The sequence below is a fragment of the Notothenia rossii genome, assembly GCF_949606895.1.
Source record: "Notothenia rossii genome assembly, chromosome: 10".
In the NCBI taxonomy this organism is placed as follows: domain Eukaryota; kingdom Metazoa; phylum Chordata; class Actinopteri; order Perciformes; family Nototheniidae; genus Notothenia; species Notothenia rossii.
In genome coordinates this window covers 20,176,350-20,248,438 of record NC_136908.1, presented here as the reverse complement: position 1 = coordinate 20,248,438, position 72,089 = coordinate 20,176,350, and the positions used below count along the sequence as shown (strand labels likewise).

Sequence of the window (72,089 nt, the reverse complement as noted above, 5' to 3'; positions counted from 1 at the left end):
ACCTACAGTGAGGAGCCTGTCCCTGCCCTACCTGGAGCAAAGGTTTTCAAGGTAGGATATTAATACCTTTCTTTGACACATTGTAAGAGAAGAATGGATTTAATTACAGATCTGCAAACGTGGGGATCCTATTCAGGGGATAAACAGACTGCATAATTAAGCATGTCTTCTTTTATTTTGGTAAAATGTGCATTATTGTTGCATGGGAAATAAGAATATTTGAAAAAAGTATGCACTTTGTAATGACAGAACTTTGACAAAATAAAAGCATATGGGATGAACAAAAAAAAATCATAACCTTATGTACCAGTATAAATCAAGTTATTGGACCCAAAAGTGGGATTTTGTAGTTACACAAATTGACAAAATTGATAACCCCCCTTTGTCTTTGTTCCACAGGGCTCAGAGAGAAATATCTCCCTGTATCAATCTGACCTGTACAACTTCTCCAGGTTAGCGTGCGTTTATTACATTTGAAGATGTTCAATTATTTGTAAGGCTACATTTAAAAAAAACATTTTCTTTTCCTTTGTACAGCGCCATTGGGGGTCAGTTCGGGGCCATTTGGGACAGGGGATCTCTAGTGGCCATCAACCCAAGAGACAGAGAAAAGTAAGATGAGGAAGAACACATCAGATCGGTTTTATTAAAAAAAAAAATGTTTATTTGATAAATGTGACAGCTTATGACCTTTTACATTTGAAACCCATTAAAAGCACTGTATCATTTACATAATTCTATAACAAATGGTATAAGACCTCAGGTAGCTTATTATAGAAAACATAGTTTGGTCTAATTTGAAATAAAACTTCACATGCTGCTCAATGTTGTCTGACTTTATTCTCTATCACAATAACACAGGTATGCTGCACTCATCATTTCTCTTATGGCCAAAGACTGCAGATACCTTTTGGATACTATGTTGTATAATCCTGAATTGTACGAAGGTAAATGTCCAGATTGTTTCTAAATTAAGTTTTTGTTGAGTTTGGTGAAAAATAAGTTATATTTGTGACTGTTTGTCTTTTAGGTCCTCCCTTTTTGGTGCCTGACGACCAAGTGAACAGCCTGTTCGGTGAGTATTATTAAGAACAATCGAGTGTGTTTCTGTACTATCATTAACTATAAATGAGGCACCAAATAAACTAGGAAATTAAAAAGGGGTGGAGTCAAAAGTGGTACTTAAATGTGATACATGTTAGACTTTGGGGCCAACATTTATTTGCAGCTTTTAACAGTGCTTTTCTTTTCTTCAGGGAAAAGCTGTGACGTGGAACTGCTGGAGTCTTTTGATTCTCTGACAGACAGACAGCGAGGCTGGGGGCTGGACTATCTAGATGAACGTGTACATGTTATCACTCCAAAGAGCATTTAAACACTCACGTGCAAGTTTAGAGAGCTTAGAAAAGCAGATCTTAGGCATTTAAATCCAAAAACTGTTCTTTTTTGTAATGCTTACACATCTTTTTAATAGTAACATGCAATGTTGGTGGGGGGAACAAATCTGCAAAGAAATATCATGTCAAGAGAATATTTTGAATGCCTGATTAAATAAAACGTATGTTATGACTAGATGTTGTGGCTTTATTTTAAACCAGTTGAGTAGCTGTTTGTATTGTGTATGTGTATTATTGACTATATTAACAGTTCAAAATAGGACGTTTTATAAAGGCTATGAATGTAACTACAGTCAAAGTAAGGAGAAAAGGTTGATGGGGTCACAGATTGAACTACACAGGGTTTTACATATTAAGTATAAATGTAGTTGGTTGGAAAATATCCTGGTGTTGATATGATTTAGTTTCTAATTCAAAAGCAGGTTAATAATACATAATGATAAGACAATCTTTGTTTTAATCAAGAGTTATCAGTCTCACATTTTTCATTGCAGGTGCAGACAAAAGATGAATTAAAGTGTTACCTTCTACAAAAAAGCATCACATTTCAGTTTAGACAAACACATTCTTATTATTCTTATTATATGATTAATTATTGTTATAAAAACTCCAGTATGATAAACCCAAGTAAGTGTTAATTGGGATCTTAGAGTGCTGAAAAGTGTAAAAAAAAAAAAAAGGCAATGCTAATCACACATAGGCTATAGGAAATTCTATTGTTTTTCGACCATGCTTTACAGTTGCAATTTACCCAAGACATAACTAATGTGTCATATACCGCAGAGGGAAATGTAAGCAACTTGTAAAATGAAGCAAAGTCATTGAGTATCAAGCTGATGTTGAGCATTTGTTTTAAGGTTATTATTGACGTAATAACATGTATCACTACGTCGGGATGCAGCCTCGCCCTCTTCCAGGTCGTTGCCTGGAAACAGAACTCCTAACATTAGCAAACGCTAAAAGGAAGGAATGCTAGCTAACTTGTAAAAAGTTTTGGAATCAACAATGCCGAAACATTCCGAGGAGCTACAACACGTAAGTAGCGGCATTGAGATGGACACACTTAAACAGTTTTACAAACGCTATGATACAAAAGCAGAACGTAAGACATGACACTTTACAAGTTTTCAGACAACTGTTAACAACTGGCTAACCTAGCCTACTACTTACCGGTGTTTGTGCAACACTTTTATTTCAAGTTAACCGCCTAAAATTTCAAAGTAGCCTATCTTATAGTAATGTTAATAGTCAATATTTACAATTCATATTAAAGTGGCACATTTCAAATTTCTGTCTGACTTTTGGGAAATACCTTTCAGCTGAGTGTACAGCCCTCAGGACGTTGGGTGTGGAGGGATGAAAGTCAAACAGTGGAGTTTGTCAGGTGAGCGCAGCTGGCCCTGATTACCAGCTACAGTAGCATGCACCTTCTAAGTGCTAACAGTCACGAGACGTCGTTAAACTGTCTCGTGCACATCTCTCTCTTTTTGTTCTAGTCCAGCAGAGGAGTGTGTTTTGAGAAAAAGGAGGCAAACTAATGTCAATTTCAAAGAGCTTCAACAGCGAGCAGAGTGGTAAGGTCTACAATAGGGCGTCCACACTTTTTTCACCAAGGGGCCACATACACTCACTACACTCACTACAGGTGAGGTATTGCCTCATAAGTGAAGTTATTAGTTAGCAAAATCAATCAAACATATTATAAATAATAATAATTGAACATGGTGAAAGAAAAAGAAAAACAGCCTACATCACAGATTTATTTAGAATTATTTTCATTCTGTTACAAAAAGTGCCATCCCTTAAAATAGATGCCTCAGATTGCTTTTTATAAGCTTGTTATGCAAATAAGTTATCTGGCTTTTTTATAATTAAGTTTTGTTAGAAAATGTTTCAACTTTAATTGGTTGAATTCATTTGAAAATTGGGCTTGGACACATGAAAACCATGTTATATACATTTTTTTCATATATTTAAGAAGCAAAATATAAGACTAGCATAAGTTTCAGGTGTGGGCCATACCCCATTATACTTAACTGAGGGCCAATTACAAGTTGACGAAGGGCCGAAGTTGGACCCTGGGCCGTAGTTTCGACAACCCTAGTCTACAACAAGCAGCTTTCAAACGTCTTTCTTTATAAATTCAAGTCTTTGTCTACGTTATATAACTGTTTATAGTGGTTCGAAAAGCAAAATAAATGTAGCCTTATAATAACCAATCGTTTTTGTAACTGCATACAATGTTTTGCAATTGACTTTTTTCAGTCAAACCTGCACATGTTCATCGCTGCTAATATTTCCTATTGCGCAGGCTGGCTGAGATCTGCACGTTGAACCATAGAGGGTGCCAGAGCATTAGAAAGAGCCTGCGCCCTGCTCATCTGCATGCCTACAGGTCCTCTGTGATGAGGCGGCGAGGAGACTGCATTACAACTGATGATGTTAAACGCAAGTTTCAATATGTTGTTGAATTCCTAACAATAATACTGTATGACTTGGGTCGGCTACGCTTCTGTCATGTTAAGCATTGGTATTTGCTGAACTGATGCATATTGGCATTAGATTATGTGCTCCATTTCTGTCAGAGCTTGTGCTTTTATCCCAACAGTGACACTCAAAAAACATTGAGGTTTTGGGGTAGACTATACATTATTTTCTAGATTGGCTCATACATTTGGTATTTCCCAAATCAAGTTAATCCATGAATTATTGATCTTAATATCAAATACAAACTATACCTAACTTTGCTCTATGAAGGTTTTATTTTTGCCAAAGTGAGACATATTTGTATACTCATTGCATGCTGGATGACCTTTAACCCTTTGCCGACAAACTCTCTGTGTTGTAGAGGTGGCTGTCAGTTTGCTACAGGAGAATTACTTGCTTCCAATTCCATTCAGCTTCATGGCTGTATTAAAGTAAGGAATACAAAGACATGATGATTTTTATTTTTACATGCGCATAGTTTCCATTGTTTCACATTTCAAGATCAGTTTTTTATTTGCTTGTCTGTGTCCTAGGTGTAAAGCTCTTGATGACGTCCTGCCTGCCCTTCTCCTTTACATGTCCTGTTTCTTTGAACACAAGTCTCTGGAGGATATGCCCAAATCTTCAATGGCATACGTGTGACAATAAATTGTCTATTTCTTACATTGGTTTATTGCCTGTATTGTAATGTTTGTCTTACCAGTCTGTATATGTGTGTTTTTCCTTTCTTTATCCACCAGTGTCTGTGAGCTATTTTTCTTTTTATATATTTCAATTTTATTTTGTATCTGTCCTGTATGTTTACACCCTTACTCCCTTTCTCAACAATCTGCCAGTGTCGACCTCATCACAGAGCACAAGATGATGGCAGAGGCTTTTGCCAAAAAGGAAATAGCACAAAAGAAGCTGGCTGTCTGCTACTTCAGCCTAATGATGGACCTGGAGATGGAACAGCATCAACACACAGCATATCAAAAGTGAGTATTTGTTCAGATTCAGAAAATAACTATTCCCTTTGCAATGTTTTCACTCGGTTGTATTGATACCTTCTGGGTACCAATGCATAGCTGAAGGAAACCTAAGAAACTGAGAAGCTCTGCTAAAGCTACTGGTCCGATGTTGCGTTGCTGATTTTATAAATTGCCAGATGGGGGTATACTTAGTGCAAAAATATCAAATATAGTCACATAATCATGCAAAACAAAAAATATGAAACCAGATATGAGACCCAGTGCCCAAAAACATCATATCAACCACAAAAAAAGTGAAACAGTCACAGCTCACCACAACATACCAAGCTCTGCTGTGTTTTTGCAGGGTCCGGATGTTATCAAACAGCACAGACTGGCTGCTGCATGCGGTAAGTGCATAAGAATCCAACAATGTGCAGAAAATGTACTAAATGAATCAGAATCTGATTAGATGGATACAATACTTTATTTGTATCCCAGGGGGGTTGCTCCATTTTAGAATTGAATAAAAATAAAATATTGATATTAACCTAAGAAGTTAAAGTAAAAATATACACAGGGTATAACATGTAACAATAAATGTTTAAAATATGTGTATACATGCAATGGTGTATCAATATCAATAAAGGTATTAATGCTGAATTGCTCAGTTAAAGAGGGAAATATGAAACTGGAATGAATCCATTTCCAACCCCTCAAATAAAAAATAAAAACGTAATGCCAGGATAAATCTGACTTGTAACTGACCTGAAATCTCTTCCCCAAAACCAGCATGTTGAAACATCTGAAACTGTATTGCCTCATCTGTACAGGGAAATAAATGAAGCCTTCAGCTCGAGAGCGTGAAGGCCGGCTCACCATCTGTGAATACAGACGGCAGTGAGCAGAACAGACAGACATTGAGTGCCGGTTCTGCCTGCTAGCCTTAATGAATTAGTTAGTGGGAGGAGATGTTGACTCAACACAGGTGCTTTGCTTTGACAGGCTCTCTACTGTAGCCAGGTGGGTGGACAGGGAGTGAAATATCAAACAAACACCAGCAGCCAGCAGCTTAATGCCTGCTCTGTATGTGACCCCTTTTTCAGGCAGAAAAGCTGTTGTGACCTTTTTAAATCTTATACGTGGCAAAAAAAGGCAGTTGAAATGGCATGATTGTCTAACTATTGGGTTAAGGACTACATTTATTTGAGTGTAGAACTCCTCATCTTTCCCCCTCTCTTCCCCTCCCCCTTTGTTTTTAGTGCTTGTACAGCTTCTTCTGTTATGCAGCCTGGGTGACGTTTGGCAGGAAGGACCTGAGGGACATCCAAGAGGAGGTGGGGCGTCTTCTGTACTCTGACACCTTTAACATGGCAGTGAGAAACAGGTCTGATGGGGACTCAGGGACAACCTTCACTGCTGTTCATGGTTCAGTGAAGACGGGAGAAGCTGCCCCCGAGGAGACGGAATGGAATAGCTCATTTAAGCACAGGTGTGTTAAAGCCAAGAGAAGGTTGAGTCAAGGATAGGTGGCACACAGTGGGCTTTTATGGTTTTTCTGTTGCTGAAAACTCCTGCCTGCTGCTGCCAATAACATTACTGATGAGAGTGGTGAAGCAACAGAGTTTCAGCCCTGAGAACCAGATCAATAAGCTAAACAAAGATATGAAGCTCTGTAGAGCTGAAGGTGACTGGAGAGTGACAGCATGCCTTTTACTTATAGTATTACATAGTAGTTATTGTAGTATACATGTTGCATATTTTAGTACAATGTGCACACTTCTAATTTAACTGCACATTTTATTAAACATTTTACTTCAACTTCTTATGTTTGTATATATATATATATACATATATTTTATATATAAATAATATTTGTATTGCATTTCATATTGTATTCATTTACTTTATCTTCATACAAATATTTGTATTTATTATTTATTCGTCTAATCTTTTTTATTGCATTTCATATTTTATTCAATTTCTTTATAATAATATTTGTATTTTATATTTATTTATCTTTTATTTAAACTGGAGACACTGTAATGATCCTGATTTCCCGCAGGATAATTCAAGTATTCAGATTATGATTCTGGTTCTGATATTCATATGCTGTACAGTAGAAGTAAACATGTCATCCATTGTTGATATATATATATATATATATATATAGTAGATGTTATAACGAATATAATGTATTGTCTAATCACCAATTTGTGTAACCAGTCCAGCAGACATTCAACATTTAATGGATTAGATAACTTCATGGCTCAGGCAGTGAAGTTGTCTTTGTCTGATGGATGTCATGTCAAAACCTTCAGCTGGAACATGATGATTGATGTAGACAGATTTGTAGCTTTGTCCGATAGGAGGGAAATTTCTGACAGCCTGTTTTATGTTGCTGCTGTTTCTGAAACCAGATTGACAGCAGTGTAAGCTGTCAGCTCTCTCCTGCTGTCAGGTCGAGACCAAACAATCTGAAGTTTGAAGCTCGCTCTCCCCCTAAGGGTGGCTGTACACAAAGGATTTTGGAGCAGAATCAGCTATGCTTCCAGCTATGTTGCAAAAATAAAAAAAATATGGCCTAAAAAAAACATTACACTATATATTTTTTGTGTTTGCACCTGGATTTTGAGAATTTGGCTCCCATTATAGCTTTCCTGATGGTTTAGTCTTGGATATTTGCTTAACCATGAGTACTAAGGGTATGTATGACACAATGGAATACATGGAGAGTTTCTTCTTTTTAAAATGCTTATACAGCTGGCTGGGTGTAAATGAACTACTATACAGATGGAGCTTTAGTTGCTTTTTAATGGTGTTGAAGAAGCTTTCTCTTACTTTTTACTACCAGTCAAGCCAGTATGAATGTGTTGCCCTGTGTGTTTTTCTGAATATATCTTGTTCACATTATGCATGTTTCCATTGAGTATTTATATATTCTTGATCTGACTTTCCCCCCCAGAAAGCCTCAGAGACGTCCCTCCCTCAGCCGTATAGTTAATCAGCGATCCCCACTGATGATGTCTCTGCTGCCCTCGCCCAAAGAGCGCTCCCCCCATCTGTTCCTCGGCAACCAGGCCGGGGGGCAGAGCCCGCTGCAGGCCGGCATCTGTGACACTAAGGTCCTGATGGAGGAGCTCAACCAGCAGCTGGCAACTCTCAGGTGGTGTAAAAGATCACCCAATATGTTACACAGGATGTGATGTGTGTAGGTTGATCAAGGATATTTGTAAAGTAACAGTTATTGTTATATGTACTATGATCAGAGGTGGGAAGTAGTGGAGTACAAATACTTTGTTACTGCACTTAAGTACATTTTTGTGGTATCAGTACTTTACTCCACTACTTATTTTTGTGACGACTTTTTACTTTTACTTCTTACATTTTTAACACAAATACCTGTACTTTCTACTTCTTACATTTTCACAACAGGTTTATTACTTTAATTTGAATCTGCATTTGGTGGAGTGATCATTATTATTTAGAGTCATTGCGTGCCTATTGATTTGAACATGATCCGTGTATCCATCATTTCCTGGTCTTCTCTAAAGAAGAGGGACCAATGAAAACATTGTCATTTTGCCGTTGTTCAGCATGGAAACATTCATTAGCTAACAATGACATCATTGTTCTATTAATATAAAGGGAGGTCAGGTACTCTTTAAAACAGTTGGTAGTTACTTTTTACTTAAGTACATTTTGAAGCCCTGCCTTTTTTACTTTTACTTGAGTAAAGAAATTTAGTCAGTAGGTAAGTACTTTTACCAGAGTATTTTTTAAAACGAGTATCTGTACTTCTACTTGAGTAAACTTGGGTAGTGGTGGTCTAATGCCCTTGAGTAAGGCACTTAGCCCTTAGTTACTCCATGGAGAATGTCCCTGTAATCGTTAAATGTAAGTCGATTTGGATAAAAGCGTCAGCTAAATGTAATGTAATGTAAAGGATGTGTGAACTTTTGCCCTCTCTGACTATGATGTCTGATACATAAATGACCACAAGGGGCCGAGAAATATTCCAAAAACAACTAATGGATACCACTGATAAGCTGTTATCTTCTCAAGTGCTTGTGGCTAACTTGTTAGCCAATACTTATGCACTTAGTCATAAGTATGTGGCAGACTAAGAGCCACATGTGGATGCTATTGGTGTCAAATACTTGGCACTTCTGGTGTGGTCAACAAAACTCATAAAATAAGGATCTATGTTTTACCCTACTATATGCTTCACTGTTTTCCCCAGCCACTTGATTGCTTTAAAGGGTTCCCACAGTTTGAATATTTCATACCTTTAACCATGTATGTGTGGCTAAAAACCTCAAAAACATACACTTACTGTACATGTTCATGAAGCTGCAGTTTGTAAAGAACTATAGTGACCCTTGTTGCATTAAAGGGCCTCATTTAATCCTGTGTAAATGTAAGAATATAGAGAAGCTTTATAGATGTATTTGGATATTAGTAACGATTAGTTTAAAGGACATGTAGCTGTAATGAGCTGTGATTGCATTGAAAGTATTTCCTTTCTCCTGTCTGTTTTGTTTCAACTTCTTAGAAATTGGGAACTAATATGAGAAACTAAACCCTTTTGTGTTTAGGTGCCGGAAAACCCACTCCCCATGACTCTATTCAGAGTTCCCTGGGGTCATATTGTGTTAAAGAACGCTTTGTTTGGTTTTTAACCAAATAATCTAAGATTTCATATGTAAAGGGAATCTTTATTGGCATCTAACCAGATTATCAATCAACCTAAAGAGTGGAATTATTCATAGAATATTACTTTCCAAATATGTGGAGATATTACGTTGAATTCATGTGTTTTTTGCCATTATACCTTTCAGAAAATGACTTTCTTTCTTAAATCAGCTTTGGGATTCTTGGCAAGCCCTTGAGGCAGTTCAGCCGCAGCACCCTGACACCCTATGGAGAGCAAGAGAACAACAAAGATGAGGATTACAGCCATGAACCAGAGAATGATATTAGTAACAACAGTGAGGATCATCCTGTTGTCCATGTTGGAGGTAGCAGGTCATCCTTCATGGAAGCCAAGTCCACAGGCCGTGTCAGATATGGCAGCACCCCCCGCTCACACACAAGACGCTCTGCAGCTACTGTTCAGGCACTGACCTCACACACTGAATGATGTGTATGTGTGAAAGTGGCAGAATGTTTTGAGTGTGAGTGTGCATTTGTATTGTTATAACAAAGACATCCTCCAGCACAGCCTACAGGATCAGAAAAAGAGAACGACTCAAGTTTTCTTTCTGCTGTGTAGGTGTGTGGCTCATTTTCAGAAATACCTCCCTGGACCGTCCACACACACACACACACACACACACACACACACACACACACACACACACACACACACACACACACACACACACACACACACACACACACACACACACACACACACACACACACACACACACACACACACACACACACACACACACACACACACACATATTTGCACCTGCATTTAAATCAGTTTCTTATTTGCCAGCTGGAGGTGCTGTTGAATAAAATATAATGGAATCTATAAAAACTTTGAAGGTTTGCACTTTCTATAGAGTCTGAAATATATTCAATTCACATGTGAAAATGAAGGAAGTCCAGCACATTGCATGCATTATTCACGTTGGATAATGTGTACTTGGGAAATTAAATTATACAGTTTTCACACAGAGTTTGTCATCCAGAACAGTGTTCACTTTTTTTTCATTGAAGGCTTCCGCTGTCTCGTGTGTCCTTGTGCTTCCTCACATTGGTAGTTACATTACTGACACACGCACAACACACACATGCACACTACAATCAGCCCAGGCTTGCTACCATAAGGGGCTTTGCCTTTGCCCTAATTGGCGACGTAATCCTGGACACTAGGAGTAAAGTTGAGCCCTCTGAGGAGGAGGAGGAGGAGGAGGAGGAGGAGGCAGCCTGGGAATCTTGTGCATCACGGTGGGGGATGGGTGACAAGTTATATCCTAAATTAGTTTCAAACATTTTAAGTGCTGTTGGTTTAAGTTTACACTGGTTTTAATCAAAGCGGTCCTCCTTTTTGTCCAAGTCTTTCTGGTAGAAATTAATTTACTCCTTAAAAATACGCTCAATTGATTTGTATTTTTTGGCTGAGAATACTGATATACTGAGAAGTTTGCAAGTTACATTTCTGAATGCGGCCAGTTAGCTTAGTTTAGCAGAAAGGCTGTAAAAAGCTAGCCTGGCTCTTTCCAAAAGTTAAAGCAATATGCATACCACTTTATTACGCATACCTCATTTGTTTAATCTGTATAAAAAAAGTGGTGTAAAACAACAATTCACAGTTTTACGAGGGACTTGGTGCGAGCATATTTGTTGGCCAGATCCGCTTGCGAGACATCCAGCTTGGACGCCACAGCATTTCTGGTCACTGCTAATAAAGGTCCTTTACACAATCCTTCATAAATACATGATTTGCTTTTACACTTCAGATTGTGCACATTTTTTATTAAAACAAGATATAATGTGTGCAGTGAGCGTAAGATTAGCTGTTAATAGATGTTAACTATTGTTGATACAGTACCTTTGGACAGGCTAGCTTTCTCTCTGTTTTTTAAGTTTTGATGCTAAGCTAAGCAATGCATCAATTCACCTTAGAGCTACATGCCTTCAGAACACATGTTAGAGTAGTATCTATCTGCTCATTTATATCTCTTCGAAAAGAGAATAAGCACATTTTTGCCATATTACCTTTACATATATTATGTAGTCCCTACTCTGAAAAAACTGAAAAGTTTACTTAAATTAAATGTATTATGTCAACAAATGACACATAACTGTATTAAGTTAATTGAAAGCAATAATATTTGAACCTAATACTTTTGATTTAAACGTAATAGTATTGTTCAACTAACCTAATACAGTTATGGGAAATCTGTTGACATAATACATGTAATTAAAGTCAACGTTTCAGAATTGGTTCCATTCATCAGCGGTGAAGATCTCAAAGAAAATGCGCTGCTCTAGTCTTAATCAATAAATACACCAGGATTTCATTCCAGTAAACTCTCAAAAGAGCAATGTTTTCCCCAATTGTTGCCATCTGCTGCTATCCCTGAAACTGAAATGCTGGGTTTCAAATATTCCAGGAACTGAACAAAATCAGAGTAATTATCTCTTGATTGCATTTCTTCTTGCTGAGGAAATCACAATCAACAAAAGGACAATTCAACATTAAGATCATTAAAATGGCTTTTTGGTAGATTTAAAATAAAAAAAACTGTAGAAACAAGTTAATTCTTCACATAACAGCTGCAATTAATGAATCCTTGAATACAGAATATTCGTGTTACAATTATTAAAGACCATTCAAATTCCTTTCAAAAGTTTTACTTTTCTTGAAAAAAATTGAGAACCTGCAGTGGCACTAATTGGTAAAGTTTTCTAATTAGAATGTGACTCAGAATTCTTTCCATCTGAGTATTAAAAGGTAATTAGTTAAACCATGTGAGGGATGGGATATCATGTGGTTAAGCTCGGCAGTTTTAAGATATACTTGCGTCTGGTAAGGACCGAAAGAGTATATTCACATTTTAACCAAATTACTATGGGTAATTGTGAGATTTTAGGGTAGCACTGAAACAATTTACAATGAGTTCTTTACTACCGTTTCATACATCTATATGTTGCTCTGGAGGAAGTCACCTTGTATCTGCAGAACGCACCGGTAATATGTGTGGCTAAGTTGGTGCCTTAGGAATTTTGTTTGGCAGTACTTGTGATCAGGGGGGGGGGGGGGGGTGGTTGTAGGGTACACAAAGGGCAGAGTGTTTCCAGGTGGGATTAGAGGTTTTTAAATGTTTCTGCGGAAATGCAGTTTGCGCTGTTTTGAATGGATTTGAGTTATATGAGATTTCACTGTGAGGTGGAAGATGTTGCTATTAAATGTGTATTCAGTAGAACAAAAATACACTTTTATTCTGGGTGAACAGACGTTTTGTGCATAGTGCTTTAAAAAGAGGATTCTTGAGATTATTATTATTCAGGGTTCAACTAATTCTGCATGTTTCTGAACATACATTTCACAGTTTAGAGATGCAAAATAAAATGTAAACAACAAGGATTACAGTTACTTAACTCTATTTCAGGCAAACCTTTTTGAAATACTTTTTATTCTGTATTAAGGGGGGAAGTTGTTCACTACCAGCAGGGGGAGACTTTGCCCATACATGGCTGAACTATGAAACTTAAGGGACTTGAAGCTGATGTAACTCTCTTTGGTGTTAAACTCTATCTATATGTTGTATATCTAACAAGATGTAGTGGACCTTTTCTATTCCAATACAAAGAGAATAAAGAGTGGTGCATAGATTTCACGACATGCCTACAGCACCAACGAGGGACTAATCAGATATGTTAATAATTCCACAGCTGCATAATAAACATACTTGATTGTAATTTAGTGCAGTGCCTGAGTGAAATTATGGAATCCTCATTAGGATGCAATTAAAAATCGTTATCTCGACTTAGAAATAAATGGCTCAATTAGTCTGTTATCCGACCTCACCAGTAGAGACAAAAGACAATAGATAATGATAATCTATATATTTACAGCAAAACCAGGCGTGGGGAGTAACGGGATAATAAGGATACAAAAAAGGTAACTTTATTCCTTTACAGTTTCTTGAAAAATACGTAATCAGATTACTGGTATAGTTCAAACAAGGTGGATTACTAGCGAAATTACACTTTTACAATACAAGAACGATATGTTACGAAGCACATGATCACACATTACACATTTTACCGAAGTTACCGAATTAGTTAAGTAATGTGCTAAATCAAAAAACAGCATGTGTATAATGTATTGCCATTGCATTTGACAACATCCACAAGTAACAGAAAGTAATCAGGTTACAATACTTTTATATTGTTATACTTGGGTTACTGGTTAAACTTTTACAGGTATTTAGTTTTTGTAACGGAATACAAGCCTGAGCTCATCATAATTGGTCTGTCATGAGTGCCAAGATGCTAGTGTTTTAATTATAGGCTTTCTTTTTGCTACTTGTCGCAAGTTCTCTTTCTGTCTCGCGGTGACATGGCCGTAAAGAGCGCACGCACTCAGTAGCGCGTGAGTCGGGCTCGTGCTTTTTGTCGTCGTTATTTCGAGTGAGCGCTGAGGGAGAGAGGAGAGCGAGCTACCGTCCTCGTGCGGATTTCACCAAACACAAGGCGCAGGGAGGACTTTGCAATTTAAACCGTGCGTATTTGTAAATATTTTGTCAGGTTTACACACAGAAAAAGAGAGAGAAAAAAGAAGTGCCTGGAGAGAGAGAGGGGGGGAGGAATTACCAAAACGCAACACGTATCCGGTGGGATCCTCTCCTGAGAGAGAGAAGCGGCCGGAGTTGGAGCGAAGGGTGCAAGGAAAGCGAGAGGGAGAAGAAGAAGAAGCAGAGGGGAAACATTTGACATTTCACTCGCAACAACGCGTTTTAATTCACAAAGAGGAATAATGAGGAACGTTTGGATAATTTTCACTCTCGGGCTGACCGTCTTCCTCTCCGGGGAAAGGGTAAGTTTTTTGGAACTTAAAAACGGGGTGATAGCTGTGGGGGTGAACGGCAACTTTACGGACCACTAGCTGTTTTTATTTTGCAGTTTGTTTGAGAAAACCCGAGCAGTTCAATGGAAACAGTTACATGTTTCTACTCATCGTGTGTGCAATGCACTGCTTTACTATGCGGGATTAAAAAAGGAAAAACGCTGCATGCGTAATTCCCCAAGAAGTTTCCATTGAATCTCTGTCAGACATCCAAGCAGACAGGCCTATTGCTGCTACTTTGCATGAGCCCATGACAATTTTCCTTAAAGCATATTAGATACTGAAATATGCATGAAGCTTAAGTACAGTCTGTAGAGGTCAATGTGATTCTCTCACTGCTTCCCTGTAGGTGTTCAGCATATATATATTTGTTAAACATGGAGCACAACTTTAAAGGAATGCTTTTATCTGTAGCCTAAAACACTTTCACATCTATAAGGTCATAACTATTAAGACATATGTTCTAGAGAGGCTTTGAAAATATCACATAGGAACTACATGACATCTAAAATAAAGTATTACCAAACTGACTGTCAGAGAGCTCCTTTATATGAGCAGTATTGTAGTGATTTGTTATGCTTTTGATTCCTATGCTTGCTGAAATGCATGTATTATTATTATTGGCACGTATACAGATGAACTTATGTATTTAGGTCTTAATTCTGGTGGCAAGCATTAAATGGTTGTCTGATCTAATATCCTCAAATGTCCTTTCCAATATTTTGTACTACCAGCTTACTTAAACCCACATATTGCCTTTCATCTCTGTTGTTTCCAGCTTCAGGTTGAAGTCAGTGTTGAGCTCCTCACTGTGTGTGCATGGCTCTGCAAAATTGGCCTGGCTGCTGGAATGACACATTTTGGCACTTTCATGTGCAGCCTCTGTCATTATAGCCCCCTCCTGTTGTTTCTCTGTGGGCTGTGACTTGTCGCTTGGCGCAGTGCCCCTGTTAGAGCCGCTGATTAGCTGATTCAGACACTTGTTTTAATGACTCATTGTTTTGCATGTGGTGACCCTCAGGGTGCACTTTTACATGTTATTCACACCAGGGCTGTGTTTTTCTGTACAGCAATTCAAAAATGACCCTGTGTATGCAATGGCCCAATTTGCACAAAGTGACCATACAATGGGAAATATGAAAGTACAGTACTTTTATGACAGTGTCAAAGGCAATTCAAAGTCTCACCAAGGTACTTATTGCAATAGTACATTTGATTGCAGTACAAAGTTATTCTCTTGGTCACATAGAGTATAAATCCTACCCTAAATCAACAGATTCTTACAAAATACGAGTTAATCAATCACAAACATTTGGCAGGATGCTTGACTATCATGATTGAGTTGACACACACACACACACACACACACACACACACACACACACACACACACACACACACACACACACACACACACACACACACACACACACACGACGATATCTACCTCCCTTCTATCTGTGTCCCCCGAAGGCCTCACTGGGACACATGGCATTGATTCTCAATATTGGCTCTCTGGTGTTGACAAGTGGTTGATAACGTGTTTTGGACATCTGTCTGTGTTTTAATTACCACATTGCATCACACAGGGGCACAGTGTGATTCTCAGTTGCTTTAGATAACATTTAGATACATTATTTCACTGCTCACCCCCCACAATCATATCGGGCTAAAACAGTTGTGCTTTTGTCTAGAAACCATTTATGTTTCTGACTTGTAGTTTTATTTGTGTTGGCTTGCTTGGTCAGTAACACTCTGAGTGTAACGCAACATGTGAGGTCTCGGCACATGTTGAAGGAAAATTCACTCAAGGTATGTGGGTGTGTTATCATCCTATCTCTCATTAGATGAGGTCAACCAAGTGAATGTGGAATTGTAACAGTGTGCTTTCTTCTCTTCTCTCACATTGTTTTTGTCACATTTTCCACTAATTTCTTTCTCAAAAACTTTTGGAACAGTTTGGTTTGGCTAATATGCGCTCAGGCCACCTCGTCGTGTTTCGGTGTGCGCCACTCACCAGATGTAGTGGTCTGTAATTTGTGTCATGTTTCGGTGGGAAGCGTGGGTGTTGTTCACCTCCCTTTACATCTGTGATTTACAAGGGGGCTCTGAGTGCTGTCTCGCTGTCTGATGCTACATTTAAAGGATAACTTCAGAAGAGGGAGGGAATTAGTGTCAGGGTGGTGGAGGAAACCAGGAGTGTGGCGGAACAGAAAGAAAAGGAAATGGGAGGATGGAGGAGACGGACTCAACATGACATGGAATGTCTCTGTTCAAGTTCAAAGGAGTTCTGAAGGCAACCCAAGGAAGATCTGTTTATTTTCTCTCTCATGGGCATTTGTTATGGACTTACCCCATTCATGTAGATGATGCAGCTGCTGTCTGAGTTGTTTCTCAAAAGGGCAAGTGAGGTCAGGTTACTGATAAACTACCCTCGGATGCTAGAAAAGAAAAGACATTTCAAGCCAGAGGGGAAAAGGCCATAGCAGCAAATGCAAGCGTTCAAAGGGAAGCCTTTCATTACTTCTCATGGAAGTGCAAAGCGAGTATTGTGAGGGATATATTATCTGCTAATCCAGTTTCATTTTCTTGCTTGAATTGGTCGTTTTCTGATGATTAGTTGGTAATGAAAAGATCAGCACAGACGCACTGACCTTCGTCTCAACTTAAGGCTGTCTCGAGCATTTCCCCAGACAACTACTCGCTAAAACATTCACACGTCATTCAACCTAGATACACCAAGAACATTATAAAACCCTCACTTCTATTTCCTCTGCGCAGATTAGCTATATTAATCCTAAAAGTATTTTATTGCCTCTCCTGAGCTAAACGCAACCCATCACCTTTTTTTATGGCTTGAACCTGAATGAGGAGTGTTCAAATTCCCATTTTATTCTCCACCGATAAAAGCAGTATGCTTCATCTACAGCACTTAATTTTAAATGTACTATATAATGAATAAGTAAAATGCCTGTCTGCCGTGGGTGGAAAACATATGTTACACTATTTTCTCCACCATTCTGTAACCAAGAGGAGAAAATACAAAGGGAGTGGTGGGGAATAAAAAGGAAGGAAACAATTGACAAAAATAACGAATGTAATAAAAGTCGAGGTCCTTACGGAGCTGAAAAATGAAAGGATGTATTGCCACATAGAAGCAGATGCTGTGCAGCGACTGCAGCTTCTCCTGCTGTATTTTTAATGATGCTCTTTTATTTTGCATTACCCTAGAATTCCTCGTACTGCAGACAGCCCCCCTGCATGCTTGTGTTTTGTCTGACTGTGGATAAACTGTGTTTTCTCGTTTATTGTTGTAATAAATCTGCTGCGGACAAACACAGGAGCACAGACTTTCCTGCTCTGCGGACCAACGTGTGCCTCCTCGCTGGTGTGCGTCCCTTCGGGGTGGGGGGGGGGGTGCATTCACTCTGTCCCTGTCCCTGCCAAGCATTATGCATTCACTAATGGACTCTACAGAAGGCCGCGGCTGCTGGACCACTGAAAGCACAACCGCCACCAACCCCCCTCTCTTTTCCCTGAATCCATCTGTGTCCACACATGAACTCCTGTTTTTGTCACCATGCAGGCACACACACACACGACAAGTAGATAAACACACATTGGCACACACAGCCTCCTGCCTCCCCCATGTTGTTTTTCTCTGTACATTGCACCCCTCTGCCAGCGTGGTCAAGAAGCTGCCTGTTATTATCACAGCGTCACGGATTAGGCTGAGAACAGTGGCGTTATATCTCCCTCTCAGGCATCTGGAAGCAATGAAGGGCAAGAGTATATCTGACTTACGATACACCCCCTTTTTGCCCCTTAAGATGTCAAGTCCCTGCATTGAATTTGCCGACATCTGCGGGTCGTATGTGTCTGAGAGTAGCTCCCCCTCTTCCGCCATTGTCACAAAGTTGGCTCTTACTTTGGCGGGGACTTGTGCACACTCGTAAAGACTCTCAAATAGTCCAACTCTGTTGACTGTGCATGTGTTTGTGTGTGCATCCGTGCCTTTTAATGTCCCTCTGGTACAGCCACGTGTTTAAAATACACTGTCATCTCAGCCACCGAGGCATGGGGAAAACACATTAGGGAGCTGTGGCTGCTGGTTTATGTTGGGCCGCAACCACCTTGGCTATAGCAGACTATCATAGGCTATGTCATCGCACAGTAAAAGCCTTTTTTGCATGTGCTTGTGGCAATCTGGGTAAAAACATTTAGACATATAAGATCTGGAACATTACTTTTTGCTCTGTTCCCACCCTCTTTCTTCTACCTAATTAGCTTAGCAAATGGAAACTTCCTTGGCAGACCTGCAGTGGAGGGGATTGTGGTTGTGACAAAGAGAAATGGGGAAAACCCTGTGTCGGGACGTCGGGACGTGTGTTTTTTTTACTGCCTTCCAGTTCCAGTTGGTAGGGGGAAGAGAGATGAAGGAGATGGAGTGGGGGGAGAGTGTGATCCCTGCCTCCCTTTTGGGGCTCAGGTTTTCCCAGGACAGGGCCTGTCTGCAGTATGCTGTTTGAGGTGTGAAAAGTGTCTAGCTTGGCAGGGGTGGGGGGGGATGAAAGAGACAAACTGAGGGCTACTAGTGCTACTTGGTATGGGACTACTGGACTGCTTTCCTTTTGCAACAGTTTGTGAGCATTTAAGAAGTCAACCTTTTGCTGTTTACTTTGTTATAACGGCAAAATAAACTTCATCCATTTTAACTTTTTCTTATTTAAAGAGCCTGTGATAGCCTCCCAACAACTGTTGTGCAATGAAATATTGGGCTACTAGTCATCTCGAACCGTCAGTTTAAAAAAGAAGGTGCGATACCGTTCCGATAAATATAAATAATTTCGAACATCGCGGGGAAATTCCTTCGACTCATTTTGAAGTTTTGGGGGAAGCCGGAAGTGACGTCAATGCGGGAACGCTTCACTGTGCGGCAAGAGAGCCAAACACGGACTTACTGAGTTTAGGCACGTTAATAATGTTTGAATGAAGTTGACTACAGTATATTCATATCTGTCAGTGCTTTCATGTCAATTCGGCGAACATAAACATAAATGATCGTGGTGAAAATGATGATTAAATTAGGATTAAAAATCGGTAGTGAGAGCTGCTGAATTTCTTCCCGTCGGATGTGATATAAAAACAAATCGATTATTTTTATATTTGTAAACTCAAGTGGATGAAACTACATTTATTAGTGCTTTCATGTCAATTCGGCGAACATATGATACATTAAATGATTGTGAGGATGATGATTTTAAAATTGTTTGTTTGAGCCGGTCTGCATTTCCTGATGAAAAAACAAACTTTTTGTAGTTGTAGTACACCAACATGGATTAAACGTGTCGTTTTTTTACCACAATGTTGGGGAAATTAATGGATAAAAGGCACGGATTATTATTATTATTATTATTCCCACTCCGATCGGGACACTAGGTCCACCGTTTCCCCGCAACGAGGCTCCCCCCGTTGACAGTTTACGTGGGCTGGGCTGGGTGCAGTGGCGGACTGGCCATCGGGACGAATCCCGATGGGCCAGTACCGAAGTGGGCCGGTCGGATAAGTCACTAGCACATCCCCCACTCCCCCCGTTGACAATTTACTGGCGGTACCGAAGTGGCCGGTCGAGAGTCCCGGGATGATTTTTAGTCCCAGTCCACCACTGGCTACATGACCGTATGATCGCCCATATTGACGCACCTAATTCCTAAACTTCTAACAGATACAACATAAACCGATCCTTCAGCCTCATATGAGCTCTCAGACACGTTCAAAATTAAACTGTCATCGCTGTCTGAGCTTGCTGCTGTGTGCGCCATCGTGCGTTTACATGCAGAAACTGGGATCCTGAACGGTGCAGCTGGAGCGCTGTGCCCGCAATGACGTCACACATAATTAGGCGGGACTTGAAGAATCCCCGAGAAGATCCAGAAAATGGTCAACATTGAAGGGCAGATTAATGGTTATCAAAGTACAAATATCCAAAATCAGTTCAGTAACGGTTTTCAAGGGGATAATATTTACTCAAATTGATGGGTTTGGATGATGGGGGAAACTTGTGTCACATGCTCTTTAAACATTTTTTTTAAATTCCTGAGGTTCACATTTAAACCATTTAAACACAGAAAAATTGCATTGAAGCATTAATATCTTATCATATATATTTTTTTGTTCAGTTTAATATCTCATTAATACTAATACACCACTGTATATATTGTATAGGACTACAATGTGCACGTTTACTTTGACTTCTTACGTTTATATACTGTACATATTACATTTAATTTATTTGTAATGGAAATGTTACTTTAAATTCTTATCTTTTATATAAATGTCTTAATTGTTTTTATCTTTTAATCGCACTTTCTTACATGAATATTTTTGTTCGACTTTTTGATTAGGTTTTTATTTATTAATTTCCAAAATGGAGAAAACAGTCACTTTACCCGATTTCCCCCGGGGTAAATAAAGTATTCTGATTCTGGTTGCATTTTCCAAGCCATGCGAAACCTTCACTTCAGCTATGCTTTGTTGAATCTGGCACTTTATTGCAATGCTGTTGGATGGATTTCATACTGTCTAGGGACGTCAAAGCACATAACTAATCCTCATAAGAAATGTACAGAGTTGGGTCGCTGTAATTTACCGTAAAGCTGAAGTAGACATTAGACAGCTCGCCCTACTGCAACTAAGACAAATACATCCTTTGAAGTCATATTAAATATCATTAGTTCAGGTTTTGTTGGTCGGCTGTTCAAAAGATGAAATTAAATCAAATGCTGCATGTGAAACTTTCTCGGTTGACTTTGTTCTGCTGAATAGACAATGATCTTAGGGGCACATGTGTTCCATGTGTACACTATCCAAAAAGAAAGTTGAAGCCATGACGTCTGAAGGTTTTTCCATCTGACTCCAGAGATTGCTGTGGAAAATGGCACGGCACATTTAACACATCTGTGCTCACCCCTATTTACGAGCACACTTTATCGTCTCTAAAAGGCACCCAATTGATATCTGCACTGGCGTTCCTCCAAGCAGAAAAATGTACTTCTAATGTCTGGTGTTTCCATTATACCCCCCCCCCCCCCCCCCCCCCTGTTTCGAATGAAAACATCACCAAATGAGCTAAAGCGTGTAAATCATGCCTTCTATGCAGGGCGTATTACCAACCGCAAATTATACTCCATGCAGTCACTTCATTTAGAGCTGCTTTCATGAGAAAACTCTTGAGACTCCGGAGGGTATTTGGGGAGGGTGATGAGCTGGAGAGGCAAATTCATTAGTGAACTCCCCACATAGCACAAACACTTCTCCCCCTAAGTGCATGCTGGTGTGTCAACTCATCTTGTTTTAGTGAAAAGCAGTGACTTTAAAGGCTGCAATTGAGCCCTCATGAATATTCATTAGTGAGATGAGCTCGTCATTGTAATGGGTCCCAAAAAAAAGAGGAAGTGTTTCCATCGATGTGTCTACGTGGGTAGTCTCAGGAGACCCCTGAATGCTTCCAGCTTTTAATAATTTCCTTATGAGCACATAACCTGTAATTCAATAATAGGCTAGTTTTATAGCATGCTTAGAAAAAATGTGCATGTGTCTCCAACACTACATTTTCTTGGCAAAAACAAAGCAGTACTTTTATGTCCGAGTTTTTAAGCCTAGTTTAGTTTTTAAAGGCGATGAAAAGAGCTGCTTTTCCTGAACATTGCTTCGGTTTGAAATTTTTGTTTTGGAGAAACCGTGATGTCAAGACCCTATCCAGATGTTAATGCGTACAGTTGTGGACATCCGGTGCTTGAAAGTGTAAACTGTGACCAAATCACCTAAGGGTCCAGACACTGACTCACACTGTAGGACTGTATGAGCTAACAGCGGTGAAAAGGGGGCAAATATAGAAAGGGACATAGCTGGGCCCTAAATGAAAGAAAACACTTAGTGTCCTTTGCTACTGAGGATCAAACTGAGGGTCTTTCACACCACGTCTGAAACTCATTTATAGTCGGTAATCTGAAAAAACATGTGGGATTTTGACGCACATGAAACCCTTTTTTTTTCCAAATAGATTTGAAGTGGAAAAAAGTCCAAGCTATGAACACAGGTCCTCCTGTGCTCTATGAATGGTGCCAGCAACTCTAACCTTCATTTTGTTTGTATACATCACTTTAGCTGCTTTCTTTTAGTTCTAGTCATTGGTCATTCAACATTTTTATTTACGCAATTAAGATTGAACATCATCTGCAACATAGCATGCATATACAAGTATTTTCTTTTAGTTTTATTTAAATTAAAAAGTGTTTTTTTATCTCACAATAAGTATCAAAATAGTATGAAAAGTTTTAAAGTAAGCATATGTTACTTATTCAAGTGTCAAATCAATGCCAGTTAATTTCTTTATTTAATCATTTGATGTTTTGTATGAAAAACCCCTGTCAAGAAGATATATAGCCTGTAAAGTGGCATCTTTAAATGTATAAACATGTTTAGTCCATTGGCATATAAGGTTGAGAAAATGGCAAATCATCACACTGCAAACAACAAGTCATTTCACTGTCAAAATATGAGTCTATTCACATTTCTGTTTGGTAGATTATGTTATTCTTCCAGTCCATGTTGTCTTACAGGAATGGAAAAGGAGTATTGTACATTGTGCGTGATTTAATAACACAAACTATATTACACTGCTACAGCTGTCATCTCTCCAACATCTGGTTGGCTGTTTGCAACCCTGTTGGATATCCTGTATTGTAACATTTTGATATTGCCAATATTCTCTAAAACAACACATTTCAGGCAGTAAATTTGACGTTTACAATGAACTGCTCAGCCCCAGGTCAAATTGCACGCCTTATCATACCACACACTGTCTCTGTGCCTCGGTTGTTAACATGATCAGAGGCACTAATGTGGCGATTCTACCAGGCGAGTTAATCTTTACTAATGCATTCTTTTAACAGCCATCTGTGATCTGCACTGCGACTGCAAAGCCTTTCAGCAGAGCATGATGCTGCGTTCGGCGCCCCGGCAGTAAGGCCTCCATTACGCCAAGGGATTGGGTTTATTATTCAGCCCAGAGAGGCTTTAGACCAGAGAAAGCGTGTCAGATGGAATCCATTTTGATTTTAAATGCAAATACCGCTGACACGCTCATTGCCAGCGCTCTCTTTACGGAGTGAAGACCACACAGTTCTTTTGTGGGTGGAAAACTTCAGGGAGAGGTATCAAAACAAACAATGGCGGCCAGTCAGAATGTGTCATGTCCACAGCCAGGTACATGATACAACCAATGACCCCTTTAATGGAAATATATGTCTTGGCCTGTTCAGTATTCACACACTATTGTGCTCGGAGATTTAAAACACATTATAAGTGTCAAATTAAAAACTTTGTTGAAGACATGAAACGACTTTAAGTCTGTCTCTCTTTTGGGATTCCTCCCTCCGTGTCTTACTTCCACCCGACATAAAATCCCTTTTAGATAGTGACATCAGCCAAGGTCACAGCTTCACTTATAATCTGCGCCGTTTTCATGGTGTAATGGAATCAGGCCGGCAGGGTGCAAAGCTTGATTACTTTGATGATGATAATTTGTTTAATCAAGTGATTGGGTGGCTGAGTGGAATGGCTGCATGACCGCTGTCCTCCAGAGTGAGCAGGATATCCTCTCAGAGCGGGAGTCTCCTGGCTTTCCAGATTCATCACCAAGAATGAAACAGTGGATAGAAAGAGAATGAGGGATCGTGTGACTGTGAAGCTTTAAGCTGCTTTAAGCCTCATAGCCTTGCAACATTTTGGCTAAAGTAAGCGTTCGCTTCTATGTCCAGTGGTGCTGCTCAATTACACCGTGAACACAGGAGCACATTTCAGTGTCATCATTACATCCAGGCACATTGTTACGCTTTTGATCACTGTTAAAGAGCAACTTCCAGGTTAAAGACACCTGTGAATAAATGTGTAGGAAAATGATGAATACACTAGATTTTTTTTTAAATATACAGAAATATACACTACAGTGACATCTGGCGTCGTTTTTGTAAGAAATGTTCACTTCCGCATAAAAAAGCCTCGGCACTTGACCTCCCGCGTGTGACGTAACACGGGGGACACAAGGGGGAGAGCGGCCGGTGTAACGTATTAATAAACATGGATCCCAATGCTAGTTTCGACACAGGAGACACAGAAGAAGTTGAACATGAATATTCGAATGCATATGACGGACCACAACCTTATAATTATAAGCCTGCTAGGCGTCCAAGAGACCAGGAGCAGCCAAGGATTAGAAGAAATAACGGCCATCGGAGAGAAATTGAGCTGTGGTGTGAGGAGAACCAGTAGAGAACTGGGCAGCTATCTTGGTGAGTGACCGGCGTTAGCTACAGAATGTTAGCTAACGTCACATCACAACATTGTGAAGTTAGCTATCATATATCAGGCTATAACTAAAGTAGCATTGATAATATAGTAACGTTACTGGCAGGACTGTTGATACTGATCCATAACAGAAACTAATGCGCAAGTATCAGCCGTATCTCACGTTACCTAATGCAACTCCACACTACGGTGCAATGTACCGGAGGAGAGACGCGAGATACGGCTGATACTTGACGATCTGGCGGAGAAAGGTCGCGGAGCCTCCATTGATATGTCGTTGTAAATGGCTTGATGGAAAGCAGGTGTGTAGTCGGGGAGGGTGCACAGCTGATTGCAGCAGGTGAGTGGAGGTTGAGCCGGGAGCCAGGAGTGACAGCCACCACGCACACACAAACAACACAGACAGGGGGAAACAAACAAACACAAAGGAGACGGCTGGAGCAGTACAGCCACCACAGCGTTACCTAATGAAACTCCACACTTTGTCTTACGGTGCCGTGTACGGGAGAGAGAGAGAGCAGCGAAAGGGGAGGGGGGGAGAGAGAAGTAATACGGTTTCCTGATAAAGCTGTGGAGAGTATGTGCTGAAGGGAGGTGGATGCACAACGCACCCAGGAACAAACGCTAGCTCCGGTCCTTTTTACTGTGGACTCGATGTCCTGACAGGCTGGTATTTGTGCAACCTGCACAAACACAATACTGCACCATGATTACAAATGGTGAAATACAATGTAAAACTACATTTCGCTAGAGAGCGGAGATGTTTCCCCTGTATGATGTAATATGACGCGTTTGACGTATGACCTTAAAAAAAAGCCGTTTGTAAGAGCAGAGCTCAAAATTGCTCCTTTCCCTCTGAATTCCTGCCCTTATGTCTCGTAAAACATATCAAATCCTGCATTCACTTTTTTAATTGTAATTTTCAAGCAAGTTAAAGCATAAATGTAGAAAAAATAAAAACCTGCAAGATGCTCTTTAAGTGTATCCAAATCTCGTAATGCTTGCAAAACCTGATTGACAAACTATGGATATGGATATTTGAGTTAGGCAGGGAGGAGAAATCGGACAAAACTGTGCTACTGAGTAACATAGAGGAATACAAAACCCCAGAAACATCGACCCCAGCTCCTTCGTCTTTTTAGTTTTTAAAGTTTTCTAAGCTCTCCCAACAATTTGTAACGTTATAATAACTTCCTGATGACTCTTTTAACTGAAGGTCTTAATGCTCAGATCAAAAGGTTTCTCTTTCACCCAAGACCAAAGCTATGTTTGCACTGTGATGACAGGAATACACAACTTGCTGGATCCTCTCTTAAACTGTGGTTAGCTCTCTCCCGCTTTAGAGGCTCCCTTTATAGTGACATTGTGTCATCCCATTTTACAGCGAGCCTTAATGAACTCCAGCGACCTCTCCACATCTGTGTGTGGTAGACAGAGCTGCCTACACATTCTCTGCATCAACACTCTGACTTGGAAGAGTGTGTTGAAGATGGCTTTTTGAAGATGATTGCTAACTGTTGCTGCCTCTGCTTTGGTTTGGTGTGGTTGAGCGCCGCTATGTGTGTCTCTGTGACCACGAGAGGCTTTTATGACACGTTTTGTTAGACCTGCAGTGTGCTGGAAACATGTGTTGGCTGGTGGGTTTTTGATAGAGGCTCCTCTTTACTTTGGGATGTACCACCACAACCTCAGCCCCCCAGCTTTCACAGCATATCTCTGTCTGTTTCTACTCGAAGGATGACTCTTTATAGATTTAATGCGCATACCATCGGCAACGCTCAGTGCTTCATCTTTCTTATTGTTTGCCGTGTCTTTTGATTTTTTTTCTTACAACCATGACTCTCTTGAGATCCCAGCAGACGCAGGCATCATTTAAAAGGTGGTAAAATAAAACCTGAAGCACAGGGTGGAGCGCAAGTCGACGAGCGTCTCGTGTTGTTTTAGGGCCTTTCAGGAAAGCCAGAGTATGGTCTTCAGAAACCACACATTCTTGTAGAATTACAGCACAGGGAAAGAATCGGGAAAGGCTGCGTAGTGAGAAAAGGACCAGAGGTTTGGCAGGCACAATAAGAGCAATTTTTAGCTGCAGGAGTTTTGTTAGTGATATTTGTCCTGCAGCTAAAGGAGGTAGCGGCCCAACAACACAAAATGGTTCTCTTCTGAGAAAGACTGGGACCTTTCTAATTGTATGGTCCTTCAGTTGAAACTATGTTTTTGTCTTGACATTGGCACTCTTTCAAAGTCCTTGCGTCTTCCACACAGTCATTAAAGATTGAAAATGCAGCCTCTGTGGTTGGAGCACTGGGCCTATTTTGGTAGCTAGAATTCAATTATTTACATTGGAAGGAGCATAAATGGGAATGTTGCCCCATCATTTCTGATGCACCACAGTCTGGAACACTTCTTAAAAAAATTAAGTCCCACAAATATGGCCAGGAAACATGATGGTTTGCTCTGACATTAGGGCTGCACACATCATCCTTATGAGGGGGAAGTGTGCATTCATTTTAATATAATTACCATCATTTAAAAAACAAGCAGCCCTCAAAAGAGTCTTTTCATTTATCAAAGCAGAAATGCAACATGCACACAAGAGGATTGAATCTGGAATGATGTGAGCTGTTCACTCTTATGTATGAGCTTACTTGTGGGTTTTCTGTTGTTTGGTTGATAAGAGAAGAATGCATCAAGCAGCTGGTCTGCATAATGAAAACACGGAAGGTTATTTTTCTTTTTGGTGTTTGTTTCGGTAAACACAGGAACTGAGCGGACCCAGTTGTGGTGTCTCTGTCAAACAGCACTCATACACAGACGTACATCACATCAGCTTCCTCTCTTTTGTTTTTGGTGTTTCGTCCCTAACGCGGGCTGTACTCTCCAAACAAAATCAAATGTGTTATTTCCCACTGGTGAAATGGTGGGTTTATGAGCAAAATGAAGTGCCTTGATTTGCCTAGATGGCTCCATCATGTCCCGTCTAATATATTGTTCACCAAACTAGTATACACCAAAATCTGTTGTTAACATTGGGGTTCTACTATTTCTTATTGTATATGACGTGTGCAATCAGGGATTCATTTGATTAAAGGATCATGGTAACTTTATATATACGAAACGTTCACTCCATCTTTACAGAAAGAAAACAACCAATCAGAGTCAAGGAGGCTCTATCCCAGTGTCACTGATGTCAAACTAGGCAGAACGGATCAAATCTGAATCCAGATGATATGACTTCATTGCCTCCTGCTTCTAAACTGAGAGAGAAAAAACATATGTAAGTGTACTGTTTAGCTTTTGAATTGGAACGTTTTGAGTCTGGTTTTAACATGACAGCTCATTTCACAGCTAAAAAGTTAACTTTAACATGTTTTGAAAACATTTGAGGCAGCTGTAAAGGCAGTAACATCATCTTGAATCATAATTATTAAGCACAGCTTGTTTAACATTTAGATGTTGGAGTTTATAAGCAGTGATTGAGCCGTGGAGTCTCTAATGCAGTATCAATTTGATACTGCATTAGAGACTCCACGGCTCCGATTATTTTCCTTTGGGCGCGGTGGAATCTTAATCTGCCAATTGTCCGAATACAGAAGCGAGTTACACTGGACGCCATTAAATGAACAGACCTTGTGTTGTTGTGAGTATGTCCACGCCAAGTTCAATTAAGGTTGGAGCTACACTACTAAGAAGTCTGAAGCGTTCTGCAGCCCATAGCAGGCTAATCTCTTTAGTATCTGCTGGCTAAACCTCAGGTGACTCTTTAGCACTGGGAATCCACACAGGTAAACGTGTCATGGTGGGAAGGTGCCCTGTGGCATCATGCTTCCTTAAACATATACGTTTTGTTCTACATATAGATACTTTGGTGTGACTACAATCAGTGCTTTATGTAGAAATACATGGTCATGACTACGTTGATTAAGCTAAGGTTCAATAGATGTGCAATATCACTGCAAAACTCAACAACAGTATATAGACAGTATGTTTAGTTCTATCATGGTGGGCCAAACAGTAGTTACAACTTGCTTCAGGAAATAAACATACACTAATAAAACTGCAAAGAAAACATTTAAATGAAAGGAATTTCTTTGTGTGCTTTTAAATATATTTTAGGTTGAAGCGTGTCTAGTGATGGAGACTGGAGATTAAAAAACCTGTGTGGTTGTGGACCCTACGCTGCGTCTGGCACACAACTAAGCTCATGCACCCCGTAATTTAACATCATTAATGTGCAATTACGTGAGTCATGCTAAGCCCACGTTGCGTAGTCATGCTGGAGCCCACTGAGAGCTGCACTTTTTCCCTGTGTCAGGATTTTCAACTCATTTGAAAAGACTTGCCCTGCCATTGAAATGCTTATATGCCCGCTTGCTCTTACTTTAAAAGCAAGAGGTTTTATTTGGAAAGGATTACATGGTTTTGAAGACCCTGAAATAAGTGATTGAGTCGTGAGTTCTGCCCTGTTGCTTTAGGATCATTAAGTGTATCCAAACTATTTTAGGGCAATAACACCATTTAGAATCACACAATGCTTATTCAGACCGTCATCCCAAATAAACTCTTTAAGATCTACTTTTAACATCTCTGCTATGAATAAAGAATGTACTATCTATTTTCTGAAAATGAAATCAAAGGTAGCTCCTTACATTGGTGGCACTGAATAGAATGTTTGTTCAGATAATGCGTCACTAATTTAGTCTTTAGGGCTTCATATGACATGATGTCTTTGGTTTGAACAAAGGGGGATTACAGTGTCTTTGGAAGAGACCCTTTTTTTCTGAGGCTTAATGTCTTCTCATGACACCAATAATGACCAGCACATCTACATCTGTTGCTGAAGTCATGTGACATTATCATGTGACATGGTGACCCAGACTGGATTAGAGGCAGCTGGAACATAAAACCCTCTTCAAACATGACAACGCACCGATGGCAGTAGATCTCCTGGGGTCATTAAAGCAATAATACACACTGCTAAGATAATGAACTAGTATTAAAGCAAGTTGATTCGTGACCTGCAGTGTGTTTAGGTCCTATTGCACAGATGTCCTGACGTCACAGCTAGCATCCACTAGCTTCTGCTACTCTATTCAATGTTATTCAGCATTTATGGCATTGGTGAAATATTCAGTTTACTGCACATATTCAGGTCCCATTCAAATGTCCACCAACTCGCTCCCCTTATGGCAGTAATCTCTGCTGTTTAAAACCATAGAACTAGTCTGGCCTATGGAATTGCGTCTTTGTCAATATGGTGTCTTGCTAAGCCTTATGGGAAATCATGTACATGCTAGAAAACTGAAATACTGATTTCATAAAGATATTAGATTGTATCTAACCTTGAAGTATTGAACCACATGTATTTTCATTATAGCCGTTCCAATGCTGGACTTTTAAGTTATTTGCATTAATATAAATGGCACTGTGATTTTTGATTTATTTTTGCTTCTGTAAGAGAATCGGGAAGTTTCGTTCTCACTTGTGCTCTCTTTTTGACCGTATTTCAAATGTATCTAGAATCGAATTATTACGATTTAAGTCTTACTTGCGTCATGCAACCATTCACATTTCACCAGTGTGTTTCTGAATCAGTCTCGGTGCATCTTGTTACACAAACACATTGTGCCCCAGACATGCTGTCTAGCTGACTATTAATACATCCTGGGCATACTGTACCGAAGGTGACGGCCCTTTGCACTCCAAGGCTGCCAACTCTCACTCACCCAATCATATTTCTCTCTGCTGTTTCTCAAACTCTGGAAAGTTTACACCCATGTTTTTATTATTTTGCGGATGAAAGCTGGGACGTACTCTTTTTCATCTGACAGGCAGCGAGATGTCTGAAGTCTGGCGCTGAGATGGAGAGCAGACAGACGCAAAAGTAGCATGAAGTGACGAAAAAGCTTGTTAAAACATAATAAAAATGTTGTATGAACCCAGGGAAGCAAACATCTCACTCTTTCATCAATTCTGTGTGTAGGTTGACATACAATGCGTGAGTGAGTGTCATGCCAACAACAAAAACAACACGTATACTACAGCACATGCAAACACGCTCACTGCTGGTCAGGATTAGCCCTGGATAATGAGATCAGGGATCAGAGATCACCACCTGCCGCTTTCCTACCACCATCTCATCCGATGCCTCTCTATTCCTTCTGTTTATATCTGTGCTTAAATCGCTACTGTCCCCTTTCTCTTTCACGGCCCCTCACTCTCTGACAGTTATAATGTTTGTGACTTCTTTCATTTCTCATCATCTCTTCCTGTCTTTAAATAGCTACAACACATTACCCCTGCTCCAAGTGATACCACACATTCCTCCAATGAAGGCAGGATTTATCCTTGACCTTTGTTGACATTTTTTTTCTTCAACATCCTTATTTATTTTCCTGCAATTTCCCGGTCTTTCTTTCTTCATCATCCTATCACGGGTTGCTGCCTTCATGCTGTCGTCCTGTGGCTCGCAGACTCCCTTGAGTCCAAATCCTCTTAAGGAAAAGGCTTGGATGGGAATTCATTCGCTGCAGCGCAAGGATTGAACCAGATCAGCCAACAAAGCAGCAAAATCGCTCTCCTCCCTCCTCGCCCTCCTCTCTTAGCTCGGCCCCATCTGCTCCCCTCTTTCTCCCCTCTGGCTTTCATCTCAGGTGATAAAGGCCTATTTGTCAGAGCTGCAGCAGTGAGAGATTGGCGTCCTGGATGGAGGAATGTGGCACATCATATTTTTTTCCCCCGCCCGCATGCTGATAAATGCATAAAGAGCCACATGTTTTTTTACAGGCATGAACATTTGTTTTGGTAATCTGGATTTCCACTCCACATTTATAGTGTTTATCTATTCTTAAACAAGATTGAAAATGGAAAAGTTTTGAGTAAATAAATCAGAAGACATGTATCTGAATTTAAAATCGTAGCTTGTCTGTTATCATATCATTCTTATGGTGGCTATGAACGCTCAATATACTAACTTAAGAAAACACAAGCAAAATATGAGTATTTAGAAGACGCCAGCTGCAATGTTAACTAGGGGTGTAACGGTATACGTATTCGTACCGAAATTATTCGGTATGGGCCCTTCGGTTCGGTACACGTGGGTACCGAAGTGTACCGAACGAATATAACGTTAAACGTAAAGAATTGAGAATGTGAACAACTTTTTAGAAGTAATCTCAGGTGCTGCGCCAAATATCCTTATGTTGCCATGTTAGCAAAGCGCTACCTGGCTATATCTGCTCCCTCTGTCCCTAGCGAGAGGGTGTTCTCCACAGCAGGAGACATTGTTAGTGCCAGAAGATCTGCCCTTTCGGTAAGCAATGTGGACAAGTTAATTTTTCTTAAAAAAAACATGAAAATACAATGACAAGCAAGTCATAATGTCAAACTGGCTGCTTAGGTACTAGTACAGTACAGCTCAAATTACAGATTATTTCAGTTCATCGAAATGCTGCACCTTAATGTTTATTTTATTATATTTTGTATTTATTTGAGTGAATACATTATTCACACTTTAATAATAATTAAAAAAAATATATATATATTTTATGTTCTGTGATCATTTTTTCTGCTGTACCGAAAACGTACCGAACCGTGACCTAAAAACCGAGGTACGTACCGAACCGAAATGTTTGTGAACCGTTACACCCCTAATGTTAACACATCCAAATGTACTTATTGGGAATATGTTTTGTGTCGTTGAACTTATAAAGATACATTTGCTTGAGTTTGTCATATTACATTGAACAACAATTGGTATAAAACTAAAAATCTAAACTAAGGTTAATCAATTGTAGTGTGATATTGAGTTTCCTTTTTGGTGGATATTGTTAGCAAGTTTAAGCTTCCAGAACCAGCAAATCATCCCCCTTCTCCAATCCATCCTGTAACTGCTGTATTTTATGTGGTGAGGTGGGGAACTCTGACCCTATAGTCCTTAAAAGCTTTCATGTTGTGGTGTTAATGATCTGTCAATGGCTCAGGGTTTTCCCCCTTTGTATTTTGGAAACACATTGGTTTGAGACACGTATACACAGACATAGAGGCGCTTGAATGTTGAAAAAAGCTTGATATTATTACATTAATAACTGGTTGCGTAGTTCATCCATCAAGCAAACGTGCAGGCCCCCCTTTCATGTGTTTCTACATACAGTATGTGAGCACAAATGCAGACACATGATGCTGAACACACCATCGCACACACCTTGCCCTGGGGAGGGTTTTACAACACCATAGGAAACACACAGGCTTTTAAAAGGCAGCGGTGATGGAAACCATGCCCTTCCATTGACAAAGTGACAGAGAAAACCAGACTGTGTGAGGTGTGACAGACTTGTTATGTGACACTGAGTCCTAGGGGACCCCTAACAACAGAAACCACTGAGAATCCATAGAAGTTCAAGACCACATTGGTATTGAACTTAAAGACAAGTGATTGGCCTCTCTTGTATTGAACAAAACATCTGTTATTTACTCTCTCAGGCTAAATGTGAATCGCCCCTGCATCTCGATTGTTATAAGACTTGTTGATTACCTTAGCTCTTAGTCTGAAGCACATGATCGATGATTAATGACGTTGACTCCCTCTTGAGCCTTAAACTATGTGCATGGCATTGTTTCAAAGATTAAGGGCACTGAGTTTAAAACACTTAGCAGTCCCCCTTCATGTTAGACATAATGTGCTTGCCAGAGGTGGAGCTGCTAATGGCAAACTGAGGAATAAACGGTGTATATTTTTTCCATCAAACTGAACTCAGGAGTAACAAAACGGCGTATAATGCAGTCTTCAGCATGTCATTTTGACGTGACCGGCATTTGGCAGCACGCAAACAAAGGTTCAGTTGAAGAACAAAGAGTGCAAGTACAAAGCATCCACAGACATCATGGAACAAATGCACACACATACGTAAAGCCTAATTATAGTGATAGGGTTCAAACGAAACACATGACGAAAGTTCAGTCAGCGGTGCAGAACACGGGACTCTTACTGACCCCACGCGCCTCATGTGATAATGATATAGTGTATTTGTTTGGATATATAATGTGTAGCGAGATAACCATGCACACACTTGTATATCTGATTCACATGCACACACATATTCATTTCCATTGAGCAGCAGCACCTGTGTGCAGTGCAGGAATGGTTGATATTGTAGGCCTGCTGTGGCTTGAAAGACTGTATTCATCCCTTTCCAGAGCACTGACTGACACACTGACGTGTGTGTGTGTGTGTGTGTGTGTGTGTGTGTGTGTGTGTGTGTGTGTGTGTGTGTGTGTGTGTGTGTGTGTGTGTGTGTGTGTGTGTGTGTGTGTGTGTGTGTGTGTGTGTGTGTGTGTGTGTGTGTGTGTGTGTGTGTGTGTGTGTGTGTGTGTGTGTGTGTGTGTGTGTGTGTGTGTGTGTGTGTGTGTGTGTGTGTGTGTGTGTGTGTGTGTGTGTGAGGTCGGGTCAATGCACAGGTCATAGCAACATATTCTATCATTTGAGTGTTCATGAATGGGAGCAGCTCATGTGTTAAATTGTACACGTATATCACAGTTGTGTGTGTGTGTGGGTACCTAAGGCACTTATGTGTGTTCGCCTGTGGCACAGGTGTATGTATGCACAGCAGAGCTTTACATAACACACAGCGTGATGGATCTCAGGTGGGAGCCCCAAAAAAGCTTTTGAAGTATTAACTGTTCAATAATGGATCGCTCTATTTATTTAGAAGGAATGCAAATAAAATATGATTCACCTAATCTGTCAAGACAAGTAATATCTTCATTTTTAAAAGCCTCCAAAACACATCACGGAACGGGAAATGTTTTGCATATACTTAAGCCATGACTCTACCTCCCAATGAGCTTTAACATTGTAAATAAAACTGCTAAAAGATCTATTTGCAAAGTGGCAAAAAAGTCAGACCACAAATCCAAAAAGGGAACTGCAAATGTGAATAAAGTCGAGGCAGGAAGCATTATGTGTTGTGTCCGTGGTTCTGGTGTGACCATTAAACGGTCCTTTTGGTAGTATGTTACATTAAGTGTGGCTAGCTTTGGGAGCTGAACATTTCCAGAAATGAAAAGGAAGTTGTCAGATATCAAAGTCAAATACCAAGCAGTGCAGACGCGTCCACCAGCAAAGCATCAATGTCAATGGTGGGGGTCAGAGGGCACGAGCGTCTGGTGTCTATAATTGGAGACTTCCTCATCAGAGGCACTCCATTATGTCTTTTAAAAACATTTCACTAGCAATCTATCTTTTTTATGTTGTCTGTCAGAAGAAAATGACTGTCTAGGCCTGGATATTTGTTCTCAGGAATGTCCCAGAGAAGTGTTTGTATACGTGGCTCAAATGTATTGTAGGAATGCACATTTACAGTCCACTTTGTTTAGAAAGCTTCCCAATATTATGCAGGTGCAGTGGCTAGTTTGTACAAACCCAATGCATATAAATGATGCACCTGGTTTTTCTGCATTAAATATTTACAAAAGCCAAATCAAAAATCAGCAAGGTTATTTAAATACTCTTAACCTTTGCTGACATTATCCACCAATGATGTCAGCAAAGGGCTGCAGCTAATACATTTTGATATATTAATATGGATTTGTCTGTGAATGTCTTTCGTATTTTCATCAATGAACTCCCAAACATATACATCAATACTTCCCAGAGCCCAGTTGCGTCTTTAAATGGCTGTGTTGTTATGACCAACAGAGTGGAATTTGCTTGACGAATGTCCTATAAGATTATTTTATCATTAAAATAGTTGGCAGCGAGTTATGTGTACACTCATTATATACAGTACACTGTGCCATAAGCTTGACGTTAAGCTTCCACAAATAATTGTTGAAAGATTTTTTCCCATCCATCCGCCCCCTGTCCGCTTAGCAGGCCGGTCCAAGGACATGAGATAAAGAGAGACCTGTTTTCTCTCACACACTCCCTTACAGATGGTCTTGGCACCCTCTCTTAGTATTCCACTTTCCCATCTTTTTCAACCAGAATTCTGTCTGTTGGCGGCCGACAGCAGCTGAGCACAGCGGAGCTTCAGTTCTGGGCCACATGCTACTCAACCAAACCCCTCGCATCAAGGGAGCAGGCAGCCTGTTTGCGCAGAGAGGTAGATGACAGTCGCTCATGCATTTAAATAGAGGCGAATGTACATGCACACATTCCTGCCCACTGAGCCGAGAAGTGCATCTCAGGCCTGAAAGATGAGAAGTCTTGTACAGGCAGCTACGGGGGATGTTATACAGGCTCTTTATTCTACTTCCTCTAATATGCACTGCAGCTCCTGGGAGAATACTTTCTAAGTTAGCAGCATAACTATTAATTTCCTGTTCTCAAATAGACGTAAGGCCCGGGTCTTGTATAATGTGCACCTGTGGGCTTAACGTTAAGCTAAGTGCGTATTAATGTGATTCAGGTGAAGGGCTGAAAATCTGCTGTTCTGGGGGCTAGAGAGAAATATAAATGCGGCACCGATGAAGGGCCATGTGCCCGCTTAGTTTCATGTTTTATTCAAAGTGGCAGCGGGTCACCGAGACCTTTTTGACAGAACAAGCTTTTGTCACAATGCTAATGTTCTCCCCAGGTTAAGTGGGCACTGCAGGCTTTGTCATTTGTCGGCCACGAGAGGGAAAGAAAGAGGAGCTTTTTAGTGCAGCTAAAGGTTGCCATGGGAGCCAGAGGTGGCTTTTAATTAAAAGAGGAAAGTAATGATGTCGATGACAATTCTGTTGCTGTTTGTATCGGCTGTAATGGCCTTACTTAAGGCTTTTATATGTCTACTCCTTTTGTTGTTTGGCTCTCTTTTTTCCTCATCTATCTACCTTTGGGCTCTCAAAGTCCTTGTAAACCTACGGGTAATTTAAAGGCCATATAATATAGTTTACACAAAATAATTGAGCAATATTTTTCGGATTTGGTCATTTTTCATGAAAAAAAATTAAATATTTTTAACTTGGACATTTGTGTGTGAAAGTCAAATATACTAGAGCTGATCCAATTAGTTGACTAATTGATATACACAAAAATAATTTGAAACTTATTTGATGAAAAAGCCAGATATGATCAGGTTCAAACTTCTCAAATGCGAGCACTTGTTATACAATATTTGTATTATTTGGGCCAAAGAAACCAGTTAATTCAGGTTTAAAGAGGCATCAATTAAGAGATAACAACATGATGTGTTGTTAAAGAGTTTTCAAGATGTAAATACACTTACACCATAGAGGAATCGACATTTAAGATTCAACAGGTGATTGGTCAGTTGGGCATCGTAAGGGATCTTCTCTTCCTCCAGCAGACGGTTCAAAGGAAAACTCCTTTCTGTTTATCAGCTCTTGTTATTCATACAGCTGCTGCCAGTTGTGTGACTCGACTCCATTTTGAGTCCCTGCGAGTGGTTTGAGCCTCTGATATATGGTATTCATGATGTGGGCTGCGCTATCACTTCCAGCTAAATGGAGAACCTCCAGATTGTTCCCATGCTGCGCCTTAGTGCTTTCGGGTTATTGAAGTCTTTGAGATACTGAATATGAAACCTGTTTTATATAACACACTTAAATCTCTCCCTCTCCTTTCGGCGTGTGCTCTTCTCTACACTGCTCAGCTCAAGCTTTTCTCTTAAGCTTCATATTTCTCCCTGGTCTGGAGGGAAGAAAGCCACCAAATCTTCCTGTTTCCCCCCTGCTCAGCCTCAGAGATGACTAGAAGGTGAAGCGTATTTCCCAGTGTCTAGAGTTTCACAGCTGACAAAGAATCTAGGCTTTCCCGAGCGTATCAGAGGTAGTTTAACGGTGCTGAGGAATGTCCCTTGCTCCCGATCGCTGGACAGGGCAAGCAGGGAGGCATATGGAGGGAGGAGAAGAGGGAGTGATCCGCAGTAGAGCCCACTAGGCCTGGGAATCTTCAGAGTTCCTTCTGGTGCTTAACGCAGAAAGAAAGCCAGTTACGGTCCATGAGGCTGGATACCACAGCACGGAGGTATTCTTTAAATAGGGCCATGTTGAAGCCACATGAGCTCCACATTGTTCCCCTCTTTATGAGTCCTGGCAGCGCTCAAGGAGAAACTTCACAGTGAGAAGGTTTACATTAACTTTACATTCAATCTGATCAGGGCCTCCGGAGAGCCTCTTGACGGAATCAGACAGCCTTTAATTAGAGTGCTGAAATATGTTGTGGTCTTTGATGGAGTAAATCAGCTATAATGTCTTGCAGCATGTGAGACCTACTTAGAAGAACACAAAGCTGCTACGAGATAAGAATGTTACAGTTATTTTTACTCAATTGAACATTATCCATTGTTCTATTAGCTTCTAAACACAGCTAGACAGGTTGGGGTGAGAGTGAGGCGAGCACCATTGTTCCCTCTGGCACCGTCAGTGGTCTGTCAGCATGCATCTGCTTTTCTTGGAACCCACGAAATTGACTTTCATCCTGTTGGGAAGCAATACTGCATGGGAGGAAATCATAGACACTCCATGTTGTGTCTTTCTGGCCTATGGGAAGGGGGAAAACAATGGAGCATGTGGTGCTAGTTCAAAAGCAGTATGTTATGGTAGGCAGGGTTACAGATCTACCCATGCACTGTTAACATGCTAGGAGTTATAGCAATATACAACTAGAGCTGAGTCAGATAGACCCTCTTAGGCTCTACTAAGTGACTTCTTAGTAAAAACAATGAAATCTAGAAAGTATCAAGAAAAACTAAGGAGCTAAAGTATAAATCTGAGGCCATTCTTAGACACAGCAACACTCTGAGCTAAATTTTAACATGCCCACAAGTATAATATGTACTTTAAATTATACTGTTTGCTAATTAGAAGGACTTTGGTCATGAACTTACACATTGCTCAGGTTGGAGCATTCAGCAGAGCACTGGTGTCACATTGTGTGATCATCCATCCGATAGTTGTTGAGAAACCTAAAATAGTAGTCGGCCTTGTCACACCTAGAGTCACAAATCTAACATGGCCAAAGAATTACCGGTATGTGGATTTTACGTCTGTCCATCAACAAAAAGTCCTTGTAACAACCAGCCGTTCGTGTTCTCAATGCACTTGTCAGGGTAGAAAATGCTCTGACATTGAGAAAGTAGATGATCTGTCATATATTTCAGAAAGTCGGTGTATTAGCTGCACAGTGAAAGGCTGAGCCAGCGAGCCCACACGTCCGTTTGATCTGCAGCAGTTGCAGAAATGTCTGCTGTATTTAATTGTCCTTCAGACCGTTTACTTAATCTTTATGAGGACATACACTTGTGCTAATGTAACCTTTCAAGACTGCTCCCATCCTTTTATTAATAGTGTGCAGGCCAGTGTCAGAAGAACAAATGGATAACTCATCTTGCCTTCTTTCACCCATGTAAAGACGTATCTTGAAAAGCATTATATTATTAGGATTCCTACAGGAAGTCCTCGTTGTCGCTAAGGCATCCTCTAAAAACATAGCTAAATACTTTCATAAGTTGATCTAATGATGAGATGTATTTACCTTTTTCAGACCAAAACCTATAATGTCTCTCAATATTCTCTGACTTCCCCTCGCCTGTGGTTCTGAACCCCAAGCCCATTAAAACTGGCCAAGAATATATACTTCATCATATATGTATTTTGAAATGCCTTCCCCTGAACAACCCAGCTCTGTAGTTCCCAGCAGTAGTAAACAGTGTTTTTGCTTGGGACCATTTTAAGCTGCGGATAAATACACATTTGATGCGCCTAAGAGTATTTACGGCAGCAGGATGGTGTATGTGGGATTGTCTCAGAATAAACTACAGATCCCATGTTCATTGCAATGTGTGGTTCATTGATGTGCTTGAAATAGACTGGATTTTCTGACAATAAGACACATTTAGAAAACTACCCATAAATCATTTACATGTCTAACAGTGATCCACCTTCAGATTTAGAAGGGCCATAAGTTGCACACACCAAAGGTTCGTGTGGAACCCCTGGAAGTTTGAGCTGGAAACCCCTCCGGCTCCTGCCAGCCCCCTTATGGTGGGGCTTGAGCCCTGTGGAATGTGGCGTATGCCTTCCTATGTCAGACGGCCGTTTGTTTTGGAATAGGAGACGATATGAATCTGAGCCGAATACACCCACAAGCTCAGCTGGAGGGAGCAGGGGGGTCACCTACAGAGGCAACATAATCTAATCCTTTAGGCGTAGGGAGAAAACGGAAAGAGTCAGCGGGGGGCGGGATGAAATTCCCATTCCCAAGTAATTGTATAGTGTTGATCCTCTGAAAAAAAGGAACTCACCATCTTGTTGCAAATGTAAAGCTGTTTTGTGTTGACTTTAAGCAATGTTTTTTCAAGTTTTTGGAAATGGATGCAAGCTATTTATAAGTTAACAACTGAGGTAGGTAGACTACTTTCATGCTTTGTATAGCATACAAGCCTATAGGTGTGCAAACCGTAAATCTCCACTCCAGATGACAGCACCACACTCTTTGTCTCAGTTGGGCTCTCTCTTTTGCACTTCCTCTCCAACTCTGTCTGTCTCCGTCCCACCCACACACACATAAACACACACACACTTCTGCACACAGCAATTGTTACCCGCCACAACTCGGCTGGAGCAGCTCCAGACCTTAAGGGCTCAGAGAGAGAGTTTGATTTGTGTTGACTTCCTGCAGGAACTCCCCCTCTCCTTAGCCCACGGCTCAAAGACTATCAATTAGTTCCTTAGTATGATCCCTGGGAGGGCAATCAAAGTTAGAGTGGGTTCAAAGAGCACAAAGGCAGACACACACACAAACAGACTTTTTTCTGGCCTGTTAGAGTTACAGTTTGGACATCCTCTCCAAGGTGGGTGTTACTGCCTGCTCTGCTGTTATTTACATTTTCCAAACAATCCTCACCCCCCACATGCATGACTCGGAGAACTTTCTTTCTCTCTATCATGCCTCTAGCTTTAAGAGCCATCAGCAGGTGTTCCGGCACAAAGTTAATGTTTGAATGTCTTCCTATCCTGATTTATTTCCACTGTCTCTAATGACAACACCATCATGTTTCCAGCTGCTTTTCATACTTCTTCCCTGATGGCAGCAGCTGTCTGCTCTGTTGATGGGTGATGCTGCATGAATCCAGGGGAGCCAATTTGTCGCCCTACTCAGCCACCAAACTCTCCTGGACTTGCCTTTTCCAGTCACTACTCTCCACTTCTCCAAACATCAATTCAATGACATTGGGAGTGTATTATGTCCATCAATTGTTATTATTACATATCCTTTCATGAGTTTGTTCTTGTTTGTTGGGTATATAATTTGTAAATGTCACACTAATGAGCCTCAGTGGAAGAAGGGAGCCACAGGACATCTGAATATCGTCAGGGCAATTTGTAACAAAGCTGACCACCTCAACATTCACTACATAAGCCATGTTTTTTTTATTCATGTATTTAACAGGGACAGTGCACATTCATTAACATTGCTGTAAATGTGCCACAGTTAGCCAAGAGGCAATTTTTCGTCTGTAGCCCCTGGACAGTTTTTACAAGTCAACCTAAAACATTTCATTTTAAAGGTGGGGTAGGTCATTTTGGAGAAACCAGCTCGAGTGCGCTAGAATTTGAAAATACACAGCTGGAAAAATCTGCCACTTCCTTACAGAGCCCCTCCTCCAACACACACGAACGTGCACATGACCAATGAGGGCACGAGATAAGTTTGTGCACAGATGGAAGGCTGACAGGCAGGTAGGCCATCCAGTTATTTTAGCCGGGCCGGGTAAAATGATTGGTCGTGCTTTTTATAGTGCACAGATGAGATTTTTTAATGGATTTTTTGTCAAAGCACTTCAGATATTCATTGCTATCGGGATGTTAAGAGCATTCCATGGAATATAACAAAAAGTGTATCTCAAGCCGGTTTCTCAAACTTACCTACCCCACCTTTAAACAAGTAAATACAATCAAACAATCAAGCAACATACATTACTGGAATACTTAAATAAAAAAATAAAAGACAGAACAATGAAACGAAACCAATAAAACAAAACAAAGGAACACAGGCAGTGGGTTGCAACGCAGCGTCCACACGGCCGCGTGCGTTGAAGCTTGCCGGCGGGCGTGTCTGAAACTCGACCAACAACCAATCACATGAATCCCCCGCCCCGGACACACAAGCACACGGTTTGACTGGCTAGAGCTTGTACTGGCATATGATTTGATTGGCTGACGCTTCCGCCGAAGCTTCAAAAGTTGAACATTGCTCAACTTTTGAAGCGAGCAAAGCGAAGCAACGCTCCCACAATGCAGTTCGTCAAAGCGTGACGTCACCACATTCAAAGTGAATGGGTAGAAGCGTTGAAGCTTCAACGCACACCGCCGTATGGACGGGCCGTAAGGAGCAGAAGATTGTGTCAGTGTCCGCAGAGCTGATTCCTCACTAGTCAGGTGTTGAGTTTGGATTGAAATTAACAGAATGTAGTCTGGTCTCTGATTGGAGATGGGATTGAGTTCCATTGCTGAGCAGCTTTAACAGAAAATGAAGACTGACTGAAAGAACTTTTTCTGAGTGGAATAATGCAATCTCCTCTCGCTACACCTCTTGTTATCCTAGTTGCAGTTGTATGTTAATAAACTGTCTAAGAGAAGATGAGGTAAGGCCGTTGACGATCTTGTCAAAAAGGCAAGCATGTGCATGTTTAATTCCCAGCTCAACAAGTTGTATTTTTGGAGTATTGGGTAGTGATGCGAATAAACCTGAAATGTAACTGATATAAACTTTTGAATGTATTATGATGTGTCTACCAATCGTAATCTGTAGTTTCATCAGTGTTGAATACATTTTAAATTAATGTATTTTCTGATTTTGCATTAACTATTTTACAATAATCACAACAAGAAATAAAAATAGGAAATTCAGAGTAAGGACAAATACTTTCTTATCAAGCCACTTTAGAAAAACTCTACCGCTTCTGTCCCTTGTCTTCTTCTGGGAGTGGGGGGACATCTTGAATGCCTGTGACAGCCCATATTCCCTCCTCTTCTCTGCAGTTTTTAAGTGTCCTGTCTGTGGTGCAGTAATAAAGTCCAGGTCAAGGGGGGGGGGGCCGGTGGGAGGAAGAGAGGGTCTGTAGAGGGAGTTTGGTTTGTTGACAGCAGAGTTGAAAGGGGCCGAGCTAGTCTGTGCTGCTGTATTGACCTTGTGCATGGATCTGTGGAAGGCCAAGTAGAACAGTTAAAGTGAACCAGGCCAATCTGCCACCTTTACTTTGTTAATTAGGGATTAACAAGCTCTTTCTCTCTCTCACACGCACACGCACACGCACACACACACACCCTCCCCTTCACATATTGAGTTGTCTTATATGCAGATTTACCTGATTGTGATAATGAAAACTGATTTATTCCACAAGACAGAACAAAGCAAACAATCCAGTCTTATGCTTCCACAGTATGCATTTCAAGAAACTTGAATTTGGCAAAGTAAAAACAAATATAGAGGCAAAATAATCTCTAGCATGCAATTATAAATGATAGTAAAACTGGAAAAACTAAAGGATTTGTGTATATTATCAAGTTATTAAGTTTATGTAACAGTTTCAAACAGCTATATTTTCTTTCAAACCTTATTGTTTTACATTTCCAAGCAAAACAAAACTGTGAGAAGTTGACATATAACCCTTTTTTAAACTTCAAGCTTTTACATTTTGATTGAACAAGTAACAAAGCTGTTTCCCCTTGCTTTTAGTCTCCGTTCTAAGCTAAGCTAACCGTCCTGCTTAATACTTAGCGTAGAGATATGAGATCAGTAGCAATCGTCTCACTTTCTTCAACTTATCGTGAGAAAGTATAACCATAAATGTTGCTTGATAAATGAGTCAAAAGATAAATCAATTATAAAACTGCAGTGTTGTTTTGACTAATCGCATCAATTAGTGAAGTAGAAGCGTGTTTGAATCAAATTAATACGAGAGGTGGCATGTTTGCAATTAAAAAGGCTAATGTGCATCTACTGTAGATTTTTCACTTTTAAATATAAAGCAGGGGTGGTAGTGAAGCACAATGACTTAAACAGTGAGTCACTATGCTTAAAAAACAGAGACGGGTGGTTTTATATTTATCTGTTGTGGTTCTATCTAAGCTGAACTCACGCTATAAATACTTTATTACTTATCAGATCTGCACACACAGATATCAGAGTAAAGCTCTGAGATTCCACAGATTATAGGGGTATAAGTATCATCACTGTGTGATCAAAACTCAGGGCAGAGAAGGCAAACCCAGAACACACACAACGTAGCTTTACGGGGCCAAAACTGCAAATATGTCTTACCTTTGCTGTTTTTCTGATCAAAAGTTGTGTACTGATAATCCATCTTCATATTTACGGCTATAACCTAGTTTTCAGTTTTCAGAGCGCAACATAGCTTTCGGTTTGGGCAAACTGCGTGCGCATCACTCTCACTCCTCAATGGTAATGTGTAGGTGGATTTTAGGAACGTCCATTTCGATTCTATTGGCTCTAACGGTTCAAAAGAGGTGTCAATCATCAAAATCGACCTAGGGGGGCCATATATATGTCAAATCCACCCAAATGAGGCCAGAAGTATAGGGCTGCTCAATTAATCGTATTTTAATCGCAATTACGATGTTGGCTTGCAACGATTATGAAAACAACATAATCAAAATAAAACGATTATTTATTTAAAATAATTTTTATTTCAACATTTTAATTTTTTTATTGGTTTGTCAGTTGAATTATACTTAAAGTTCTGGGTAATCAACTGTTAAAAACATATTTTTTTCATAAATGGATGTTTTCAAAGTAAATGGATAATCGTTTTTAATAATTGTGATATCAATTATTGATCCAAATAATCGAGATTTTGATTTTTGCCATAATCGAGCAGCCCTACCCAGAACTGGTTTTTTTTGTGCTAAATCTCTCTAAAAAGGTCACTTGTTTTGTTTTCAACAATCTTGATACAGAGAACTTATTATGTTATAGTTTGGATTCCTAAAGCTTTTAGTCTCCGATCCCATCATTTAAGGGTGGTTTTCACTATAAGTAATGTGTTTTTTTTGGACGGACACTACAATTTTTTATTTTATTTTATTTTTATGTTCAATCTGAATTTACTTTAAAAAAAAAAAAAAAGATATATTGGTTCTGACTTTTCTACATCCAACTCACATGTTTATCATTGCTTTGAGAAAAAAAGATTATTAATTTACCCCTTTTAGAAGTGAAGATATAGTCATTTGTTCTGGGAATGCCATTTTCGAGCCTGAGACCTGAAAAACAGGCTCAGGGCTGAACAGGTTAAGGAAATGGTTAAGAACCATAGACGGTGGCAGACCGACGATGGGGGATCAGTCTGTCTGCCGTGCATTTTATTTTCCCCTTTTCCTCTCTCTGAAGTCGCTGTTATGATGTGTATTCATCTCACACCTTAAGATGTGAGATCTGGATAACGGTTGGTGTGTGTGTGTTGGTTGGCACATACATTATGTATCCCGCGGGTGCTTTCATGGCCACGCAGATGTTCATGTGCGTCTTCACTCCTTTGAGGAACACCATTCCCCCTTGGTGTGACTTGGGAGTTGAGCTAATATTTGTTGTGTTAGAAGTGAGAGCGGAGTGTCAACAGTAAGAAGTCAGGAGCCCAGGGTTAGTTCAGATGACTCCATTTCCCTCCAAACGTATCCCCTCGTCACCTCCATCCATCTTCTTTTAGAAAGGATGCAAACACTACACCGACACACATACACTCGCACCGACTGTACACAGTGCCTTTCAAGCCCTGCTAGGCACGGACATTGAGATTTTGACAGGCTTTTAGCAGAGCAACCCCCAGGCTACGCGATTGTCTGCAGCGGTGGGTTATTTCCTCCCTCCCCTCCTCTCTCTTTTACATCCTCTCGCACTATTTGCCCACCCCCACTCTTTCCTTTATCTCACACTCTCCTCTTCTTAGTCAATCCTTCTCTGCCATCTATGTTTTGTTCAGTCTAGGTCCGCAGCTCTTCTCCGAGGATGCATGTCCAGCAGAGAGAGTGACTGAGAGACAGACAGAGAGACCCCCCCCCCCTGGCTTATTAGTTCATTAGAAGGCAGGCATGCCAGTAACAGGAGCTCTTCTCCCAGCTAATAGAGGGGCATACATGGCTGGCTACTTGCTCATTATGGCAGCTCGCCCTCCTTCTTGCTCACTTTCTCTCTCTGTTTCTGTCCCTCTCACTGAGCTTAGTCAGACTATGTAGGTAGGACCTGCTTGTTAGGGTGTCAAAATGACTGTATGTGTGTGACTTGAGTGTGAATCTGCATGGAAGAATTGACTAGATAATCACCCAAATGATGAAAAGTAATAGAAAGCTCAAACAAGGCTGTATGTAACTAGATTTCACATTTCAAATAAATTCTAGGGGTCAAGTGCTCTTTGGTCTCTAGAATATGCGTTGATGATGTTAAATGACGCATATTCAACTTGTGCTCAAGGTTAAAAAGATCGGTGATGTGTATGAAAACAAAAAAACGAAGCAAGAAGGTTAGACAATGTTGGTTGTTTCAGGGAACTGATGACACGATTAATATGGTCATTGATAACCATGAGTCTGAATGATCAGCAAGAATAGGGAAAGTTATCACAAGGCCAAATCATCTTATATGTCATTGTGGCGAATTTCCACGTAGATATGGCTGTTGAAATATGGCTGTTGAAATATGGCTGTTGGAATATGGCTGTTGAAATATGGTGATTTACTGCTTTTATATTGCCAGCACAGCGCTTTAAAGGGTGACAGATTGAATTTCATTGTGGCAAGCGCTCAGGCAGTGGCCTCATTGAAATGAATGTGCTGCTTTTTAACAGAGAGCTTAAGTGTGAAATATGAACGTTGCCCAAGAAGCCTGGCACGTGGTGTGTGTTGTCGTTTTAACCTGGAGAAGATGTTCAGATACAGTGATTGCAGTTTGTTGTCCCATTGAGAATGTGTGCCTTTGTGTATGTTTGCTGTTTACTCAGGAGGAACATTGTTGTTTGTCGGCTTCTCTCTCTGCTACACTGCTCCAAGGCCTCCCCCCTCTCAAGCATGCTATTTTTTTAAACCCACTGCGAGGTGTACAGCTTGAGCTCGAAAAATGACACTTGTTAAAGCAAGACTAGTGGAAAGTTACGCCTCATTTACGAAGAGCTACTGAGAGTCTTTGACGCGTGAATTTCCCAGAAACCGCTCTTTATTTGATACCGGTTGTCATAGTGAAGTATAAGTCAACATCTTTTACTCTGTATTGTGTTATTTTAGATGATTTAACATGGAATACATCCCTCACAAATGTTAAACCGCAAAAGGTAACTTTACTATCAACACTTCAGAAAGCTTTTTTAATGATCCCTTCATTACAAAATGGTATCATTGATTGTTAGCTGCTATAAAAAACGATTTACAATTTATGATTCAATATTAAGTTGCTGCAGATGTTACGTTTTTACATTTTCTCTGGCTCTTAAATATCTCATTAGACAATAGATGTAGTCAATGCGGACGACGAAAGGGGGACAAATTGCTTTGTCTTTGTTTCTAAAGAGGGAAGAATCAATATACTTTTGTTGTATAATATATGGGATTCTGAAACTGTTCAGTCAACATTCAGAGGCAAAAGGTTGCTGGATTACATTTTTCGAACTGGATCCATTTTACAAGCTTCCTGCCCTGAATCTTTTTCTCCAAGTAATTGCTCTTTAGCCTAGAGCAGCCATGCAAACTGTGGACTTCTGCGAGGCTGCATCTGTCAGCTGACTGGTGTCCGGCGTCCGCTCTGCTTTATTTGTTGGTGGACTGATGTCTGGTTCAGCTCAGACTCAGCGATAAGGCAGAGACTACCTGTAAATGTCAATGCATTGATAAGGATAGGAAGTTAATCTGAGCTGCTGTGTGCACAGACAGCCTCTGTAAGTGAAAAAGAAGTTCTACTTTATCAAGTGTACACATTACCTTGCTAGATTGGGTGTTTCTCTTTGTGGCAAGTTAAGTCAGCAAAGTTTATCGAGGTCAAACAGACCATTTCCTCCTCTCAGATATGGACTGATTTGGTGTTTACAGTTGAACCTCTCTAATCCAAACTCTTTGTTCAAAGTGTTGAAACATGAAGATTATAGAGAGTCGGTGTACTTGCAAATCTAAAATCAACAGAGCCACTGGACACTTACCTTGGTGCTAATCTGAAAAGTATACTCTTGGTTGGATGTGTCCTTGTAATGGTTCAAAGAAAAGTTTCACATTGTGGGAAATGAGCGTATTGTTTTGCAGCGAGTTATATATTAGATACAATGTGCATCTCCTTATTGTAAAGGGAAGTAGTCGGTAAGGTTAGCTTAGCATAAAGACTGAAAACTTAAGGAAACAGCTAGTCTGACTATTTCAGGGCTAACCAAAGTCAACCCCATTGGCACTTTTCAAGCTTATTAATAAATGAAAAAAGAAAGAAGACGTGTATTGATTTGATTGATTAAGAAGAAATAACATGTTTTAGAGGTGCTGGAAGTAAGATTATGTTAACTTTGAAATAAATCATTATCTGCAGACCTTATATTGCATCTTAAGGGACTCATGGCTTGTGCGTATAACCATTTACTCACTTAACAAGTCAGGTGAAAGTGTTTTCATTAAAAGTATGTCTTTGAAATCTATGTTCAATTGGCCGGAGGGGAGTTGGAGCTTCATTGGGAATACGTAAGTCGTTAAGCATTTCCTCACAGGTCCATGCATGTGTGCACAGTGTTCTGTTACATGCTCAATTGCTCCCTCTAATGTATGCATAATCAATGAATCAGTGAATGCTTGCATACATTTGTAAAACATATCCACTCATGCATGCATGTATGTGTGGCCTCTATCTCATTAGTGTCCTTTGTCACCATTTGATCTGTGGCCTGCCTTCTTTTGGGCCATTGTGCTCATATCGCCAATGCATAAAGACCTGTGGACCGGTGAATTGGTTTGCAAGGGATAGAAGAGGGGGGGGGGGGGGGGGTTTGTTTGGAGCAGAAGAAGGCAGCAGAGGTTAAGATAAAGTTGCTTTGAACAAATGCTCTCTTTGATCAGGGGGCTCAGCGGTGAAAGGCCTTTCTTCCAGAAGTCAGAGGCAGTTGAGAGAGGAGAGCTGGAGATGCGTATTGTTCTGTTTCATCTCGTCTCTGTCTTTCTTTTCTTTTTTGCTCTTTCACTCTGTTGTTAGCTGAGTGTACTCCCTGCCTCTTTGTTATGGAGAGTGCCTCTCTTTCATTACTCCAGACACACACACATATGCACAGACAATGACTTAAAAGAATGACCAAACACACTCACATCAGAATACCCCCAAATGTGATTTACATTTCTGAAATGCAGCAGACGTAAGTGAAGGGAGGCCTTTTCTCAGTTTGTGTGATGTATTGCTAAAAAACTTTCACAGAAAACGTAAACGATCGATTTATTTTTATTTTTGAAAACATTTATAAAACAAACATCTTAAAAAAAGTATTTTCAGCATCTTGATTTGGAGTATTAGCTACTCTATACAATTTTTGGGATAGTTTGTGAGCTTACACGCTTTTAAGAAGATGAAGAGCTATGGAAAAGTGTGATGGATTTTATTTCATTGCTTTCTATCTTTTTTTTGTAATCATAAAAAAAGTCTTCCCTTTCCAAACGAGAATTCCGATTGACTTGACTTTCTCACAGGAGGCTTATTCTTTGTCCTTAACAAAAAAAAAATATTATTTCCTGTCAAGCAAAGTGATTATTTTCTCCAATCTACCTTCATTCAGCCCTGGGTTTATCAGCAAAACAGAGCTGGAACACACACACACACACACACACACACACACACACACACACACACACACACACACACACACACACACACACACACACACACACACACACACACACACACACACACACACACACACACACACACACACACACACACACACACACACACACACACACACACACACACACACACACACACACACACACACACACACACACAGATGATATATTGGGGGGGGGTCTCTCTTTATACTCTTTTTTTTCTAAAGCAGGACTATCAGTAGAGAAGGGCCAGTACAGCTGACTACAGATTGGTGAGAAGGAGTTGAATAGATGTTGCCATGGATGCATTATAGCTATTCCGGTCACACACACACTCAACCTGACTTCACACACACTCAACACAACATATAAATAGTTACATGTTCTCCACACACTCAGTAAAACAGCTGCTATACGTTAGTGTCCAGCATACATGCGGCTCTTCAAGCCACTTTAGAGCAAAAACTCCTCTTTCTTATCTTATTTATCATTAAAGTCTCGACTTACGCACCGTGAGAGGAAGTGTTTTTAAAACAAAGAGGCACTGTTAAAACGGTGGGCTTTTCAGCCAATCACTCCATTAAGCTGGAACACAAACATTCCCACCACTCAGGCTTGTTGTCTAGACAACAATGATGTGGGAGGAGCTACGTGTTGTGATTGGACAGTCACCTGTGCATCATTTAAGTCAAATTTGAAATGGCTGTGTGGCTCTGCAGGTAATTCTGTTAATCTGATTTGTATTCCCCTTATAATATACCCTGACCCCTTGGCTGATACCCTGACTTTCTTCAGCGCTAGCAGGTTGACATTTTAGATGTAGAGTCACAACAACATTACATTTTGCACCAACAGGCTTTTGCCAGAAGGCTATCAGCTTTATTTATCCCTTTGGGAAAGTTCAGGCGTTTATAGCAGCAACAGGGTCAGAGTTAAAAACAGGATTCACACAAGGTACAAATAAAGAAAAACAGAATACAGCATTTAAATAATAATACAAAATGTTTTTAAATAAAGTGATAAAATAACTGTTGCTAATTGAATCAAGGAATATTAATTACAGTTCTGTTGTACTTAATCAAGCTTTCAGCAGCAAAAATGAGCTGCTGTCAGTTAGCTGTACAGACCAGCTGGGAACAACGTGCCTAACTGCAGTAACAGAGCCCATCCAAACTGCTACACAGAGCACTGATTCCCTATTTATTCAAAATATGAATAGTTGAATGTGAACTTTGACTCTGCAAGTTCTGGGACAGTGAGCAATAAATCTGCCAAGTGTGAAAAAGATTGGATGAACAGTTCTTGCGAAGGACACACACACACAGAGACACCTTGATCTACCCTCTTTTAGATAATCATCTAGTAAAGTGTTGGTCAAAGCAAAGAGGTTTTAAAAAATGATTTACTAGCACAAACAAAAACTTAACCACTAGACTATTCATTAAAATGCAGATGTTGGAAGTGGAAATAGTCAAGGTCTTCACTGGATGTGATGCGGTGCAGGCTTCTATTAACAGACATGTGAATCAAAATGACACGTCCTTGTTATCTTGTTGTTTTGCAGATAGCAGACGCAGCCAAGACTTCCTCTCAGGCTGACGACTTGTACCTGGATGACACAGGCTCAGGAGGCTACTACCCTGAAGACGATGATGACTTTAACTCAGGGTCTGGCTCAGGTAAGATCCACCCCCCAAACACATCCTCACATACTCTCAGTCTTTGGGGGAAGATACAAACACATTTGCAAGCTCAGCAGGCAATTACCCAGAAGCGTTATGACATTCATTTTCAAGTCTACTGCAGGTAGCTGCAGCCAACGTAGAGACGTTGCATCTTTCACCAGCAGACTGAAGTGTCACTACCTCCCTCCGTCCTCTTTATCTCTCTCCTGTCTCTTATTCTCTTTGTCTATTCTTTCCATCGCCGCCTCTGTCTTTCTCTCACTAGATTTTAATTGAGATTGCCTTGTCACCCAGACTGCCACAGGGAAGTCTGCACATTTTACATGTCGTTTTTTATTAGCTCCTTTGCTGTGCCGGATTCAAGCACCTCAACAACCGTCATTCATTGGTCAGATGTAACTGTTCTCTGTGCTAGTTAAAAAGAGGACATGACCGTGATTAAATAACCCTTCCAACACTGTGAATATACCCCTTGTACTCCACTCTGTATTGTTTAGGTAGGAGATTTAAACTGAATGCCCATATTTTACCGATCTGTACAAATACACAACATATTCTTTACATTTTGTCCCTACACATGAATTGTAATACCAGATTTAGACTTTTTACTGTGCCTTTTAATAAAGATATATTATGTACCTGTCCCCCTCTTTCTCCCAGGTGTAGGTGAAGAAGTGGTGCTGGAAACAGTGACTGTCAGTATGGTTTATATCGAGCCCAATGCAGCAGAACCCACCCAGGACTCCACCAAAGATTTCACCCCCAGGGTGGAGATCGCCACAGTCAAAGAAAGGGACAGAGACATCACACCCAGGAAACCATTCAGAACAGAGGTAAGAAGAACAGCCCGCCTGATACTGGAGGTCTGAGCCTGATACAGCAGCCAACTTTAATTCAATCTGACGTTTTTTAAACAAATGGGACCACGAAATGTAATGGGCAGTGTTTTACAGTTTAAAAATGAACCTGTCTTCTCTATGCTTCTAATAATGAAAATGTTTCCAAACGTATGATATCACCGAGTTGTCGGTGGGGCTCAGGTTAACAATATATTTTAAAAAACTACAATGAAGAAGATATATCAAAGAAAAAATGGTATGTTCTTTTATTAGCTTGGTTGATCAGATGGCTGATGATTTTGATAAAAGCCAGTTTGAAATAGTATCCAATCTTTTACAAAATAAAATGAATTTCTCTTACATATGAAGCTGAAACTAGGAGGAAGTTAGCTTAGCTTCAGCTTAGCATACGATATCTTTTAAGTTTGGATAACTATCTCCTGGCTTTAGTTTCATATTTAACATCAAAGTATGAGAGTTGTATTGATTATTGAAGCAAAGGAGCAATGTTTTCAAACTATAGGAGACTATTACATAAAAAACATCAAGGAATATGTCTACCTCGTGTCATATGCTATAGGTTTATAATACTAAGACACAATACAAAGAGTGACACAGTACCCCAGTATGTCTCCAGCTGACCCAGTATGTTATCACATCCCCTGTGATAACAGAGACATGAGGTCGCTTTCAGAATAAAGATCAAGTGGTCACGTCAGTTCTCAATGTTTTCGCTCCATTGCAAATCGTGGAGGATTAGATCTCTCCGACATAATCACATATTTTGGAAGCATCCTAGATCTCACTTCTGTGGGATGCACTCTTACTGCACTGTACTGGATACTACATCTGTTTGGGATTAGTCGCCTAACCCAAAGCCAAGCCTAACTGGCCCAGTTCCATTTTTTTCCCCCTTGCCTCTGTCACCACTACCCCCTTAGCCAAATGCCCTGGCCCAGTTACATTTGAGTCTTTTGCACCCTATACACAGGAAACAAGGGCCCAGATACTTTGCTCCTTTTCCTTGACCCCCAGAAAAAACTCAGGTCTTGAACTGATATTTTTAGGCAATCTGGATCCTTACAATTTGTTCTCTCTGAACAGTGGCTATAGGCTTTACTGGCATGCTTCCGTTAGATTAGCTTAGCATAACAACTGAAAAGCGAGGGTCAGAAAGCCTCGTTCCCTCAAAAGGTACAAATATCCCCTCACCAGGACCTCTAAAGCTCAGTATTGGACACAGTATGTTGTTGTGAGAATATTTCTTGGTGGGGCGCGTAACCTTCACTGGCTGCTTGTTAACTTCACGGGAATGAAAACACTCGCAGAAATTCCTGCACGCGGCTAAGAAATAGTCCACAATATAACCTCCTGTTAAAAGACATCTTTACAGATTAGTTTGTAGAGATGAAACATGCAGGCGAGATATTACTTTCATATCACTACGATGTTATGTAAATTGCTGAGCTTAAACGTTTCTGGTAGACAGATGTTTTACCTTTGGATAGAGCCAGGCTGTCTCTTCATGCTAAGCTAAGGTAATTGGCTGTAATTCCTTATTAAATGGAGACCCATCTTCTTTTCTAACTCTCAACCAAAAAGCATATTTCACGAAATGTCAAGCTATTTCTCTAATATTATCAGTTTTGATGGTTGCAGGAAGGACTCATTCCATAATACTTAAGCAAACCTTAGTCTACTTAACACAGAGACAAGAAAAACTGAAGGACTATAGAAGTAATCTGCCAGTTGAGACTAAATCCTCTTTTCTTCCCTCATTCAGGTCCCAGTGCCAGTCACAGAGGACATGCAGAGGAACCAGATGACTAGTACAACGAGCACCCCCGGGTCCCCCAAGGAGCCCGTCGAGGTCCGCACTGAAAACCTATTCCAGAGGACTGAGGTGTTGGCAGGTATGTGTCAAAAAGAACCGCAAAAAAATTACTTAGTACGTAGAGAAAGTATGTACTATTTGTTTGACTCTGGTTTGTGTTCCAAATTAAGTTTTTTTTTTTTAATATTTGGACAATACATGGTATATCAGATTAACATTAGAGGTAATGCCCAGGTCAGCTTCATGTGGAGCTGAGCACAGATATGATGATTGATACCACCAGGATGGAGGGAATTGCTCAATTATAATATGCTAGGCAAAATAATTGAGTTCAGAGCCAGGTTTCTCCTGTTTCCAGCCTTAAAGCTGAACTACATTAGTCTTGGCTTTATATTTATTGCATAGCTCGGTATAATTAACCTCAATAAGAAAGCCTATTACCAAAATGTCAAACTATTTCTTAATATTTAGCCCATAATTAATGTGTTTTTCTGTTTTACACTCCACCAATTAATTATTTGATGCACTTCGGGAGCAATTATTGAATTTGCCATGTAATGATTCTCAAATTCTTATATGTAACAAAATGTCAGCATATTTATAGTGAATGGCTAACGGAACAGGAAATATATCCCCTGAGGGTTTCCCACCTATTACACTTCTCAAAATAATTATCTTTAATAAAGAACCATCTGCGTCCCTCTGCGGGACCTCGCAGAGTTCACAGAATGGTGGGTGTTTAAAGTGTAAATAAAGAGGATGGAAGGGAAATGATTCGAGAGAAAATCACAGTCCTCTCTGATGACTGTAATGCCATCTCTCTTCGCCAACGTGTCTGAGGCAAACATTGATTGGCACCTCACTTTCACTCTGTTGTGATACCCATCTGGTGCTGGCAATATGCAGGAACAACATCAGCGAGGACAAACCAGGACAGCATCAGTTAGACAATATCTCACATCTCTCCTATTGACAGTCTCATTTCTTTCCTTTGCATATTGCTCCAGGATAGTGAGTATTGCCAGTGTCTTTAACAAGGCCTGTAAATATTTAAAATAAATATACACTGTTATCGCCCGTATCTCATTTGCCCTTCTTCTACTGTATCATAGCCATTACTCTTCATCTCCTGTATGACTTCCATGAAAATAATTGGCGTTGATCTAATCTTCATTTATTTGCGTTACTGCTTCTTGTAGCTCAGCAGCTGGTTGTTTGCCAGGATATTTACCCATGAGGCCATGGGGCCGGTCAACATGTGTGTGGAAACGTAAAGTGGAGCAGAGGGCCAATTGTAGCACCGGGAGAGACCCTAAACAGATTAGGAAGCAATGAGGAACTGAATACAAGCATAATTGGAAGGGAGAGTGAAATAAGCACATGTGGCGTGTTGGGAGCATTAGTGGGGGTCGAAGCTGGAGGCGGGGGGCACATTTCATTCAGATTACCCTTAATGTTAAACCACTGTTGGCCTATTGGTCAAAAAATATGTCGGACAAAGAGTGTAGGGTACAGCAACATTTCCATATAACACACATCTTAAATAACCATCAAAACTGTTAGAAGAGTCCAAAACAGCAAATAGCTGCTCCTCTGGTGCCCCTGCAATTGTTACATGAAACGTTATCTTATGTCACATATTCTTGAATTATAATCATATTTGAATCATATTATATAGATTTTTGCTGGATGGCTGGCAATATTGTAGTTTTGTGATGATTTATCAGCCAGTTGATGAGCAGATATAGGCTTTAGTTAATGACATGGTGGACTGGTTGTGCTCTGTTTGTCCCCATTGGTTTTATTTAGCCAACTTCTTAGCCAATGAGCCAATGCCTTCAGCCTCTTCCTCCTAAGCCCCATTCCCTTATTGTAATACAGCGTGAGTCGAATCCACCATCATTGGGAAAACCTGGCTCTGTGAACCAATCAAGAATTTGATTCTTAATACCCTCTTAATGGAAACTCACCAACAGGAGACACATTAGAAGAAGTTAAATGAACCTTCGCAAGACACATTAAAGAGTTTTCCAATCGACATGAAGTAACAGCACTCATGTCAACATTCAGCTCAGAAAATTGCCACTTGGTTTCACAACATTTAACCCCTCAATTTTCATAATTGGTGAAGACGGTTGCTAAAATTAACTGTGTCATAATCGATTGCACAAGGCGTGTGGCGCAGTGGGTTAGTGCGTTGGTGTTCCGATCAGGGGAGCACAGGTTCAAACCCCATTGCAGTCAGCATATCGTTGTGTCCCTGGGAAAGACACTTCACCCCAAATTGCTCCTGTGGGGATTGCCCACAGTATTGAGTATGTAAGTCGCTTTGGGTAAAAGCGTCTAAGATGTACTTAAGGATGTACTTTGTTGATCCAAAATCGGGAAATTGTTTTTATTATGAAATTTAAATAATTTTTTTTTTGAATTTTCTTTAAATAAAAAAATGCGGTGCCCCCCATAGGTTGATGGCTTAATGCGCTGTTAGAATTCGCCTATACTGCCTATGCCAAGGGCCGGCCCGGAGGTGCCGCTCCACATTGCTTTTCTTCCCGACTGCAACGCTGTTGTGTGTGTGTGTGAGAGCGTTTCACATGTGTGTATGAAAGATTTGAACATATGTCTGTAAATGATTCGGGACATTGGGCCGCTGGCTCTGGCATAGGTGGGCCGTGGACTTTCACAGTGCAGTCCACTGCCGTTGCGAGTCTCTGGCTGTAACAGTCCACTACCGCCCACGAGGACCCAGGTTCGATTCCGGCTTAGGTCATTCGAGGTCTCGTTCTTCGTAGATATTGATTTTGACTTTCCCTTACCTTTCTGTCTCTTCCTCTCTCAGCTGTTATTGCCGGCGGCGTGATCGGCTTCCTGTTCGCCATCTTCCTCATCCTCCTCTTGGTCTACCGCATGAGGAAGAAGGACGAGGGCAGCTACGATCTGGGAGAGAGGAAACCCTCCGGCGCCGCCTACCAGAAGGCCCCCACCAAGGAGTTTTATGCATAAAACCATCCCGTCATCAGATCAGCGAAACCGCGAGTGACTGGCAACAAGTCAACAGCAAACCTGTTCACACAAACAACAAGAAAATGTTTTTGATTTGATTAAGGATAATAGCATAAAGGAAAGCTTTTGCATAGAGTATTGTAATTAAGACCTTTTCTTTCTTCTTTAAAAAAAAATGAAAACCAAGCATTTCTCATTTTATGGCAAATCTCAGTGTATTTAAACATTTTGTGTATTATTTGAAAAGGCTGAAAAATGACAAAAAAATCAGGATCTATAAAGGCGAGGAAACGTATCGCATCTGTCTTCTGTCAAAGGAGCGGTTTCTACTCGCTGACTACTTTTAACTGTAGCAGTATGTTATTTGTAAAGAAAAAATGTAAACGTGGAAATACTAGAATTGAATTATTCTGTCAATCCAACTTTCTTTTTCTTTTGTCCTAGCATGTCTGTTGTTGATCTCTAAAGGTGTATTACATTAATTTATCTTTTCTCTGATGTTAAAAAAATGCCTTTGTAGTTTTGATGAAGCTCTTTGGTCTTCATATTAATGCTGTTAACGGTCAATGTAAATGTCCTCCCTTCAGGTTACAATGTTTATTATTTGCTCTCACACCAGTTTTTAGTCCAACGTGACCGTTTCATTATGTCTTTTTGTTTGTTCTCTTTCTCTGTGTAGCCTTTTTTTCTCTTCTTTTTTTCAACCGCGTTTTATTTACAAACCAGGAACAAGATAAAAATAAGTGTGTCAAGGCGCGAGAAAAACCACAACTCTCGCTTCTGTTTCATGTCTCGCTCAACTTAATTTCTATTTAAATGCATTCTCTTTCTCATTGCCCATTCACTGCTTTCTGCTTGGAGTGTATGTGGAGTGTTTTGGGGTGACGTTTTCTTTCTCTGTGGCTTGTGGTGTTTTTGGCCCATAGCCGCTCCCCCCCTCCCCACTCGATCTATCGCTGGAGTTTAGTCCCTGCACCCAAACTACGCTAGCACCCTAACATCTCCTCTCCCTCTCTGTTTACCTTCACCACCACCTTCTTTTTAATCCGATTGGATCACGGCCAGTTGAGTTCTAAACCCCCGCCATCCCCTCAACTCTGTTTTAGCCACCCGTGTAGCCTGGTGTTATTGTCCCTGTCCCAGTGTTGATGCTTTAGGCCCAGAGATCTGCTCACTGGAGGCCTGCTACTGCTTGGACACAAACACACGGGGCAGGGGCCCAATCCCCACATGCAGAGCACATACCTCTGCAGCAAACAACACACAACCCCCCCAGCGCAAGAAACCTAGTTTCTCTCACAGGGATTGATAAATAAGGCTACACAGAAAATGTAAGAGTCCAGTGTTACGTCTGAATAGTCTTTGAAAAGACACTCACATTGAGGGCTGTGTTTTTTTTAGTGGTCCGTGCAGGCATTTCAAAAGAGCTTCTGTTTGGAGTTTGTGTGCCAGGTTTAAAACCCTTAGTTTGAACGCAAGGCTACTGCAAAATAGCCACGTAGCTACATCACATGGGTTAAGGTCACATGACAACAAGTTACTGTTTTTTTTTTAAATGTTACGTCTAATTGAACTTGCTCTTAAGAGATGCACGTGTGTTGTCGGGCAGGTTTGTGAAGTTGCCTTTTACAGCTGTACAGTTTTGTGAAGTAGATGCTGTCACATCGTCTAAACTCTTAACACCACCCACACGAAGCTCTTCATCTCTCTACATCTCCCTCCCACTGTTCTTCTTCTCTTCTTTAAATATGTCTGTGATCCTCTTGTCATCCACTATCCCGTCTCCCCATTTGTTTCCAGCTCTTTTCATAGCACCTATGGTACTGAATTATACTGAAAACCCCAAAGACTCACAGTATTTCTCCTCCCACCACCCCCTCAGGCCCAGCCCCCCCACCATGGCCACATCATGTTGTTTCCTCTTTTTCTTTTTCTTCACTCTTTTAGTTGTTTTTCTCTCTATTAGGAGACCTGACCTTTGAGTCTAATTGCTTATTAGTATATGAAAAGATATATAAATATATATAAATGTATATTCACAAATGTTTTAAACCTTCAAAGTGCCTACCATTTGGAAATGTTCTTGCTCAAGGAGAGCACGAGGCGGGTGTGTACACAAAGGAGGGGTGTAAACGACTTGACTGGCATTCTGTGAGCATGGATGACTGTAATGGTAACTTTTTTTTAGTCTTACAAAAGCTGACAGTATTGTACCTATAAGTTGAAACAACACTACTGAATAAACATTGTGGCCTAATATCCAGCCGCCTGTGTCATCTTTTTCTCCACACGCTTGGTTTCCCTCAATTGTGTCTGTCTTTTAAATTGATTAAGTATCTTGGTAAGGCGGCACTGATGCAGACAGCTTGAACCCTTTGCTACCTCTCACTGGGTGGTTTATTGTTTCCAGCCGATAGAAAACTGTTACTGTTACTTTAAGGGTCCAGATAAATGTAATAAATCAATAGTTTTTAGGATTAACCCATATACAGATCATAAATACCTGTTCCTTTGTAGCAGCTTATAGGGATATCTATATTTTTCCCTCTTAAAAAGTCCTATAACATTTTATATCATTGGATTTTCAACTGTCGGTCAGACAAAACATGCAGTTGAGTTGTTGCAATGGGCTTCAGGGAATTTTAAGTTAATGTTTTGCGACATATAACTGCTGCTGTATTATACATTTGAATCTGAATTTAATACAATATATAGTAGCAGCTGTAGTTTCAAATCACTGGTTTCGCACAAATGAGATCAAAGTGTATTGAGCCTTCAAGCCTTTATGTGATTGATAGGTATCTGGATTTGTTTGGGGGGGAAATAAGCTTATTTGCTTTCTTAATGAGAATTGAGGAGATTGGTATCACTCTTGTGTGTGAATATTAGGTATAGCTGAAGATAGATTAAGTTATTTTAGCATATAGACTGAAAACAATGTCTAAAGAAAAGTACTTTGTGAGATTTACAGTTGCTGGAAGGCAGTTTATTTTCAGGCATTGGACGTTCAGTGTTTACCCTGTTTAGTATTAATGCTAGACTGAGGCTAAGCTACACTCAACGCCCATCTCCTGATATGGGATGCCAGCTCAGAAATGAAAGTGATAGCAATCTTCACATCTTAGTTAATTATAAGCAAGAAAGCAAACAAACACAGTATCATACTGAGACGACAATCAAAACTGTATCAGTCAAGCTGTTCTGCAGTTGTAATGTTTACTTTAAGTGTATGTATGGTCCTGGGACCTGTTAGCGAGTGCTCAGAGCAGAAACCTATGGCTCAGTGTCTCATAAACAACTTCACTCTTACAGTTTGAAAAAAAAAAATACGTTAATTAAATTTTAGAGATGTTGGTAAGGAGATTTTTTTAACTTTGGACAGCTGGCTTCTCCCCTAGCTTCCAGTCTGAATGCTAAACTAGCTAATCTCCTCCTGGCCCTCTACACTTAACCAACAGACATTGAGTTGTATAGATATTTCTCTAAAAGAAAGTGGATGAGCATTTCAGGAAAAGTTGAACTTGAAAAGACTTACCTCATCTTTTAAGTTAGTAATGCTGTTCTGTTATCGTTACAGGGAATTAGTGGCTTTAGTACCTGATTTTCTATTCTACTAAAACACATTCAAACAACAATCTCTCCTGGGATCTAATGCAACACGTGCTTTTGTCTAAAAAGTGGAAATCAGGGAGCCTTGTGTAACGGCTCATTAACTCCTGTAAGAAATGGTCTCCAACAAAGATCTTATTTGGTAAATTATTTTAAGGTAAGACTTTCTTGGTTACCCCAAAGCGAGAAACCCCCTGCAGAAACACTGCAGTCAAAAAAGGGTATCTATATCCAAAAATAGAAGATAGAACATTTCAAATGTAGGGCTGCCATTAATACTCAGCAGCATTTTCGCTCTCTTGACATTACTTAGAGCCTAAGGGGATTATCAATGTGCAGATGAGTAATCTTTATATGGTTATGTGCTCCACCATATCATTTTAGTGCATAATCTCACTCTGTTACAGAGAGATTATAGAGTAAGGGTGGGGATTAATCTCACACAGGATTGCACATCTTGAGTGGAATGAGAAATCGGTGAGGCTGACATGAAGCTCTCTTAAAACTCCCAAGGGGGCGAGTGTATTCTCATTAACAGGTTTATTTATTTAGAGTTACCACATTTAACAGAGGCCTTGTATCGTAATGAGCAGAGGAGTTTCAGCTCTGCTTGTTAGGAAAAAGCAAACATGCATAAAATATCTGCACTTCTTTGACACTTGATCCAGACTGACTCGTGGTTACACAGGCTGCTCCATCACAATGGGGTTATTCATACTCAGAAAGAAGCCCTGAAAGAACTTCATGTGTGCACAAACCACCTTGTTCTCTTTGAAGATGAGAAGGAAGGAGAGGAACTCAACATGCATGAATCTATGCGTATATCAAAAGTGTGTGTGTGTGTGTGTGTGTGTGTGTGTGTGTGCGCGTGCGTGTGTGTGTGTCCAAGTGCATCACCTCTTGTATCGAACCTGAGGGGAAGCGGATCATTGGGGACAGGATAACGCTACTTCTGGTTCTTATTTATGTTTTTTTTAAGTGAATACTCTTCGTTCTACTCTTTTCTAAGGACCCGGGTCACTATGTTCCAATATGGTATGTGATATTTGCCCAGAGGCAGTTTGTACAAGACATCCCATCAGGATAGGACCCATTCAAGGGGGGTGGTGCAGCAGGGAACCAATAGGTGAAGCCGTTTATATTGAAGCTGATGCAGTCACCAACATTTCCCAAGCTGTCTGCTCCACTGGCAGCTATGTTGCATGTGTTTGCACTTCTAGCCTCTCTAGTTTGTGTCAAAGTGCAACCAGGAATGATACTGTATGCTGTTTGTGGATTGTTTGGGTTAATAATATGAGAGGTCAGAGAAATGTAAACCACACTACGTTAAAGATAAAGGTCAGCTTTTAGACTGCTATTCTTCTCTTTCTATCTTTCTCTTTGTCTCTCCCTTTGTAGCAGTAGAGCTAATTCAATAAAGCTGTCCGCCATCAACTGCTAGTCAGCGCCAAACCATGCAGAAACGTCAAGGAAATGGCGTCCAAGGTAAACAGGCTGTCAGGCCCCATAAGATCTCCTGGCTGGAGACTAAGCCTGGGCCCGGCTGAAGTGGACACGTTGCACCTCACTGACCCAAACACAGAGTACAGCAGCGAGGCTAGCAGACACAACACCGCATCAATACACAAGCTCAAGCCTGCATGGCAAACATAACTGTGATAATTATAGTAAGATGAAGTTGGAGTTTATAGTCCAAGCTCCGACCTCAAGTCAATATTCTTGCCTAGGGTTCATAGTTTGTTGTTACCACAAGCCTCAGTCTCAACTCTACCAGCTGCAGCCACATCTGCATGAGGCTTTACAGCTTCCAACTAAACTCTGCATTTATTAAAAAGTATAAAAGTGGGAGAGGGAGAAAGGTATGAGAACAGACAGCAGGATGGGTTGTATAAGGTCACATCAAATAGGGTTCATAAAAGTCATTTTTTCTGTCCCTTAGAAAAATACAATCTTGTAACCTGTCTATAAAGATTTCCAATGACATTTCCAAATGGTTATTATTTTATGTAAGCTTAATGCCTCTTAAATTTTTTTGTGCCTTTTTCTTTCCCCCAGGCTCTTATTGGATGTAGTATTTATATTTGTTGTGTTATTGTGAATTAATGTCATTTTATGTTGATAACTTGAATATATCCTCACTTTTGTATTTTCTAAATATGTTCAATAATAGGGTTAGGGTTTAACTTCCTTTATCAGGCACAGTAACTACTGTATATCCGTCTCATTGTGGTAAAGGGAAATAGCCGCACAGTATTGTTTGAAACCCAATAAAGGTGCTGCTTTTCCGACATGATAACAAGAATATATATATATCTATATTTGGACTTTATTCACATTTCTACGCGAGCTCTGACAGTGAATAAAAAAGGAATAACTGAGCAAAGAAAAAAATTGCTAGCAGCTCTGTGAGGCGGTATTTGCTAAATTCTCACATCTGCGTGCTAAGCCCTAAAGAACAATGCTAACATGCTAATGGTTAGCAGATATAATGTTTGCCATGTTCACGGTCTTAGTTTAGCGGGTTAGCATGCTAACATTTGCTGAGTGGCACTAAACACTTTGTGCAGATGAGGTTGATGCCATACGTTTTTAGCCTTGCTATCTGTATAGCCAACCCAGTCTCACTGCATTTCGTGTTATAGTCACGAAATGTAATCTATTGATTCGTGTTCACCAACACGATTTTCCCATTTTTTTCGTGTCACACAGAACGATTTTAAAAGCAATGTATTTCTATTGATAGTATGTTTTGTGCCTGCCAAATAATAACAAATTAGAAGGAAAAAAAGATTTTAAAAATACAGATTTCAGTATTCTCAGGCTCTGAGCCCCATTTATTTTCCTCACGGACGGCAAAATATTGATTGACAATTGATATTGAGTAAGAAAATGTTTTTATGAGCTTCCGGTCTTCCAAGAACCAACCGGGCAAAAAGCAGTGGTGCAGGCACGAAACACACTACCAATAGAAATACATTGCTTTTAAAATCGTTCTGTGTGACATGAAAATAAATGGGAAAATCGTGTTGGTGAACACGAATCAATAGATTACATTTATTTTGTGACTATAACACGAAATGCCATGAGACTGGGTTGGTATAGCGTGCTGAATCTAAATAGATTCCAGCTGTCAAATCAGTTACTATAGATCTGTTCTCACAAAATGGATATACTATAGGTTAGGGAAGTGCAATTAGCATGTAAACATTTCAAGCTGGCAAATGAATTCATTATAATTGTTTCTGCTTTTAAGACACTTGACACTAAGGCCAAAGGAAATAATGGCATGAGCACAATTCCTGACCTTTCCTGAAAGCAAGGCAGTCTTAGAGCTGATGTAATTCACCTCTGTAAGAGAGGTTAGCTCGGCTGAGTAGTGCTTAGGATCAGAGGTTTTAGTGCTCCAAGATGATTAGGAGGTAAATCATGTCTAGCTGTTGGGAGGAAACTACAAAAAAGCTACAATGTGTTGAATTTGTACTAATTTTGTGTGGGCTTAGTCTCCATCGCCTTCATTATTATTCCTCAACAGCTTTGAGTCATGTTTAAAAACAAGGTAATTTAGGTTTAAAGCTTAATGATGCTTTTTACATTAGGCAGGGAAGCATAAACTAATTATGCAACAATTTCGCTTAGTTGGGATGATCCACTGGGGAATGTGAACAATTTGTTGGTCCAGGTTAGGAGTGCAACGCCTGGCTGCTTTTGTAACTTAATTTTATGAGTTTTTCAAAAATAAAGCAATTAAGCCATCGCAGCTGCATAAAGAACAGCACATTTGGGATGGAAGAAGAATGTAATGACTACTGATAACACATCCAGATAATGAGAAAAGAGGTTTTTCAGCACTGTTCAAGAGAAATAACAAGCCAACATCATGCCGAAATCCTTCAAAAGCCATATCACAACATGTTTGACATAATTCTTACTTTTGTTCATTAAAACAAACTGTATGTGGTGATTACTTGTACAACGATCAAAGATTAGTGTCTGTAAAGCTAATCATGATTCATAAGAAACCTTTTCAAAGAGCAGAATTACATCTTGATTCAGTTTCATTCAATCGTTAGTCTATTTTCATGAAGGTCAGTGTAATTTAGGGGACTATGAAGGATGCAAGGAACAGAACCTCACAAGATTGGCCTCATGTCCTCTTTTTATGTCGTACTTTTGAGCTTATTCTGTCAGATTGAACGAATTTCACCCACGTCACACTCGGTTAAATTCCATGATTGCACAGATTTATTTTAATAGCCTTGTGCGTTGTTGACTCGGAGTCAGCCTTTTGATAAGGAGTAATGAAATGATTAAGATTCATTTATCAAGGTAAACGTTATAGTTTTATATCTCGAGAGCTCACAAAGCCAATTGCGATCGTATAATAGTATGCCTCACCCCAAGGGATGACCACTCCCTGCCTAGGACAAAACATGTTCCACTTGGTTAAACAAACAAAGAAGGGATATTATTTTTCAACAATGTTCATAAAATTGAGAGCCAATGAAATATAAATATTCTGCTCCAAATCCTCCAGCTGCTCCACTTTTCCTGACATGGTTTAGAGTTACTGGCATGAGTCAGAGGTGCAACTACACAGCCTATGTCGTTGAACGTGGGAAAACTCACAACAAATACTCAACTCATGCACCATTTGTCATTGATTGCAGAACACAAAGTAAAGACACAGCCGATTAAACCTGTAATCATCTCAAATAATGGATGTTGACACAAACAAGCAGCTCTGCGAGGCTGTATCATGCCAAAGGTCATCACGATAACATGCTATCAATGGCAAAAGTAACACGTTAGGTCTGGTATGTATAATGTTTATCGTATTCACCATCTTAGTTCTGGGTGTTACCATATTAACATTAGCTAATTAGTACTAAATACAAACAATTACTAAATAAGTACTAAATACAAATAATTGGACAAAGTAAACTGTTGATATTACAGTTGATCCTGACATGGACGTCTGTACCAAATGTTTCTCTCAAAAGCACAATCTTTGACATCATGGTTGCACTAGAAAAAGCCAGGACACCATTAAGTAATTAAGATACAAGGGAACCATCAAGGCTATACAAATTCAGGGCATATATTGGATACTGGAATTGTGGCTGAACTATTTGGAAATCATGTAGATGGAAAGTTAGGGCATTGCCAATGGCACTAGGATGTATTGCCAGTGCACTGTAACGCCTGTACCAAATTGCATGCAACCATCCAATAGTTCTTGAGAAGATTTCATAAAGACCAAATAATATAAACCTTATGGTGGCGCTAAAATAAAAGTCAAGGGGATCACCAAAACCATTTGGGTTGATTTTCTTGGCAACAATCATAGTTCAATCAGGAGAGACGGTTTTGATGTAAGAACACATATTTATTGCAAAGATACACAAAATAATGTAATGGTGATTTTGGCGATTAGGCCCTGTTGTCTGGTGGTGGTGAATGGATAGTTAAACCCGGTCTGAAGGGGAGTGGCTTGGCTTGACCCTGGATTCAAAGGGACAGGAGGTGAAAAGGGGTTGGAGGAGGGTTGCGTCGAGTCACCTGAAATGACAGCTTTCAGAGGGGAGAGCAGTTTTAAAAGGTTTAGCGGAGCGCTATGATAGGCTCTTGGGAATAGAGCGAAGTGATTGGTTAAGCTGGAGAGTGACGCCCCTGATCACTTATTAAGAGGAGAGAGAGTAGTTATGTAGGAATAGTGAATAGACGATCTTCCTGGTTGAACTTACGCTGAGCTCCATTTGTTGAGATATTTGGTCCTAGTTGTGAACCAACCAACAGACCAACACTTAAAAAAAGAAAATAGTACTCTCACAACTACCAGACACAAAAGGTGATTTCTCAAAGAAACTGTAGAATTGGCTAATATAACCTTCCACACACACGACAAACTCAATTTAGAGAAACGACAAGCTGCTCACTTTGCCACTTAATCACAGAGTGTCTTGATTAAACGCTGACGGATAATGAATGCCAATGCGCCACCTTGCTTCCACTTGATAGGATTTGGAAATCACACTATTCCCTTAGCACCCTCATACACACACTCGCACACACACACACACACGCACACGCTTCTCATCTTTTCCAGCTATAGCCTGCAACATGATATAACCATCATTTAATTTAAATGCAGCCAGCTAGTTGGAGGTCCATTGAGGGGAAATGGAAGTTTTGTTTTTGATTAGAGTGCCCGTGATGGAAACGTTTATAACCATTATATACTAATTAGATCTGAAGCTTTGGGAAGGAAAAGTCATATGGATTTGAGCTCGGAGCCCATGGGAACCCGCCACTTTCTGGGACTCGAATACTTACTTTGGTGATGGTTTAAATTATGGTTTTAAGTATTGTTAAAGCCCTGTCACTGACTGCATCTGCATTCATTCAAGTTTAGCTACATTGAGTATTCAGTGTGTGTATGTATATGCCATACAGTGAATAGTGAATGAGTTCTGACACATCCATAAGGTTGTCATAAAAGATCAAAGCAGAATAGGAAAAGTTGAGATTTGATGTTGAGATGTGTGATTAACTTTCTAATGAAACACATATACATCTCTATGAGAAAGTTCAGTGAAGTCGCAACATGCTGATCCCATCTTATTTTTACCTCTTTTTTGTTTGATTATATATTCATCTCAGAAAGTGGAGAGTTTTGAGTCGCTGAACTCCAGAAGACCTTTGAGTAGACCTGGCTTTGCACTGTTGCCTTTGTTCTCATAATCATTGCAGCACATTAGGATGAAAGCTTCAAATCTCCAAATAAATCATCTTTCAAGGATGTTAAAACCAGGGGGCAAGGAAGAGGATGCATCTTTGAAGTCGCATCTGCATGGAGAACAGAAGGGGGTGATGTACACTAGTGTAGCTGCCAGACTCAATATTTGTTCATGCTTAAATTACTCAGTTAATCACAAATTTGTAGTGATGTGAAGGAACCGTCCAAACGACAGCAGTTGGTGGCAGATGGGGAGTTCAGTCGTATTGATCCTCGAGGGATGGATGCGGTGATGTCTGTCCGACACTGCAAGACCCTAACTGTGACGCAGGATGTTTTTGGTGAGGACAGGCTGGACAGATCATTTACAGCTGCCTCCCAAGAGTTAACGATCCGTCCAGGCCCCGTTAATAACAACATGTTGCACCACCATGGCTGACGTCATGTCTACATACCAAATAGCATCTAATGGGCATCTGCATCCAGGTGTGATAAACCAGACTTGGCCTTTAGAATGTCGGTATGTTATGGCCCAAAATAAAGGTGTTTGGCTTTCGCACCTCACAAGGAGAACACTTGAAAATGTGTCAATTATGGTGGCCATGCTAGCACAGATCTAGGGATGGCAGTCCTTCAGTCAGTCAACACTTTGGTTCAGACTGACATTTCTCAACATCGCCATGAACTTTGTAAATATATCCATGGCCGAACACAGACCATTAACTTTGCTGATCCTTTGCTTTTTCCTGTATTCCCAACATTTTTCTCAGCGCAGCGCTAACATTAGCTTAGCCTTGGCACTTTGGCCTATCGTGACCCACATTATCATGCTGCTTGGAGATCTATTTCAAACTCCAGCTATAGAACTCATCACTGCACTTTGTACAATCTGTGCAATGCGCAGGAAGCAGCACTGCTATATTTTATGGACAAGGTCATTTTAGACCAGTTACCAGTTACCCCTGTGGTTCTATTTCGTTTTTGTTCATAATACTTACAGTTTTAGATTGCATATCTAGGTATGCCACAAAAAAAAAAATCAATTGGTTTCATCTTGTTGATTAAAAGTTATAAGCATTTATTTAAAAAGTAAGAAGCATTTTGGTTAGACAGTTTGACTTTTTATTTAACCTCGAAAATCCTCTAAACACAACCATTTGAATTGGATGAAAGGGAATTTGCTTATAGCATCAATGATTTAGTGTATAGCATTTGAAAATGCTGATAGTATGATTACCAAACATGTCACGGTGCGTGAAACAAGCAGGACCCAAATGCAGATATAAACTGAACTTCCTTTATTTCAAGGCTATGAGATAAATGTACAATGACACAAACAGAACACTCACCGCAGAACTAGTCAGGGAACAAGACGAACCGACCAAGACAGACAGACAACCCAGAACTTAAATACACACAAGACTCAATCACACAACAAGATACAGGTGAGGAGGGAGGAGAAAACACAGGGGCCCAGGTGAACATAATCAGACCATTAGACACACCAGGGAAACTAATGACAAGAGGAAAAACACGGGGGAAAGGACCAGACAATAAACAGGAGGAAAACATGACATGGAAAACAGTAAAAACACCCAAACCTACAAAACTATAAACGTGACATAACATGAGAATCGTGACAAAACATTCACTTGACTACCTAATGTTTGAGATCAAAGTCATATTTGAGTAGATGGTAAATTCAACATGAATATAAAACTAATTATGTTCCTGCCCGAGCTACAGTAAAGCTCTGTAGCCCAAAGCTTATAATACAGGTGAGTCTACTGAATACAAATTGTAACTTGAAGCAACTTTAATGCAGTATATCAACATTATATGTTGACATAAGCTTCGATACCAGTGTTCCTGATTATTGTAGTTCTTGAATCATAAATCCAAATGGCTACTCATGTGGCAGCAGAGCAAACACTCAACTAGTGATACAAAAATGATCTCTGTTTACTTCTGTCAGAGCTTCCTTCATGGATGTGTTTTAATCATTGTTGACAGACAGCCTCTGTGTCTGCAAAGGAAGTCTGATTTGTTGTTATTTTACCTGACAGATGTCCATGCCACCATATCCAATCAGAGAAAAGATACGCTTTCTTTTTACTTTTGATTCCCAATCTCTCGACTGAAGCTCAGGGGAGGATGTGCTATATATGTAGTCCTGCTAATGATCAGCTGTGATGCTCATTGCATTTCTCCTCAGCATGGTGTACATTTCGTCATGACATTGATTGGACATGATGAGTTCAATGCGTATATGATGGCAGTGATCAAACGTATCAGCAGCAGCAAACACATATTATATCATCTATGCAATAATCTTATCAAAAACATGGCGCCATTTCAATTCAAGTCCTGAAATTGACTTTTTGGGAACCGCTTTTTCATGTGACAGCTGATGAGTTATGTGACACATCACCCTGCCGCGGCGGGCTTCAAACACTGTGAAGCATTCTCCTCTGTTTCTATTCTGATTCCTCACTCAAGCCTGTGCGCACCTTTTCATCCGCCTCCGACTCAAGCATTCAAGCCGTGAAAGAAGAAGAGCAAGACAACATCGCTGATTGAGCTTGAGCAACAACAAAAGAAGATAGATTCTAAGAAAAGACATTGCCCATTCGACTCGACAGACGTGGCTTTCTGCCGCCTGCACGGCTGATCTTCCTCCCTTTGTCGTCTGTTGTCTCTTCTTCTCATTCACTCTCTTCTCTACCTGCTGTTTTTTAACGGCTGAGTGGATGCAGGGGGGGGAAGAGAGAGTGAGTGAGACAGACAGACAGTGAAGGAAAGAAGGATGAGGAGGAGGAAGAGGATGGAGGGGAGAGAGGAGGGGAGGGCTCCCGTCTCCAGGCAAGGCTTTAATGAAGAGCCTTTGAAGTTTGCTGTGATTGAGCAGCACCATGTCCTCTTCAAAAGGGACATCTCTCCGAAGACCTTCCATCCTTTCCTCTCTCTTCCATCGCTCCCTCCTGATTTCCTTCCTTTGTCTCTGTCAATTCCTCCCCTCCTCTTTTTCCTCTCTCTCCTGCAACTTCCTCCTTCTACCATCTCCCCCCCTTCACCTCCTGTCCTCCTCTGTGATCAGGACATGGATCATGTCTCTACTTAACTAACCGTGGTGGTCCCATCCCGTTAGCTTCAGGACTTTGAAGCCCGTGACTGCAGGATGTATTGAGAGAAAAACTGAGAGTGGGTGGTGTTGCGTGTGTGTGTGTGTGTGTGTGTGTTGCGTGTGTGTGTGTGTGTGTGTGTGTGTGTGTGTGTGTGTGTGTGTGTGTGTGTGTGTGTGTGTGTGTGTGTGTGTGTGTGTGTGTGTGTGTGTGTGTGTTGTGGTATCTTTCTTTATGTATCAAAGACACACATTCAGAGACACACATGCGTGCCTACAGCAGTCAGGAAGAGATAGTGATTCCCCTCCCATCAGCCCCGGCACTGATACTACTCTGTTATCTCAACAAAAATGGCTCCGTGGGTGATTTTTTTGCCGCTGTCCACCCATCAATCCAACCCTCCTACGCTCTTCCTCCTCTTCTTCCTGCAGGTCATCCTCATCTCATGCTTTCTCCTTTACAGAGGCCTTCCATTTACCCCTCCCCCGGCTAATTGATCTACACTCCACTGTGGTGGGCTCCTGCCATACACATTATGACGCCTGCCCGAAGCAATGTATTAAGAGCCATGTGTTATCAAAAGGAATATAGGAGCTGCACGTGGTTTGCATTTTAGTGAGGGGAAGTGAACATCTGATTGCAATACTTTCAGTGTGTGATGTAAACTATTTTGATATGAAGTCACACAAACACATTGACAGCTGGTGGTGAAAAATATGCCAAGAGCCCGCAAAAGGAAAGATGACTAGCTTGGAAAACAGAGATGTAAACAACAACTAAAAGTAGCCTCAAGGATGTGTTTTTTGAGAATTACTGAGTGGTGAAATAATTATTTACTCTCCAAGATATTTCATTAAAAACAAATGTCTACATCTATCGCCAAAGGAGGCAAAACTACGTTGACTGAGCTTATGGGTCACGTATTTCAATATTTATTCAGTATGCAGTCTTACAAATTGGGTATCTGTGGTGAAATTCCTGGAAAGATGCTGCATTACAGTTGAAATCTTAACAATTGAACCAATACTACACTATGAAAATAATCTAATACAAGTTGCATAAGTGTCTAAAGTAGAAAGTACTCGTAGCAGGCAAAATCATTACGAATTAAACCAGTCATTTAACTCAAATAACACAGTCGCCGAGGCACCAGTTAGTGGATCTTACGCAAGGTTAAATGATCCAAGTCCAGACAAGAGTTGTTTTGTTTCAATTTATTCCTTTGATCCAATAGCATAAACAAAAATATAATAAACAGGTTTCCTATATTCCTTGCCTGAAGCCTTTCCTATGGCGTTCCCTCTTTATCCTGCTTGAATCACCCTGCGTAAGATCCGCTAACTGGTGCCTCAGCGGCTGTTTTTTTTTTAACATTTCTTACATGTAAAAATGTCTGTTTATTTCTTTATGATTTTGGCCGCTACAAAGTAAAAACCATATGCCACACTGGTGCTCTACCCCACCAAACATACCTTAAAAATAAAAGCATATAAACTATTTTAACTCACTTAATTATCTCGCCCATGGATGTGTTTTAAAACCGCCAATAGCCTAATTGTACTAGTATGTTCTGAATCCGCTGTTTTGTTGGAATTGAAAATGGAAAATATGATTGCTTTGTTATACCAATGTGGTTTGTACAATTTTCTGCAATACAAATATTCTTTAAAAAAAC

The 72,089-nt window shown here is 40.3% G+C and overlaps 3 protein-coding genes across 5 annotated transcripts in view; all 3 read left to right on the top strand.

Annotated features, from left to right (window-relative positions):
- LOC307021591 (putative thiopurine S-methyltransferase) overlaps positions 1 to 1,572 on the top strand; it is a 4,224-nt gene extending 2,652 nt beyond the window's left edge. For both annotated transcript variants that reach the window (XM_079653808.1, XM_079653807.1), the window contains exons 4-9: positions 1 to 51; positions 400 to 452; positions 538 to 612; positions 862 to 947; positions 1,031 to 1,075; positions 1,257 to 1,572. The exon at positions 1 to 51 is cut by the window's left edge and continues 82 nt beyond it. In XM_079653808.1, coding sequence (XP_079509934.1) covers positions 1 to 51; positions 400 to 452; positions 538 to 612; positions 862 to 947; positions 1,031 to 1,075; positions 1,257 to 1,375 — 429 coding nt within the window. In that variant the 3' untranslated portion in view covers positions 1,376 to 1,572. The remainder of the gene's footprint in view (positions 52 to 399; positions 453 to 537; positions 613 to 861; positions 948 to 1,030; positions 1,076 to 1,256) is intronic.
- A 751-nt stretch (positions 1,573 to 2,323) lies between these two features.
- ppp1r36 (protein phosphatase 1 regulatory subunit 36) lies at positions 2,324 to 10,341 on the top strand. Of its 2 annotated transcripts, none has more exons than XM_079655745.1 (11): positions 2,324 to 2,432; positions 2,717 to 2,781; positions 2,894 to 2,971; positions 3,709 to 3,845; positions 4,246 to 4,315; positions 4,418 to 4,522; positions 4,721 to 4,861; positions 5,202 to 5,244; positions 6,097 to 6,326; positions 7,800 to 8,000; positions 9,701 to 10,341. In XM_079655745.1, the coding sequence occupies exons 1-11, from the start codon at positions 2,403 to 2,405 to the stop codon at positions 9,975 to 9,977; spliced, it is 1,377 nt and encodes a 458-aa protein (XP_079511871.1). In that variant the 5' UTR covers positions 2,324 to 2,402; the 3' UTR covers positions 9,978 to 10,341. The 2 variants fall into 2 exon arrangements, with proteins under 2 accessions (XP_079511871.1, XP_079511872.1); XM_079655746.1 differs by having other exon boundaries at positions 9,676 to 9,838.
- A 3,627-nt stretch (positions 10,342 to 13,968) lies between these two features.
- On the top strand, positions 13,969 to 59,206 carry sdc2 (syndecan 2). Its single transcript, XM_079653809.1, has 5 exons — positions 13,969 to 14,396; positions 51,151 to 51,265; positions 51,932 to 52,104; positions 53,894 to 54,023; positions 56,784 to 59,206. Exons 1-5 carry the CDS (start codon positions 14,337 to 14,339, stop codon positions 56,945 to 56,947), a joined length of 642 nt encoding a protein of 213 aa, XP_079509935.1. The 5' UTR covers positions 13,969 to 14,336; the 3' UTR covers positions 56,948 to 59,206.
- The last annotated feature ends 12,883 nt before the right edge of the window (positions 59,207 to 72,089 follow it).

Coding starts and splice junctions, on each gene's coding strand:
- sdc2 (XM_079653809.1), top strand. CDS start 14,337: ATGAGGAACGTTTGGATAATTTTCACTCTCGGGCTGACCGTCTTCCTC. Junction 14,397..51,150: donor TCTTCCTCTCCGGGGAAAGG/GTAAGTTTTTTG, acceptor GTTGTTTTGCAG/ATAGCAGACGCAGCCAAGAC. Junction 54,024..56,783: donor GAGGACTGAGGTGTTGGCAG/GTATGTGTCAAA, acceptor TTCCTCTCTCAG/CTGTTATTGCCGGCGGCGTG.
- ppp1r36 (XM_079655745.1), top strand. CDS start 2,403: ATGCCGAAACATTCCGAGGAGCTACAACAC. Junction 2,972..3,708: donor CTTCAACAGCGAGCAGAGTG/GTAAGGTCTACA, acceptor CCTATTGCGCAG/GCTGGCTGAGATCTGCACGT. Junction 5,245..6,096: donor CAGACTGGCTGCTGCATGCG/GTAAGTGCATAA, acceptor CTTTGTTTTTAG/TGCTTGTACAGCTTCTTCTG.